Here is a 72089-nt window from a genome sequence, read left to right as displayed (position 1 = left end):
TTTATTAATATCTAAAAGAATTGTTAATAACCAGCCCAGAAGTTGATGTAATTATTTATTCCGATAACTGTGGGAGCCAACAAAAAATTCTAATAACCATGTACCTGTTTGCTGTCAATACTTTGGACATCAATTCTATTACTAACAAGTACCTTGTTCGCGGTCACACCCAAAATAAACCTGATTCAGTCCACAGCATAATAGTGCAATGAAGAGGGCAACCAAATCAGAGCCTACATACATTCCCGAGCAATATGTTAAATTAATTAGGAATGCTAAGAAAACAGGAGCTCGTTTAACCGTTAAAAAAATGGATTTCACTGAGCTTTACGATGTTAAAGCACTATACAATGAAATAGGACTAGATTTCACCAAAAACGAGAAAGGCCATGACTTCAAAATAACTGAAGTAATGTTACTTAAAATCTTAAAAGGGAAAGATTACTTCCTGTATAAAAAAAGTTATAAACAACCAACGTGGACGAAAGTTGATGTTTGCCAAAAAAGAAGGGGTCGAAGTTCATTCGAATTATTTTCACCGAAATGCCAGTTGTGTAGGGCTTACTCTTCAAAAATTCCTTTAGGTGATAACAAACTAAAAGATTTAAAAAAGTTGCTTTTAAAACATATTCCTGGATTTTGTAAAGCCTTTTACGATTCAATTTTTCGTTGATACTTTTTTTGTAATTTGAATTTTATTTTTAAGTTCCTTTTTATTAAAAATTTTTTGCTTTTACTACAATTTTCAAGTTGTTTAATAAACTTTTTCAATGACTTTTTGTTCTTATTTCGATTCCACCTTTCAAAACTAGCTAGGTAACCAAAAATTTTACGAAATGAGTATGTATGTGGAATATTTTATCTTTAAAACTGAATTCTAAATTTTTCTGTCTAAAACTAAATTGTAAATTCTTAACTTGTCATCCCTTTTAATCGCGAACTACTAAACTCCTAAACATCTACGAGATCACGGCAAAACTCCGTAAAACCACACGAGATGATACCATCTTACTATCAGCCTTCAGATCAAGCAAGTCCCATAATCCGCACCCCGCTCCAAATGATCCACAAACTTTCCACCTTGTCATAGCCGGAGTCGGAAAAAAGCTTTCCCCGAAAACTATCGAGCATAACTTATCCGAAATCAAATTTCCGTACACAAAAATAGTTCTTATAATTGCCCGTTCCACAAATGAACCCACCTCTTATATCAGAATCTTCACGAACTCTAAATCCAAATTCGCCGAAGCACTTTCGATCGGTATCAAGATCGAGGGAGAGCGGCTAAATTGCGAGATTGCAAGATCTAGCAACTCCGTTCCGATTCGATTGAAGTATTGCTCGAAATGTTGCAAAAGCGGACATTTCAACAACGAATGCCCAGAGAAATCTCTTACTTGTCCATTCTCTGAACTAAATTACAGGTCTACTGCGTGTCCCACAATATCTGATCCTAAATGCCCGAACTATAATGGTCCCCATCTCGCCTTCTCACCAAGATGCCCACATCGCAACACAAAACCCAATAATTACAGCCAAACCCAACCAGTATACACACCGAAACAAATCCCTTCATACGACCTCTCCTCCGATAGGAAATCCTTAATACACTTCATATCCATGATCCTTTTTAACGTCTTCCCTGAAAAGAGAAGCGCAACCATGCAATACCTTAACCAAATATCCAATACACTATACGGATATGCCATAACCACCTACTGCTTTAATAACCTTATAAACCAAACTTTAACCCAATTCCTTACATAAACACACAACACTACACCCACATGTACTCCGAATATACACATCTAAATCAATATACGCACACCAATCATTTATCCACATCTACAGTTTACCTCCACCACTCTCACATTCATAAACATAGAGAAAATCCAACAGCACACAACTAATAAACATATCAACCACATTCCACACCACATTCATAAACACCGAAACTCATCACCAAACAATAAACAGTGAGCACCACACACACTCGTTAAGAGTCGAATTAAATATCACAAGGACAGGGGGAGCTTGGTTTTCTGTGGTTTCCCAATCTCATTGCACAATGATACCTGATCCTAGGTGAGGACATAGCCACAGTTATCCTGCACGCGTTTTACCCAAACAAACAAAGGCCAACAATCTGAAAGGAACAGTTTCCCATGGAACTTGTATTTAGTAGCGGGCTTGATTCACACGGCCCCAACAAGGCGGAAATATCTCTTCTGATCCTCCTACCTTACAGCGGTGCCACCCTGTCTTATTCCATTGAATCTACACATGCAAACTGCACCAACACAAAAATCCCCACCCTTGAAGAAGCACAAAGCTTAAAAAAGGTAAATACGAAGGAAAAAGGCTGTGGGGGAAACTATAGGTCTCTTATGTAAGGTGGGTTTATGGATTACACCCTCTTTAAATCCGATTTTATTAATTTTGATTTATGTTTTTACCTTAGCTGATTACTACCCGTGGTAAATACATTGATTTATTATTGCATATCTCATAAGGAACTTATGTAAAAGGATGTTTCCTCTCTTATTAATATTGAGATTTAATAAATGGACAGCCTTCAATACGAGGATGGATTCATATAGAACTAGCCTTGGATAGTTAAGTTTTTTGGAATTAAATCGAGTTATTTCTCAACATAGTCCCCTTTTAGCTCGATCCACTTAGTAAGACGATGTTCCAATTTTTTTATCCCGTCCAAATAGTACTTTTGCTCGAGATTTTCAAAATAGGCCGAAGTTTCAGCGACGACTTCAACATTTGTTGCAAAACGGCGTTCTCCGAGCCATTTTTTTAGGTTTGGAAACAGGAAAAAATTGATAGCGGCAAGATCTGGGGAATACGGTGGGTGTTCAACCAATTCATAGCCCAATTCGTGAAATTTTGCCATGGCGACGGCCGATCGGTGAGTCGGTGCATTGTCTTGGTGAAAGAGCACTTTTTTGCTTTCTAAACTGGGGCTTTTTGACGCAATTCTGCATCGAATCGATCCAATAATGCTGCGTATTACTCACCATTGATTTTTTTTTTCTTTTTCCAAGTAGTCGATGTGGATGATGAGCTTCGCATCCTAAAAAACAGTCGCCATCACTTTCCCGGTCGAATGTGCACTCTTTGCCTTCTTCGGTGGCCCTTCGCCGCGTTTGCGCCACTGTTTCGACTGTTCTTTGGTTTCCGGTGTGTAATAATGCACCCAGGTTTCATCAACGCTGGTAAATCGGCGAAAAAAAATCCTTCGGATCGCGCCGTATCATCGCCAAAATCCTCTCCGAAGTGGTCACACGTTTTTGCATTTGATCGATTGTCAGCAAACGCGGCACCCATCGCGCGGATAGCTTTTTCATGTCCAAATTATGGTGAATGATGTTGTGAAACGCGTTCGTAGGAAATTTTTAGGACCTCTATTAACTCGCGGAGCTTAATTAGACGATCTGCCATAATCATGTCATGGACTTAGTTGATTATTTCCGGTGTGGTGACTTCATTTGGCCTCCCGGGACGCTCATCATCAAAAACACTCGTACGACCACGAACAAATTCAGCTTTCCAAAATTTTACTGTTGCTAACGAAGGTGCAACATTCGTTTTACCCTTTTTGTGGAGGAACTTAATCACCGAACGATACTCGACTTTTTCCATTTCTCTGAAAACACAAAATTTGCTTGCTTTTGACTTTTGACTGAGTTGATATCAAACTAATTGTTTTTAAAACTTAAAATTTTGACAGACGTCATGTCATAAATGGCAAATGTCAACACTGAAACCAATTCGGTATCAAGTAGCGCCATCTATCAAAGGCTAGTTTAATATTAATCTATCCTCGTAAACATCAAAAACTGTTTTTCATCCATTTTTTATTTTATGCTTGTAAAAAAAGTTATATATTTTAGGTTGGCACATCGCAAAACTTATATTTATTGGATTTTTGTCGTTATTTCGACTTTATTTCCTTGTGTAATAATTATTAGAGGCAATTATAATTGATTGCTCTTGATATTTTCAATATGAAAAAATAGAAATCCATTAGTATTTATAGTCGAGCACGTGTTCAACGAAAAAATCATAATAATAGTACTAGAATTTCTAATCGCAACACAATCTAATGGAATTCTATAACAACGTGCAGCGGCTGATTTAAAGATTTATGAGATTCTTTTGTGAATGGAAAATGCTGCGGAATGATCTAATAAATTCGTATCTGATTAACGGCTAGTCTATCTCGTAGCTTGTCTTTCCAGTTTATTGCCACTGTCTCCGATTCGCGGGAAACATTTTTCACATTTCGTTTGAAAAAATATCTTAAAATGCAGACATCAATTGGCTAGCAGTTACCGTTGATGTTTTTGTGGCCATTATTAGGAAAATATGAGACGGACTTCCTACCTACGTACTTTTTATGCAATATTTATTACATTCACATGTTAAATGCAATGTTTGAGTTTATTTTTATTTACCGTTTTGACTTTAGTAACCGGCCGAAATATCAAAACAAAAAATACAAACAAAACTTTTATGGATTAGGATTTAAATAAATTGTTAATAAAGTTCATTGAAGATTAGTGCAGTAAAATAGAAAATTGAATAATTAACGCACGACAATAACATATTATTCGGTACTAAAGTTCTAACCCAAGTGTAGTCTTTCAATATATTCATTTCCTTTGGCGTTATTCCTGTTATTCCTACGCAGGGTTGGCTTCTATAATTGCATTAGCTAACCCGGCGAACTACATACCGCCTTCGAATTAGATAATGTATTTAAAAAATGAACAGAAAATAAAAACAAACAAAAAGAACATTGAAACATAGTATGCATAAAAAAAGTTAAACTAATTGATTGCTTTTTGATCACATTCTGGCGATTTTGAGTTTATAACTCCACAATTATTGTTAAACACAATTTAGTGCAGAATACACCCAAGTCCCGTAAACATAGTTGATTTTATATCGATATAAAATATTCATATATTTCTGAAACGACCTTAGTCCCGGACTAATGTTGTTTCTGCACTAAACTGTCAGTTTTCATTTTGCCTATCGACGTTTACCATAACCCATGATACTATGAATAACAAGATAGGATCTTCCCGTAGCACAAAATCGGTCGTGTTCGCGCATGCCGTCATTGGAGAGCAGAATTTGAATTCTTGTTAAAGTTAAATGGGATTTTTATGCATTCTGTGATGAAATTATTCGATTAGCAAAATGATAATATTAAATAAAGGTTTAATAATTACAATATTCGTACACAAAAGGATATCTCCAAACTATTTATTAAAGATTATTTATTGACACATACAAAAAACTGACATTACGAACGTGCAGCTCTCCAATTATGTCACGACTTATGCGCAATATCTTATCTTCTTAATCATAGTATCATGCCATAACCTATAAAATTCATAGTGTTTCTATTGTTTGTTCTTATTGCTGCTTACAAAAAATTGTCTGTATATTGAAAGAGAAACGTTCATATTTTAATATTATTTTGAAAAACGATCAACCAATCACCAGTGCTGAAAACGCTAAGGATGGAGAGCCTGCTACTAAAAGGCGTAAGGAAATTAGGAATTCGGATGAATATCAGCGTAATATTATCAGAAACTCTAGAACTAAAAGGCAAACATAATTGGCTAAAAAAATAAGGCCGTGGAAGCAAGGCAAATAGGACCTCATTGCAAGTAAAATAATAAAAATATAATATTTTTGAGTTTTTTAAATACATTTTTTAGGTGTCTACTCAAATGTTTTGAAAAAGTGAACGAAGATCAAAGGAGCATTATTTTTGGTAACTTATACGGTATGACAGCAAAAAACGAACATAATATATATCTACAAGGATTAATAAGAAAGAAACTTATTGAAGGAGGAAACTAAGAAGAAGGAAACGTAATAAAGGAGGTAAAAATAGGACAAGAATTTACAAGCTCGTTGTTAATGTTGATCAGACTAAAAAAAGATACGCGGAGGTACTTTTTTAAGTATTCAGCCCATCGGCGAAGAAAAGATTAAGATAGTTAAACGACTTGTGGTATGTGGTGTGATACCTGCAGATAAAAGGGGAAAATATTAAAGGGGACCTTTATGGATGCTGGAACTAGGGAACTTTTCCGTAGCCACATAGCTACATTTCCAGTCAAAGAGACTCATTATCATGAGAGTACAGTAAAATACAATTACTACAATATATTTTTTCATGAAAATTTTAACCTATATTTTCGTAGGCCACAAATTGACACATGGAATGTCTGTGAGGAGCTTAATTTAAAAATTAAAAGTCCTAGTCTTGGTGAAGCAGCAAAAAAAGTAGCGGTTGCCGAAAAAGTCGTACACTGCCGCCGAAGTAAAAAATTTTATACTACCCTACATGATCAAGTTGAGGAATGCATTCGAAGAGATTGTGTAGAAGCAATCGCCTTTGATTTTATGCAGAACCTTCAACTTCCTGCAATTCCTGTACAAGACCTATTTTATCTGTCGCAGCTAACCGTTAATGTTTTTTGCATCAACAATATTAAGTCACGAAAATCCGTTCCTTATATTTACCACAAAGCAGAAGCATGAAAAAGCTTTAATGAATTCTGCAGTTTTCTATTAGATCAGCGTTTCACAACCTTTTACCATTTGCGACAGATTTCTCCATAAATATTTTCACCGCGCCCCCTCTCGTACAATAACAATATATCTATGCAATAATAATGTACCTTGAGTATTTTGACAAAAAACTTACAGTAAAATCTTACTGTAATTACCATATTACCGAGAATAAATAAATTTATTGATATGTGGCAACAGCAATTCGGAACCGATCGCCTTTCTTCGCGAGAAGTTCCGTTATTTTGAACATTCTCGATCGTCTGTCCACCTGCATCTCCTCTCCCTAGTCCTCAGTTCTGACAGTGACCAGTCATAGTCGAGTCAGTTTAGTCAGTCCTTCTGTAACTATTAAATTTATTGTGAACGTATATGTTCTAGTTTGCGTGTTGCAGTTGACGGTACTATAATAAGATATCCCAAGCAGTAGGTAAATATAAATTTATACAAAATCAAGGATACATTTTTAACTGGGAGTAAGCGAGCGTTAGATACCAGTAAAGCATCAACAAGAGCACAGGCGAGAGTGGTTCCAAAAATAAAATAAAGAAAATTTTGTATTCTCCATTTATTATTGACTCAAAAATTTTAGCAGCCGACAGCATGAAACCAAATAAACTTAAAAGACATTTGAAAACACTTTATAGTGAGTACATTATTTAACCCCAAGAATTCTTTGAGTTAAAATTACAATCACATAAAAAGCAAAAACCTTTTTTTTAAATACTTTGACTGTGAATGAAAAAGCTTTTTTTTTATAGCCCTTTTTCTATCCGAATTGTCGAATAAAGGCCTCTCCCATTTCTCGCCATTCATCCCTGTTGTGTGCTAGGCGTTTCCACATTGGTCCTGCGACTCTTTTGATATCGTTGCTCCAGCGCATTTGAGGTCTTCCTCTTGGTCTCTTACCTCTACCATTTTCGAGACGTTCGTTGTGTCCGGCCCATTTCCATTTTAATTTAGCTGCTTGTTTCGTGAAGTCCTTTATTTTTGTTTTGTTTCGGATTGCTTCGTTCGTTTGATGATCTATTAGTGAGATACCAAGCATCTGTCGTTCCATGGCTCGCTGAGTTTTTCGAATCTTGTCCATGTTCTTTTTTGTGAATGTCCAGGTTTGAGCTCCGTAAGTGAGAACGGGAAGGATACAAGAATCGAACACTTTGGTTCGAAGGTTTTGGGGTATCTTTTTGTCTTTCAGTATGTATGAGAGTTTTCCAAATGCGGCCCATCCCATTCTTACTCATCTGCTTATTTGGTTGGTAGTTTGGTTTTCTTTGTTTACCTTGATATTCTGACCCAGATATATGTATTCTTCTACATGTTCCACTTTTGTTCCTTGGATGGTTATCGTCGATTGATCATCCTTATTCGACATTAGCTTAGTTTTACTCAGATTCATTTTCAGTCCTTTTTTTATGGATTCCGTATGAAGCTCATCGATCATCGTCTTCAGTTCTTTCCAGCTGTCGTCTATTAGTACTACGTCATCTGCATATCTTAGATGGTTTAAATACTTTCCGTTTATCGATAGTCCCTTCGTTTTCCAATTTAGTGATGTAAAGATGTCTTCAAGTGCGGCAGTAAATAGTTTTGGAGATATGGTGTCTCCCTGTCTTACTCCTCGGTTGATTTTTATTGGCCTCGTTTTCATTCCGTTATCCATCGTGACTACCATTTCAGCGTGTTGATATATATTATGTATTAATATCCTATATCTAGAATCTATTCTGCTGTTGACCAGTACTTCCTCAATAGCCCATAATTCTATGCTGTCAAAAGCTTTATCGTAGTCTATAAATGCTAAACAGATTGGTAAATTGTATTCGTTAACTTTTTCTATTAGGACCTTTAGTGTGTGAAGATGGTCACATGTACTCAACCCTTTTCTAAATCCGGCTTGCTCTACTGGTTGATATACATCGAACTTTGTTGTCAATTTATTTGTTATTATTTTTGTGAATGTTTTATAAAGTTGTGATAGTAGTGATATTGGACGATAATTTTTCAGATCTGTATTGTCCCCTTCTTTGTGTATTAATATTGTGTTAGCAGTATTCCATTCCTTTGGTATGTTTCCTTCAAATAGGCATTTATTAAAAAGTATTTTTAGGTACCTGATGACTTCTTCTCCGCCTTCTTTCAAAATTTCTGCCAGAATTACATCACTACCCGGTGCTTTATTTCTTTTCAATTCTTTAATTGCATTTTCTGTTTCTACTTCGCTTATTTCGGGCATTACTTCAGAATTTACGTTTGTTTTTTGTCTTTTCAGATTTTGCTTTGAAGAGTCAGGGGGATTGTTTCTTGAGCGGTATAACTTAGTATATAAGTTTTCAACTATGTTTGATATCTGAGCTTTGCTTGTTTCTAGTTGGCCTTGTTGATTTTTCATAGTTATAATATTTTTCTTTCCTAATTTCGGTTTGGTATATTTCAGACTTCGATTTTTCTCTATCACTCTTTCTACATGTTCTTGTTGATGTTTTTTAATATCGTCTTTTATCTGTTTTCATATGGCTCGGTTAAGTTCTTTGTATTCTGTGGTATTTCTTTTGTTTAGTGACAGGAGCTCTTTTCGTTGTTTCAGCATATTCTTCGATTCTGCACTTATTTTGGATTTTTTGTTGTTATGACGGGTTGCTATTTCTGAGCTAGCATTCAATAGTTCTTTTGTTATAACTGAGTTAATTTTATTAACGCTGAGTTGTTCTAGATTCAGTGCTTGGGCAGTTTTTAATTTGCTAGCATATTTTTCTTTATCGACTTTTAGCTTTTCTGTGTCTATTTGTATCTTGTTATTAAAGTTAATTCTACGTTTGCTATACTTAATCCTTAGTTTAGGTCTAACCATTCTGTGATCACTACCCAGAGAGACATTATTTATTACTGTTACATCTTCTACGATACCTTTCTTGTTACACATGATGTAATCGATTTCGTTCCTTGTTTTTCCGTCTGGTGATAACCACGTCCACTTTCTTTGCGGTTTTTTCTTATAAAATGTGTTCATTACGAAATATTTGTTGCTATGTAGGAAGTTAACCAGGGTTTCTCCTCTCTCATTTCTAACACAATAGCCGAATTCACCAATATAGTTTTCGCTTTCTTCTAGTCGTTGTCCAATTTTAACGTTGAAATCTTCTATTATAAGTGTGTAAGCTTTACTTGTCTCTTATAAAGTCTCATATCAAATAGCCAGATGTAAAAAGCCTCACACTATTGGTGAAGAGCTTATTTTGGCAGCTGCAATTCAAATTGCAGAAACTGTTTGGAGATAATTTTGCCAAAAAATTGGAGTATATACCTCTATCAAATGATAGTGTTGCACATCGAATTGGTAATATAGCTGAAGATGTAGAGGATCAGCTACTTGGGAAGTTGCGGGACAAGCTGTTTTCGATTCAGCTCTGATGAGACAACACATAGCATTAAAGATGCTCATTTTATTGCCTACGTTCGATTTTGTGATGCCACATCAGTGGTAGAAGAATTACTTTTCTGCAAACCAATAGAATTAAAAGCAACATCGCTTCCATTATTTGCTATCTTAAATGATTATATAAACGAAGCAAAAATAGAGTGGAGGAATTGCGTCGGAATATGCACCGATGGTGATCTTGAAATGTCCGAAAAATTTCAAAGTCTACAAGCTCTTGTGAAACAAAAATCTCCAATGTGTATATGGACACACCGTATTATCCACAGAGAAGCTCTGGCTTCCAAAGAAATGTCTCCTGGCCTGAACCTTCAGTTTCAAGAAGCCAATACACATATATTGGATACGAGTCATATAGTTAATACTTGTTGTAGAAAATTGGAATTGTGGAGAATAAATTTAAAGCAAAAAAAGCCTAGAAATGTTTGCTAATGTGGATCAATATATTAAAACTTACAAGGTTAAAGAACAACACGTGAAAGTTGTTTTTGTATCCATTGAAAATCATTTAGCGATGCTGACAAAAAATTTTGAAAGATATTTTTCTGCCGACGACCGACTAATACGTAGTTATGAGTGGGTTATGAATCCATTTCAAATTACACCCGAAGGGCTCTCCACTGTCAAAGAAAAAACCTTCATAGACTTCATGGCAAATGCCGAAATCAACAGACAGTTTAATAACTAATCCCTCTTTGAATTTTGTTCGGGGGTAAATGATGAGTTTTGTGCTGAAAACCAGAGCCTTCGGTATACTATTACCGTTTTTAATATCTTACCTTTGCGAAACAGGATTTTTAGCGATGGCTGCTTTGAAGACCAAAATATAGATCGCAGCTAAATATAGAAAAAGAACCGAGAGCGTCTATTTCTAATATTACACCCTATTTCGATAAACTTTGCTCTGCAAAACAGCCCCAAGGAACTCACTAATATACATTAAACTTGTTGATAATTTAGTATTCAGTGGTCTTTATAATTATACCTGTTTATCAGTGTTCATGTGTATTTTAGTTTTTATTTTGTCAATATGTTGTTTTGCTTTGATTTTAGTAAATTAGTCAACGTTGTTGCTGTTTTTTTATATTCTCACTCCCTCCTCACTAGTAAAAGCTGCCTCACTAGTAAAAGCAGAATGAAGTTTGGTCACGCATGTTATCCAGCACATTTATTTAAATAAAAATACTTGAGAGTAATCTTTGTTAAGCCTGTAATAAAATCAGTGACCTGGACCACCTCTTTTTTGATTGTTTAAAATATAGAGCTCAATCTAATGAATTTTTCAGAAGACTTTTAAAATTAAACATTGAAAGCCCATATAATATACTGCATTTTTTTTTGCTTTTAAATAGAAAAGAAATTTAAGATTGTTTGCTGTCTTTCGTCAGAACAACGAATATACACATATAACCACCTTTGTTGATACCTAATGTCTTTCCTTATGTATGTATATCTATCTGTCCGAGGCCTACCTTTTATCGTTGACAAAAATGCCCTGATCGGCCCTTGGGCGAGCAGAGTGTAATCCATGTGTAATCCTTGTATTGTATCTGTTTTTAAAAATTTGTGTCTGGCTGCGTGGGTATTTACCCTAAGGCCCAAAAAAAAATCGTTGCCTCAATGATATTTTTCAGTAGATTTTTCACAGTCAGTCTCATTTCATTACACAGTCGAGGTTAATTAATTTTACACAGCGTATTGACAATTGTCCTACTTTTAATTGTAAATTATTAGTTGGAAGTCCAGGCAATTCCAATGAATTCAAAAACCGTGTAAGGTAGTTGACTAACTCATCCTGATTGAAACGTAAATAACTTTTTTGGAAGACAATTCAGTGTGGTATATTCAACCAAATATATATAAATAAGTCGTTTCAAAGAAGTATGGCAGGGGTTGATGATAGAAGGGCAAAAATAAAGGTTTGTATGTATTGTTTAATGCCACATCATAAAAAATAAACATAAAAATTTTATTCAAAAAATTAAAATCAATGTTTGGAGTGAACCACCTGTCATATGTTTTGTTGGGCAGACTTATCTAAATATTCTAGAAAACATACTTCCCAATGTAGAACAGTTGTATCCAGAAAATAATTTTATCCTCCAACAAGATAATTATTGTCCTGTTCACACTGCAAATATAACAAACCAGTGGCTCCAGAATAACAACATTAAAACCTTACCCTGGCCCAGCTACAGTCCAAATTTAAACCTAATCGAGAATGTGTGTGGGGTTATTATAAAACGCTTGTATGCTGAAGAGCTTTGGCATGGTATAAAACAGGTTTGAAAAGAACTCTCTGAAGAAGACAATTTCATAGTTCTTTTCAAGCAGATGGACCGAAGACAAGCTGTTATCAATGCTGATGGAGATATTACAAAATATTAATTTTATTTTTACATACCTAAATTTAGTATAGTTTTGGTCTTCCAGACCCTTTCCTTCTTTCGAGAGTTTCTTGTTCCCTACATTTTTTATTAATAGAAAAACTGTCCTGCTTATATTAAAATGTTTTGTTGTCTCTGATAATGCCCAGTCATCGTTTAATTTGGTTACAATTCTTGCTTTAATATATTGTTAAGTCGTTTTTTTATTCCTTAATAATAATAATAGTATATTACTTTATGAGGCGGAGAAGCATGACTTTTCTTGACGCGCCCGATATTACGCGCCGAACGAAGTGAGGCGCGTAATAGAGGGCAAGTCAAGAAAAGTCGCTTCTTTGCCGAATAAAGTATACTATTTTTTCTTCAAACGTAGCAATTTTCAACCATAAATAGTACAATCCATACGCTATTTTTACTCGAAATTAACTGTGACAACTATCAAAGTCGTCTAGATGTTAGAAATTAAAATAATTAAGTCGTCGGTGGGATTTGCGTCTCCCTGGTTACAGTTGTTTGACAGTTGTTTGCAATTATTAAAGAAGCTTATTGTTGTTGCAACCGCAAGCGCAAATTTAGTGCAAAAATGGAAAACCTAAACGAAATTGAGTCCGCGGCTAATAATGCAGTAGCACGTTTGGGGCCCTCCAAGTCCGGAATAAAGTATCGGTTAGCCTACAAGCACTTCCAAGAGTGGTGCGATACAAGAGGAGTACGGCAAGTTACCGAAGACGTTTTACTGGCATATTTTAATATAATGGAAAATGAAAATAAATGGAAATCTTCTACAATGTGGTCACGATACTCTATGATAAAATCCGAGTTAGTTATTAGAAAAAATGTGGACATAAGCAAATTTTTAAAGTTACGTGCCTTTCTGAAAAAAACAAGCGAAGGATATACTGCAAAGAAGTCTAAAGTTTTCACTAAAGATGAGTTTGATAAATTTTTGTTTGAAGCGCCAGATAAGTTGTATTTAGGATTAAAGGTAAAAACAATTATATTGCAAAGCATGTAGTATACTCTACTAATTTATAAAAATATTTCAGATTGTTTTGTTAATTGGGGTTACCGGCGCCTGTCGATGCGACGAAATGGTAAAAATGAAGACTGTGGACATTGAGGATAAAGAAAATGTAATAATTATCAAAATCCCAGACAGTAAAACACGACAAATTAGATCTTTTACGATAATTGGTCAAAACTACATTAAACTGTATAAAAAGTATGCATCACTGCGGCCTGAAAATTTCACAGAAAACCGATTTTTTATCAAGTACCAAAATGGAAAGTGTTACCGAAGCATCATGGGAATACATTCGATCAGCGCAGTAGCCCAAAAAGTAGCTAGTCATTTAAATTTAAACGATGCAAGCGCATACTCGGGTCACTCTTTACGACGAACTTCAGCAACACTTTTAATTGATGGAGGCAGAAATCTAGAATGCCTCAAACGACATGGGGGCTGGAAATCAAGCACGGTTGCCGAAGGATATATAGAGGATTCAATAAGAAATAAGAACGATAATGCTCAAAAAATTTTAAACCCTCATGATTCGCCAACATCGGGAATGATTGCTGAAAGTTGTTCTCGACCATCAGTATCATCAACAATTACCAATGCGTATCAAGAGTCGGAAACATTTTTGCACGGTTTCAATTTTAAAAATGCCTCATTAACTAATTGTACTTTTAATAATATTACTATAAATAAAAATGATGTTTAATTGTTGTTAATGACATTTGTATTGTTGCTTTGTGACATGTTTCATATTGTTGCCATGACAACATGTTTCCCTCCGCCGTAAAGAAATGGGAAAAAAAACTGCTGCCGGCGGAGACATCAAACTTTGACAGGATCAAGTTAGATAAGTAATGTCATCATTATTTGACGTTTGAAGAAAAAAATAATAACAAGCCTCTTTGTGTAAAAACTATGATTTACATACTCTTTATAAAATGCAGGAATTCAAAATAATATCAAAACTTAGACCTTAATAAATATTACAATTTATGAATTAAAATATGTAATCAATTGTTTGTTTGTTTATTTTATTATTTTTCTGTCATAATAAATATAATATATTGTTAGACTAATTAAATACACTGCTTAAAATGGTCAAATCTTACTAAGAGTCGTATCAGTTTTTTTAGGAACCAGTTGTACATCTGGTGAGTATTTAATCACATTAATTGTTTAACCTTAGTCAAAATTTAATTTTTACGTTTGCATTCACTTAAGTGGTAATACTTATTTCAGGTAAATGCACTGATGATGAATTTTTTTTAGCCAACTACAGTATTTTTATTTTCCTTGTGGATATACAACTTCGTAAAAATCATGAATGAATAGAGTGGCAAAAAATTATAAAATAAAGAATGGGTATATTAGAAACATGTCGGCCAAAAAGATTAATATTGGCATGACTCAAGATAGAAATTTGTGGAGAAATGTAATTAGGACAACTGACTCCGCAAAGGAATAAACGCAAAGAGAATGAAGATAAATCGTTGGGTTTTGACGATATTATGAGTAGCAAGTTAAATATATTTCTATAAATAAATGCAAAAAAATATAAAAATAGTAAATAATTACACTTTTGACTGTTATTTTTTTATTTTATAGTTTTTATGTAACAAGAAAACAAAAACAATATAAATTAATTATAACATAGATCCGTTGACGATGGTAGATATTCTTCGAAGATACTTTCAAATTTATCTATTGGACAAAACTCGTCACAGTTGGGCAGTTTTAAGAGCTGGAGTCCATCGGTGGTATAATTATTGTAGTATAACTGAAAATAAAACTACATTTAAGAAATATTCTTAATGTAAAATAAAAACAGACAAATATTAATTTCTCACTCTAGCAAACGCTTCCTTCAAATCTATCTATATGATAGAGTGAGAATTCGGGACGCGATACATTTATTATATGAAAAGTGAATATCACTGGATTTAGTAAAAACCATTGAGAACATATATAAAGATAACATAGCTATGGTAAGATGTAAAGGAAAACTATCGCAACCTATCAAATATGAAACTGGCATTAGACAAATGGATTCGCTGAGCCCATTAATATTTAATCTGATAATGGATGAAATCATAAAGAAAGTTAAAAAAAGAAGAGGATATAGAATGGGAGAAAAGGAAATAAGGATAATATGCTACGCCGACGACGCCATAATAACAGCCGAAAATGAAGATGACCTACAAAGATTAATTAAAGAATTCGAAGATACGGCGCTCATATACAACATGGAGATCTCAACAGAGAAAACTAAAGCGATAGTGATATCAGCGGAACCGAGAAGATGTAAACTAGTCGTAAATAACAAAATAATAGAACAAGGGATGGAAACTGAATACTTGGGAATAAAACTGTCAAGCTACGAAAAAGTGGAAGAAGAAGTACAAAAACAAGTGAACATGGCAAACAGAGCAGCAGGATGTCTCAACAACACAATCTGGAGAAACAAATACCTCACAACGGAAACGAAATCCAGGATATATAAATCAACAATAAGACCGATAATGACATACACAGCGAAAACAAGAGCAGATACGGCGAAAACACAAAGACTACTGGAAACAACAGAAATGAAAGTCTTACGAAAAATAACAAACCAAACTCTAAGAGACAGAGTAAGAAGTGAGGAAATACGAGCGAGATGTGGTATAGAGGAAATAAACGCGTGGACCAAAAGAAGAAAAGTGGAGTGGAATCAACACATCGAAAGAATGACAGAAAATAGAATAGTATGAATACCAAGAGACAAATCACCAAATGAAAGAAGATCATTGGGACGACCGAGGAAAATATGGTCAGACAACGTCAATTGAGGCTAAAAACCGAAGTAAAACAGGCATTTTGCATATTTATAAAGTATGAAGAAAAAGAAGAAAAAATATTAATTTGTAGATTTCGATCAATCATCTTAAATAGATTGATTGTTCAAATAACTCTTGGATGATAACATCAAAACGGATTTTCCATTTTTTTATATGCTTGTTTATAATTACAAAGTAAACCTATTTTAATATACATTATATATGATGACGTGGAAAAATTGTCACGTCGTCCAGAAGGTGAGGTTGTTTCCAAAATACTTTTTGTATTTTGTTTATTTTATTTATATTTTTGTTCACACATTTTTGTACAGTGTTTTTGTAAAACACTGTAGCATTTCTATTTCCTTTCGTATGTATTAAAACACCAAAAAATATTTATATTAAAAATATTTAATAAGATTGATAATATAAACATTTCTGGTCGTTATATAATAACACTAATTGCATTTGTTTGATGTTTAGGCCGCCTATTGGATTTTGCGCTTCAAATAAACAGGAATATTTCCGTTTATGCTTTGTTTATACCGGGTTGGGCGAATGACGTCACTCTGCAATAGATCACGATAGGAGTCAGATCATTGTTTAGTCCGAATTTTTCTTTTTTAAGTTTGTAATGGTTTTTCGTTATTCGTTTTTTGTCATCGGAATTAAACTGAATGAAATTATAACACTAGCAGAAAAACAACAAGGTTTTAGGTTGGGAAGATCCATACACCGACGCTATATTTATAATGAGGCAAGTGCAAGAGAAATCATTAGAATTCAACAAATCGGCATATCTATGTTTCGTGGACCTTAAGAAGGCATTTGACCAGGTCAAATTAAAAGAAGTAATCCACTTACTATACGCAAGAGAGATGACTCTAGGAATAATCAAAACGATCGAAAATATCTACCAAAACAACACAATAAAAGTAAAAGTAGAAGAACTAACCGACCCTATTGAAGCTGGCAATGGGATAAGACAGGGAGATTCCCTGAGTCCTCTATTGTTCATCCTGATTATGGATGAAATAATGAAAAAAGTAAGAACTAAAAAATGATACCAGATGGGAGAAAACCAGCTGCTATGCAGACGACGCAATACTACTCTCTCAAAGTGAAGATGATTTACAATGTATGCTACACCAATATAATATAACCGCCAGAAAATTTAACATGTTAATTTCCCCACAAAAGACAAAATGCATGGTTACAACAGCAAATTTATTAAGATGCAAATTGAAGTTGGAAGGTCAGATAATAGAACAGTGATGGAGTTTAAATATCTAGGCATCACATTATCTAGCTACGGAAAACTCGAAACTGAAGTGGAAAATCAAGTGAATCAAGAGCAAACAGAGCCGCAGGCTGCCTAAATGAAATAATAGGGAGAAATAAAAATATCAGGAAAGAAACGAAAAGCAGAATTTACAAAACAGTCATCAGACCAATAATGACATACGCGGCAGAAACAAGACCTGACACAGAGAGGACAAAAAGGATGTTAGAAACAGACAACATTAATATGAAAAAGAAATGGGATTTACTGAATCTATTAAATTGTATAATGTTATTAGTGACATAGTTATATGACTCGTGTGAAATGGATGTTAGCAATAAAATAAGATTATGTATTTTAAACATTACCTTTACACCCAAATAGCTTGAAACTACATACACTATCGCATTGAGACAACAGGATGTACGTAAAAAGTAACGAAAAATCAAAAAAACATACTTAAATAATTATTACGACAGCGGCGTAGATTGTGAGGGGGAAAAGGAAGTACCTATCCCTACAGCATGCCTCTGGTAACAGCGAAAAACTATTCTTTAACGCTTGTTAAAGTATCTTATATGAGTAAATTGTTTGTCAAATGTGAACAAAAAATATTGAAAGATGTTAAGACAATCTGCTAAAATTATTTTAGAATATTTGTAATGTATCTCAGTAAGTAGAAATATTTTATTTAAAGAGTTTTGAGTTAAATATCGTATTTTGTGCTCAGATTTCTCCAGTTACCATATGGACAATTAATAATGAAACACCCTGTATATTATTATCTATTTTTACTTAAATTTTAAGTTTTACTTAAGACAAAAGCGCTTTCGTCTTTTATGTATGTATATTTAAATGATCCCACCTCTCGTGTTATTTGGCAAGAACATGTTAACTTGGAAAAGGATCACTATAGGAGCAATTGCGTCTAATTTTTGGCATTAGAATTAGAAGACTCTGATGGTTTCCAGTGATGAAGACGACCAATAGTCAGAAATACGTATATACGGTTGCTTCCATCGATATACCTTTGTTGGTTTTCTGTTTTGCGAGACATGCCACGTATGGTCTATAGTTTTAGATAGTATATATAGTATATATAGATATATATATATAGTATATATATATATATATAAATATATATATATATATATATATATATATATATATAAATATATATATATATATATATATATATATATATATATATATATATATATTGATATGATTAGTGTTTAAAGAAAATAATTATAAGTTATATACTAGATAATATTAGATATAACAAGTATTTGGTTATTTTAAGAAGTTATATACTAGAGAATTTAATAAAAATTATTTATGTGAGGGCATTTTTAAGAAATTAGGCATATAATAATTGTAAAAAGTCTGTATTTAATGTTGTAAATATATTTAAGTGAGCCATGTGATTAGGCAACCAGATATACATACTCTCGAAGTGACAGATAGAAATTAAGAATTATTACGAATATAAGTGGGGTTATAATAATAAAATGTGTAGTTTATTAAATTAGAATGTTAAGCTAATGATTTAAGTGTATATTCTGATCTGAAAAGCCTAAATGTCAACAAAATAATTAATAGAAAAGTATGGAATTCTCTAGATCACCGGAGATGGCCTTGTTTGCGAAATGGTTTGTTCCAGAAAATTCAGACATGTATTTAATAGAACAAATGGAACATGATTTCTTACCAGATGGTTCTGGAACATCCAAAAAGATATAAATACCCGGTGATTTTGGATTCAGAAGTCAGTCAGGAATTTTAGTAAGAAGGTCCATTAAGTTAGTCAGTCAGTTGTGAGTTATAGTTACTATTAGTCCAGTTTTAGTATGAAAATTAGTTAGAGGCAGTCAATCAGTTACAATTGTTCAATATAGTGAGTTAAATCAAGATAAGAAACAGTATAAAGAAAATAGTATTGAAGATTAAAAATTATGTTATGTATAAATGATGATAATGGAAGAAGTATTAATTGAATATTAAAATTAAATAATATTTTGGTGATTGGATATTGGTATATAGAAAATAAGAATAAATATAAATGCTGTTTGCTGGTTGCTTGGTGGTTTATAAATGCTGTGAAGAAAAATATCTTAAATTGGTGAAAGCTGATAATTGGAAAAAGTAATTTCACAAAACAAGGATAACCGAAGCTGCGAAGAAGACATTGAGTGGTGATTATAATCTATACAGTGGAAAACAGTTCATTTAGGCATTCAGTGACAGAAAGGTACAAAATTTTGTTAATATAATTTAGTTAGTGTCATAACAATTTCAATTTGAAGATAGTTTGTTTAAATTTTACATTATCTATAGAATTTAATTAGTTTCATAAGAATTTCAAATTAAAGATAGTTTATTTTAAATTTATATTGGCTAGGTTAGATATATATGTGTGTTTCATAATAGATATAATAAAGATATTTAAAAGAGTACTTACAAACTAATTCTTTGAGAACCGCGATAAAAACCCTATATTATTAAAAAATACTCATTGCTCATCATTAACAAACAATACATCATAACAATATATATACTACATGTACATAAATAATATTGTAATCAACTTACCTTAATTCCTATAACGTTATTAATGTTATGAACTTCAAAAATCAAGTAACTGCCATAAGTAGGAACATGAGGATTGTTGAAAACATCAAGAAGTACCATCATTTCTCCCACATTATTTTCATGAGCAGAGTATAAATACATTTTTACTCCATTCTTTCACCAAGTTTTTTCGCCTTATTTTTAGTGTCTTCTATAATTTTCTTTAAATGAAATCCTGAAGAAAAAAATAAATAAGAATGATAAAGAACTTAGAAGAAAAGAAATAAATTATCTTTATAATCATCTGGTTAGAACTTTAAATAAAACGAAAGATGGAAATATATATATATATATATAATATTATATTATATATATATATATATATATATATATATATATATATATATATATATATATATATATATATATATATGTCACATATTTTATAAAAATCGGTACAAGAGCTATAGTGTGTGTCAATTGAAGCGGGAATAAAAGGGTAGGTATGTGAAATATGTTCGCATTTTCATCGCATGTATGTTTTTAAAGATATACAATGAAATTTGAAGCACCGATATATATTTCTATCATTTGGAACTAATAAATACTGCATAAATCAGCTTAGAGTCAATTCATTTAGATCTTTGTGCATAAAAAATTAATGTAAAAGCATGAATTGTTGTCATATAAATCACAGTCTTGATTAACACTTTTCGCACCTGACTATATACCACTATACTGGTAGTTCTAGTTTTCCGTAATACAGTGACTACCACTTTACTGGCTCACAGCTCTACTATTACCATTATATCCAGAAAAACTGACCGTTTGGTCTGCTTTATGGTCTGGTTGGATCATTGGAACGTACAATTCTTCAAAAACGATGCTGGCCAGAACGTTACAGTCAATGGAGACCGCTATAGAGCCGTGATTACTGTCTTTTTCATTGCCCAATTAAACAACCATGATGCACAGGAGGTGTCGTTTCAATAAGACGGCGCAACATATCGCACAGCTAGTGCCACCATAGATTAATTGAAGGAAAGGTTTGGTAAGCGCATAGTTTTACGTTCGGACCGTGAATTGGCCTTAAAGATCGTGCGATTTAACACTGATAGACTATTTTATGTGGAGATATGTGAAAATGCTAGTCTATGCCTATACACATGAAGCAATGGACCACTTCGAGAACAATATTCGCTATGTTATTGCCGATATACGGCTACAAATATTGGAAAAAGTGATCGAAAATTGGACCTTCAGATTAGACTACTTCAGAGTCAGCCGTGGCGGTCATATCCAGAAATCATATTTAAATTATAATGCCAAAAGATCATTTTCGAATAAAGTCAATTTCATGTTAATTTATAAAAACCATCTTTGTTTTATTCCATTTCAAAGTTATATACCTCTAAAAAAAACACCTTTTATAAAAAAATACTGCTAAATATTTTCTTTTTTTTTAATGAGGAGTTAGTAATAAATATGTAGTTATTTATTAATTTTATCCTTATTCTCATTATAGTTACTTAAAATTATATAGGCGATATTATTGTTAACACTTGTGTATTTAGACCTTTTGATTATTGGAATGAAAACTGATTACCTTCCGCAAGTTGCGCCATTTCTGTAGTACCAGTTTCTACGTAATATTGTTTGATGGATAAACTAACAATGACTTTAGGCCATACCGAATGCGTCCATGGTGGTAAGACTTGTCCGTATTCTTCTTCAGTAGATAAACCAAAGTACATGTTATAGACCTCCTGGAATGTTGTTACGTTCAACCCTGAATTTTTCGAAATATAATCGAACTGTGTCTGATATTTTTTAAATATAGACTTCCATTTAGCTGAATTTATCAGTTCGTTGTATAATTTCTGGTATCGTGGACAATTTATTCCCATAGTACCTATAAAAATATTAATTTAAGTAAATAATTTTATGGATTAAAATAATCTTTATAACCCACGTATAGTCGTGGAAGTCGTGGAATATCTTGGACGATTTGTACCCTTAAAGTACCTATAAAAAATTGAATTTGATGTATTATATAATCTTTATAACCCACGTATATGACGTTTAACCGGGTTTTATCAAATGTATCATCGGAAAACAAAAAGCTTCAACTGTAATATTTTTTTTTCTGAAAATGGCTTTGGCAGAACCAATTAGCCAGACTTGTTTTTGTTGATGTTAAAGTCAACTGAATTTTAATTATTATTGATTGCAGATTCATAGTCAAAATTTTCTTGTTATCAGAATGTTAGTACTACATAATACCTAATATTTTTATGGATACACAAATTTTGTTTTGATATATTTTCATTTTTATTCTTTATTATCTATCTATTTTTTCTCTTGTTTTTTTTTTGTAATATTTGTAAACTATGATATTATATTATAAATTTTACAGTGAAAAACTTAAAAATGGTATTGTTAGTGTTTGAAGGGTACGTTTTGAAGGTAGATTATGAAATAGTTGTCATACAGTGTGCTGATCAGTGATCACGAATATTTGCTTAGTTTTTTTTTTCAATACCTCAGGTTTTTATGGAAACTGCCAAAAATACTGGAGGAAATTTGGATACTACAAAAAAAATATTTATGGAGACGATATTCAATAGACAATTTCACTAGACTATTTTTAACCGATAAAACGTCATAGCAACGCCATGTTTCCTACTTACAAAACTCCTTTCTGCCAGTGATTTCTCAGCTTAAAAAGTTGTAATCCTTAGAACTGCGTCAGTAACACCAGTTTTTCTCCTAATTATTGTATTTGATACTCTGTCTCTGAGGGATATATTCAGCATTGACCTCTCCATCGCTCTCTGTGCCACTTGTATTTTATTGATTACTTTTCTGGAAAGGGTCAATGTTTCTGCTCCATACGTTAGAACTGGGAGTACACATTGATCAAAGACCTTCCTTTTCAAGCACATGGGAATATTTGATCTAAAGACTTCTCTCAGTTTTCGGTAAGCCGCTCATCGCCATTCTTATTCTCCTGTTTAGCTCCGTTGTTGGATTATATCTTCCTAATTTAATTTCGTGGCCCAGATATTTATAGCTATTCACCTGTTCAATTTGCGTGCCGTTAGTTGAGATGTTTTTCGCCAGTATTAGGTTGGTCATATATTTGTGTTTTGGAGAAATTAATTTTAAGTCCAACTAGTGTACCCGAGCTCTGAAGGTCTTGAAGAAGCTGGCAGGCATGATCTACCTGGTCTGCAATAAGGACTATGTCGTCTGCAAATCTCACGTTGTTCAGAAATTCTCCATTTATGTTGACTCTAATATTCTCCCAATTATTGTTTCTCATAACAGTCTGCAACAAAGCAGTAAATAGCTTAGGAGAGATTAATATACCTTGCCTAATATTCTTCTCGAAGGAAATGTATTTGTGTTGCCATAATACATTCTAACTGCAGATGTTGCGCTATTATATATATTCCGAAGAAGAGTTGTGTACCTATGATCAATACTGCACTCTGTAAGAGCTCTTAACATGGAGCTATGCTGGACTGAGTCAAACGCTTTCCCAAAGTCTACAAATAATAATATCAATGGCTTGTTGTATTCTGTAACTGTCTCTATTAAGGATTTTATTACTTGTAGGTCGTCATTCGTTCCAAAGGCACTCCTAAATTTGGCCGGCTCTAATCGTTGGTGAAAATCCAGCTTAGGTTCCAGTCTGTTAGTAATTATTCTCATAAAGAGCTTATATAAATGAGATAACAAGTTGATAGGTCTGTAGTTTCCAATTTCTGTTACATCTCCTTATTTGTGCAATATTATCATAATTATTTTTCTGTGTAACTCCTTCAAAGAGACAGGCATTATAAAGGGTTTTTAAAGCTTTTATGACGCATTTGCCTCCTAATTTTAGCATTTCTCTTACAATGCCATCTTCTCCAGATGATTTGCTGTTCTTCATACCTTTCAACGCTGATTCGATTTCCTCTTCGGTTATATCTGGAAGTTCCTCTGATCCTTGAATTTGTATGGCTGGGATTTCCACCTCTGGAATGTAAGCATCTCAACGATATAATGTTCTATGTACTCTTCGATAATTTTCATAATTTCTTGTTCATATACAGCATGTCCTCGAAAACATTGCCGGAAAAATTTTCTCTCTTATGATAGTATATACAAAAATTACACTGCAAAATTAAGTTGTTAAAAAAAAAACAATGCATCATAATCTACTTGAGACAATCGTTGGTTTTTTTTTTAATAAAATCGTTCTCCTTTTCTGTTAAAACTGAGTTTTGTAGTTTTCTTTTGGGAATTTTTGTAAACCTCTTCTAAGTCCAGCAGTAATCAGGCATCATTCTAATTTTCCATCTTCCGTGGTAACGTCTTTGCATCTATTTTATGTCTTGATAAAACCAGTTTTTTATAATTTTCGACCATGTTGGTACAATTTCTCTATTATTTGGAAACTTGTTGTTTCCTGGGAAATTGTCTATGACTACTACGAAAAAACTTTATGCATCAGATTTATCTTTATATTCTGGAACAATCTCTCTAATTTTAAGGTTTGAATTTGATATATTCAGCATTGACCTCTCCATCGCTCTATGTGCCACTTGTATTTTATTGATTACTTTTCTTGAAAGCACATGGGAATATTTGATCTAAAGACTTCTCTCAGTTTTCGGTAAGCCGCTCATGCCAGTCTTATTCTCCTGTTTAGCTCCGTTGTTGGATTATATCCTCCTAATTTAATTTCGTGGCCCAGATATTTATAGCTATTCACCTGTTCAATTTGCGTGCCGTTAGTTGAGATGTTTTTCGCCAGTATTAGGTTGGTCATATATTGTGTTTTGGAGAAATTAATTTTAAGTCCAACTCGTGTACCCGAGCTCTGAAGGTCTTGAAGAAGCTGGCAGGCATGATCTACCCTAATCTACATAGTACTCTGCAACGAAGCGGTGAATAGCTTAGGAGAGATGAAGAGACCTTGCCTAATACTCCTCTCGAAGGGAAATGTATTTTTGTTGCCATAATACATTCTAACTGCAGCTGTTGCGCTATTGTATATATATATATATATATATATATATATATATATATATATATATATATATATATATATATATATATATATATATATTATATATATATACATTCAGAAGAAGAGTTGTGTACCTATGATCAATACTGCACTCTGTAAGAGCTCTTAACATGGAGCTATGCTGCTGGACTGAGTCAAACGCTTTCTCAAAGTCTACAAATAATATCAATGGCTTGTTGTATTCTGTAACTTTCTCTATTAAGGATTTTATTACTTGTAGGTGGTCATTCGTTCCAAGCCACTCCTATATCTGGCCTGCTCTAATGGTTGGTGAAAATCCAGCTTAGGTTCCAGTCTGTTAGTAATTATTCTCATAAAGAGCTTATATAAATGAGATAACAAGTTGATAGGTCTGTAGTTTCCAATTTCTGTTACATCTCCTTATTTGTGCAATATTAACATAATGGCACTATTTTATTTTTCTGGTGTAACTCCTTCAAAGAGACAGGCATCATATAAATGGTTTTTAAAGCTTTTATGACGCATTTGCCTCCTAATTTTAGCATTTCTCTTACAATGCCATCTTCTCAGATGATTTGCTGTTCTTCATACCTTTCAACGCTGATTCGATTTCCTCTTCGGTTATATCTGGAAGTTCCTCTGATCCTTGAATTTGTATGGCTGGGATTTTCACCTCTGAAATGTAAGCATCTCAACGATATAATGTTCTATGTACTCTTCGATAATTTTCATAATTTCTTGTTCATATACAGCATGTCCTCGAAAATATTGCCGGCAAAATTTTCTCTCTTATGATAGTATATACAAAATTACACTGCAAAATTAAGTTGTTTAAAAAAAAACAATGCATCATAATCTACTTGAGACAATCGTTGGTTTTTTTTTAATAAAATCGTTCTCCTTTTCTGTTAAAACTGAGTTTTGTAGTTTTCTTTTTGGGAATTTTTGTAAACCTCTTCTAAGTCCAGCAGTAATCAGGCATCATTCTAATTTTCCATCTTCCGTGGTAACGTCTTTACATCTATTTTATGTCTTGATAAAACCAGTTTTTTATAATTTTCGACCATGTTGGTACAATTTCTCTATTATTTGGAAACATGCTGTTTCCTGGAAAATTGTCTATGACTACTACGAAAAAACTTTATGCATCAGATTTATCTTTATATTCTGGAACAATCTCTCTAATTTTAAGGTTTGAATTTGAGGGCCTACAAAAATTCCCTCTTTAAGTTTACGTTTAGCAAGTGCAGGGTATTTGTCGCACATGTATTTAAAACAGTCACATTTTTTATTTAGATCTATGACAAACTGCTTCATCAATCCTAACTATACGTGAAAGAGATGCAAAAAAACTGATTTTGGGTTAATTAATGCCTTTTTCTGAGTAACCATTTTTTCCTAACATAATATAAATTTCGTACTCGACTGTCCCACTTGGACAAAAAACATGGGTAATTTGTGAATCCAGACAACTGACCCAGACGTATTGATATCATTTTGAAGTCTCCACAGAGTTGCCTACAATAGTCTTGTACAGTTAAGTACTTACATCTACTTTATTTTATTTAGCAATAATTCAAGGTTCTCATACATTTCTTTGAGATGCACAGAATAAGTAACAGGTATCGAGGCATAAGTCTTGCCATTGTGCAACAAGACACTTCGGACTTCTCTTAGAATGATCAATAAATAAATAACCGCCATGATGTGGAATTGTAATTTTCAGCTCCCCATTCCATGATTACTCCAGGAATATTATAAGAATATACCAGTGAACCCACATGAGATAAATATTCCGTAAACTCCCTTTCACAATGCCTATACTACAAAAATGCGACTCCTGGAGCCAACAGATTTTTATCTTTCAGTCCTGATCCTAGGATTTGTGCAGCATCTTTCGATAGGCCGAAGTCTCTTCCTAAGTTATTTAGTTTAGCTTGGATAAAGTGATAAGGTGGTCTATATCAGGACTGAATTCGTCTTCATCGGTTTCTTCGTTTAAACTTTCATCATATGTTCAAAAGCGTTTCATGCTGTACCCTATCGAAAGTCTTTTCATAATAGATAAAAGCCACGTAAATATCTTTACGTGGCATTTACACGGCATTTTTGGAAGAATACATTTAAGTATCTCAAGCGTACCCAGTACATTCCTAAATCTAAATTGGGTTTCATCTAGGTATCTTTAGCAATGAGTTCTTTTTCGAAAATTAAAAATTTAGATTTTAAAATTTCAGGTCCTTCTTCATTTACATTGCTCTGTATATTTGGCCTATCATCTTGGAATATCCAGTTATATGGTTACTCCATGTTTTTCTTATTTATCAATGATAACTTTAATTTCATTTTTTAGTGTTAGTGTTTTTCTTATTATATTGGTCAGTAACTTTGCGAATTTTTTGTGTATATTGGACATATCATGCTTCTTTTCTAATTCTTCTATCTCTCTTTCCATCCACCATTTATTCTTCTTTAGCTGCTCGTATTTTTGTTTATTTCTCTTTGTTTTCTTTTGAATTTTTCTGCCTTGTCCTTGCATTGTCTTATATTTTTTGATGTTTTTCCCTGTTCGTTTTAGCATGACTTTTGCATTGGCAACTAAAGGGATGTGATTTAATTCAATATCTACTCCAGGGTATGTTTTAACTATACTGATGGAGTTCATATCGGAAAGCAAAAAACGTAAAAAATTAAGGTCAGACTGGTACGATGAGGAATGCGCACAAGCAACACAAAGAAAAAATCAGGTATATAGAGTGAAGAACGAGACAAACAGAGGAAGAGTATAAGCAGCTGAGACGACAAGAAAAACGAATACTTAAAAAAAAAGAAGAAAGAGCATATAGGGAGCCAACTAAAAGAACTAAAGAACTATAAGGCACAAACAAAAACGCGAAAGTTCTACAAGAGGATTAACCAAAACAGGAAAGAATTCAAACCTAGATTATCAATCGTTAGAAATAGAACAGGGGTGATAAATAAAAGAAATGAGACAGGGCTTCACGAATCAGAAATCCAACTCGAGGACATTGACGATGAAAGAGAGAAAGATAACATCCCAACAAAGGTAGAAGTCATCCAAGCTATACAAAAATTGAAAGAAAACAAAGCTCCTGGGGCAGATGGCATTCCTTTAGAACTTTTAAAGCATGGCAAAAACTTGACATACTGTATATATAGACTGGTAGAACTGATCTGGAAGCAAATAAAGTTGCCAGAAGACTGAAATCTAGGTATAATTGCACCATCCACAGTAAAGGAGATCAAACAATATGTGACAGCTACAGAGGAATAACCCTCCTAAACGTAACATACAAAATATTGGCATATATTCCTTACGACCGACTATCGGGATATTGTGAGACATAATAGGTAAATATCAGTGTGGGTTTCGTAAGAAGTTTAACGACCGATCAAATATTGCTTTTAAAACAAGCTGTGGAAAAAACATATGAGTATGGCATTGATACTCATCACCTATTTGTTGATTTTAGATGTACCTACGGTAGTGTTGAAAAAAAACGGACTGTACAAGGCCATGAAAGAATTTAGCATACTAGTACACTTAGTAAAATTGGTGAAAGCGACCCTCTCAAGAGTCGAGTGTAAAGTTAGAGTGCAGAACGGAGTTTCCAGAACGTTCCAGTCTCAGATAGAACTTAGACAAGGAGACAGCCTATCATGCCTTCTATTCAATATTGCACTAGAGAGAGATAAGAGAATCTGGAATAACAACCAGAGGAACTATATTAATCGCAGCGTACAATAACTAGCGTACGCCGATGACATCGACATTATTGCAAGAAGAAAGGCGGACGTGGTTGAATCATTAAAGGCGCTTGAAGCAGCAACAAAAAGAATGGGACTAGAGGTTAACACTAGTAAGACGAAGTATATGAAAATATCAAATTATATACAAGCAGCACAACCCGAAGATCTAACGATCGGAACATATACTTTCGAGGAGTAAGAGAGTTTATATACCTAGGCTCACAAATCAATCAGAATAATGCAGTAAGTGAAGAAATTAACAGACAGATATATTATGGATTAAAAAAAATTTTAACAACAAGCCTTGTTACAAAAACAACGAAACTAGTGATATACAGAACTCTTATCAAGCCCATCCTAACTTACGCGTCGGAAACATAGACGATGACAAAGAGCGATGAAGAACGTTTAAGATGCTTTGAACGTAAAATCCTCCGGCAATATCTATGGAGGATTACAGGAGGGCGATTATGGCATAGACTCTATAATTTGGAACTTTACCGCCTATATGACAAACCTGATATTATTAGGTACATCAAAATAAACCGGCTGCGGTGGTTAGGTCACATAGAGAGAATGAATGAGATGAGGCCGCCAAACATATTTATAACCACAGAATAGATGGAGTGAGAAGGAGAGGTAGACCCAGAGCACGATTAAGGATCAGGTGGAGGAAGACCTTGAGAATGTTGGGAGTACGAAACTGGAAATCCAAGGCGAAGAATAGGAGAGAATGGAGACTTATCCTTGAGCAGGTCAAGACCCACCATGGGTTGTGGAGCCAATGATGATGATGGAGTTCATAAATATTTTATTAATAATAACGTAATTTACCTAATTTCTTATGATACGTGTATACTTCTTAGATTATTTTTAGGGGCTCTCCAAGTATACAATCTGAGAAAATGAAGCTTATAGTATGTGTTTGTTACTATAATAAATACAATAAATAATATAATGTTGTTTTCTTAGCGAAAATCAAAAGTCCATCCCCTCGATCATTGCAGATTCCCAGGTCATATTCTCCTGAAAGATATGATCTAAGCCTTTAACAATTTTTGGCAATAAAATCGCCCTTATGTATGTGATTTCGTCAAATGTTTAGCTTAATACTAAATTTTACAAATGAAAATATTTAGAAATATAATAAACATTACGTTTTAACTATTTTCAAAAATATGTAGGTATTCTAAATCATAATGATCAATAGATTACTTACTGGATCTTGATCTACTGGATAATAGTTATAGGGAACGGGTTGCCAGCCAAGTGCCCAATTCCACACATCTGTGTATTTTGGCTTAAACAAACTGGCTAAAACTAACTCAAGCGACGCTTTGGTTCTATTCTTGTTGGTCGTGACAGCATCAACGACCTCTGGATAATATACTGGTCCCAAAAGCTTATCATACCTTCTGCGCAGATCCTTACCAATTTGGTACTCTCTTACTTTTCCAGCCTAAAGATATTTTAGATGCAATGAAAATAGCACTAAATTTTATTTTATTTAACTTTATAAAGAAGCAATTATTTTTGTTAAATATATGCTATATATAATATATATTTAAAATTTTTACTTACGTTTGTCAATTGTCCTCTCCCAATTGGAAAGTATGTAAAGTTTCGGTAGGGATCCTTGGGGTAAGTTTCGTGTAGCTCTGCTGTTCTGTTTCCATGCCTAAAAAGCTACAAAATAAAAATTTATAATTTTTTATCTTTAATATAAAGTCATCAAAACCTATCCTAACTTAACCCAACCTAAAGAACGACTAAACCCTAACAGTTTACTTAATACCACATACTTTTTTCTCTTATAATATCTGCGGTAATCGAACTCCTTGTTCGGTGCGCTGTAATCTGGCCGGCAATGGGGTTCGCGGCGCGGTTGTAGATGCGGGAGCTGCACATTTAAATCAACACGTATTTCTGTTTGTTATCGTGCACAAAAAAATGCTTGAGTTACGAAAGATTTGTTTCTTGCGTGGTTTAAAGCGGAATTTGTTCCCGCGGTCTGTCGCCATCTTTTGTCTCTTAATTTGCCTCCTCGTGCACTTTTATTGTTAGATTATTGTCCTGTGGATCCATCACCAGATGAACTTATCTCTGAAGACGGCAACATTTTTGCAATATTCCTGCCAGCTAACACCACGGCCTGTATACAACCAATGGATCAGAAAGTTATACAAAATGTGAAGTTAAATTACCGCAATCCCTTTAGGTTAACTGTCTTGCATTATGTTCTGACAATTGTATCGACTCATTAAAATCTATGATATCCTTAAAAGAAACTGTTTTCTTTTTAGTTAATTGCTGAGCCGATGTTAAAGCGTCTCTAATAAATTATGGAAGAATTTGCACCCTGAATTTCTCACTGATAATGATGACTCAGAGGATGATGTTTCCTTAGCCCAGATTTTGAATAGGTTGACGGGACCCAATGATCCTTAAATAAGTGAGGCAGAAGCTCAAGAATGGGCTGCTGTTGTGCCGAAAGTGAGATACAAAAGTATAAAGTATTAACTGATGAGTAGACTTAGGCAAATATTGCAAATTGCATATTTTGCATATAATGCATAAAAATGCAAAAGTGTCAAATTTTGCATATTTTTATAAAAGTGAGCATAAAGTGCATATAATTTGAAAATTTGGTGTTAACTATATATTTTTATATTCAAACTTACAGATAGGAGGAAAATACCAATATTTAATTTTGTTTTATAATCACTTGGTATTCAAATTCTTGCTATAGTAACTAATAAAAAAAGGCGGCTTATAGTTTTGTCACGTTTTGTCCTGGAATAAAGGGTTTGTGTTTTGCCAGTTTATGTCTCTAGGTAAAAATTTTTATTTTGACGGTTAGTTTCACTTGGTTTCACTTTTGTTGTAAAATTGGAGGCGTAAACAACGTGTATTTCTAATTATGAATAATTATTGTGCTTTAAAAATGCCAAAAATAAGCAATGTTTTAACTTGGATAAAACCTTACAAAGAGCTATCTATGGATATGGATAAAGTTTATCGCTCATGTTGTGGCAAAACCGTATATACATACGTATTATTTTTTATTTTAAAAATTAACACGGTGGTACAAACAAAGATTTTAAATTGGAGATTATGTTTAAGAAAAGTACCGACACAAGGCTAGTTCGCAATAAATCGAGAAGAGAAGAGAAGAGAAGAGAAGAGAAGAGAAGAGAAGAGAAGAGAAGAGAAGAGAAGAGAAGAGAAGAGAAGAGAAGAGAAGAGAAGAGAAGAGAAGAGAAGAGAAGAGAAGAGAAGAGAAGAGAAGAGAAGAGAAGAGAAGAGAAGAGAAGAGAAGAGAAGAGAAGAGAAGAGAAGAGAAGAGAAGAGAAGAGAAGAGAAGAGAAGAGAAGAGAAGAGAAGAGAAGAGAAGAGAAGAGAAGAGAAGAGAAGAGAAGAGAAGAGAAGAGAAGAGAGAGAAGAGAAGAGAAGAGAAAGAGAGAGAAGAGAAGAGAAGAGAAGAGAAGAGAAGAGAAGAGAAGAGAAGAGAAGAGAAGAGAAGAGAAGAGAAGAGAAGAGAAGAGAAGAGAAGAGAAGAGAAGAGAAGAGAAGAGAGAAGAGAAGAGAAGAGAAGAGAAGAGAAGAGAAGAGAAGAGAAGAGAAGAGAAGAGAAGAGAAGAGAAGAGAAGAGAAGAGAAGAGAAGAGAAGAGAAGAGAAGTAAAAAATATAGTAACATAAAACAAAAAATACCTCCTCCTCTCCGCGAGAAAATATATGCGAGATCAAGAGAAGTATAGAAAACGGTACTGACAACATAATTGCCCAGACATGATCTGCCAAGTCGAAATCACTTTGCTTCTCTATATCTTCTTTTTATTCATTTACATAGTTTTTATCTTTTGTGGTAAAGAAACCATTATTAAATATAAAAAACTGACTTTGCTTTGTTGTTGTAACCAAGTATTTTATCTATACCAAGGTTTTAAAATATTAACCCAAGTGTTTAACAACGGAAATATTTATTGTTTACTTATCATTTTACGCTAAATAAACAACAATAATAATAAAAGCATAAATGACATTTATAATTTATTAAATTATTTATGTTATTATAATTAGTTATAATTTACACTTTGTTCAACAGGTACTGTGGTGTTTGTCTTTTTTTTTGTAATAAACACTACTTTTTATTTTTATAGCCTATAAATTTTTAATATAAAGCTTGTTGCGATTTAAAAATATAAAATGATAAATTCAGTGTGCCCATTAAAGAGCAGTATCCACGACAAATACATTTTATCGTTACGATTCATTACCAACGTAATTCAGGTCTATGCCCCAATATCATCCAGTGATGAAGATAAATTAGAAGCATTTACAAGATCTTACTGATGCTCTAGATCTTGTCAAAGCAGCAGAAAATACCATAGACCTCGGAAATTTTAACGCTAAAGTCGGCAAAGGACGCTGTTTGAACATTGTGGGGGATTATGGCTTGGGAAACAGAAACGAACATGGAGATCGACTTATCCAGTTCTGTCAAGAACACGATTTCATTATATCGAATACTCACTTTAAACTACCACCGAGAAGACTCTACACCTGGAAGTAAAATGCAGAATAGAGGACAAAATTATTAGGAACCAAATCGACTTCATTCTAATAAAAAATCGATTTAGAAACTGCATTAAATCAGTTAAAACCTATCCATGTGCTGACATTGGGTCTGATCACAATCCCATAGTAGCTGTAACCCAATTAAAATTAAAAAAGGTGATCAAAAAGAAGTCTCGCAAAAATATTGATACAGCCCAATTACAAGACGAAAAAGTTAAGGAATCAGTTCAAAAACAACTGAACGAAAAATTAATTTGGGAAAATATTGGTGAAAATGTCGATGAGGGCTTAAATAAAATCGTAACTACAGTAAAAAATATGTGTGAGAAATTTACAAGGCAGGTCAAAGCTAAAAAAGCAGGCTTGGATGACAGATGACATTAGATTTGATGGAACAACGGCGACTAGCGAAAAACAACGAAACACTTTATAACAGCATACAAAAAGAAATTTGTTTTACAACAATACAATACAACAATACAAACAACATCAGTTTTAGTAGATAGTGTGGAATCACAGGCTCTTAATATTAAAAGAGAAATACGGCAGGGATGCCTCTTGTCACCCCTGCTTTTCAACGTTTACTCCGAAAGAATTTTCAGAATAGCACTTTCTGAAAAACAAGAAGGAATACTTGTGAACGGTGAAGTCATCAATAATTTGCGATATGCGGACGATACAGTACTCTTAGCTTCTAGTCAAGAAGATCTGCAAACACTAATTGATAGTGTCGTTGAGAGTTGTAGGGAGGCAGGTCTGGATCTGAACATACGGAAAACCAAAATATTCGTAACAAGTAAACAACAGCATATAAAACCGTCTATATATGTAAATAATACCAAACTTGAACAAGTTGATAAAATCGTTTACTTTGGACAGCAATTAAATTGTAACGCAGAAAGTCAAGGTGAAATTAGATCTAGGAGCGCTAGAGAGGCTTTTAGAAGGATGTCCAAGATGTTATTTAACAGAGACCTAAAATTGGCATTGAGGATCCGCCTACTTCGCTGCTACGAGTTCTCGGTCTTAATTTACGGTGTCGAGTCCTGGACTGTGAATAAAATCGATATAAATCGCCTTGAGGCTTTAGAAATGTGGTGCTATAGAAGAATTTTAAAAGTTTCCTGGGTGGAGATGATTCAAAACTCCACAATACTAAAACGTCTCAGCAAGACTACTAAGATCATAAAAAGCATCAAGCAGAGAAAGCTGGAGTATTTCAGACATGTAATGAGGGGTCCCAAATATAGGTTGCTACAAAAATATCATGCAAGGAAAAATAGCAGGCAAACGCAGTCCAGGACGAAGAAGAACCTCATGCTTGAAGAACTTGCGAGATTGGTATGGTGTTGATACAAGCATGCTATTTAGGGTGTCAGTGAATTAAATTAAGATAGCTATGGTGGTAGCTATGATAGCTATGATGGCTCTGAAGGGACATGGTACATGAAGAAGAAGAATGCTGCTAGATCTTGTTGAAGCTCTTGGTTCGTTTTTCTTGGTTCCAATTTGCTTTTTCGAAGTAAAACAATTTATTATCTTGCTTAAATAAAACAAATAATTTACATTTTAGTAAATGTAGAACAAGATTTTATTTTATATTAAATAAATAAAAAATCGGTTGCCTGTAAAGTCGGTTTTACGGGCGAAGATTTTACGTGACAACGTCTTTTCTCGGTAGAATATTTATTGATATGACTAAATCTACTGAATTACGATTGATTGCAGAGTGATTTAAACTAATAATTTACTTAACACTATCAACATTTGTCAATAGTATGACATAACCTATAAACTCAGTTTCTCAACTTTTGTGTCAATCTAACAATTAATCAATCAATCATAGTTTACGATAATGAAATATTAGTGTACAATTATTTACCTTTATTGTTGTAGTTGTTGTAAATGACGAATCTAAGCACTCCACATTTTCACTACAGACACAGCTGACGATACTTTAACCACACGTGTAAACTTGTATTATGACGCTTTCTCGGTTTTCCAACGCCAAGAACGTTCGAGAAAGACAGAAACACAAGCACGCACCGATTCAACGCGCCTAATTCTCTAGTGCTGCGCGCGCAGCGGACCGATCATGTTTGAGTGGGAGAGAGACGCAAGGCATTCGCCGGTCCGGCGGGCCTCTCTCTCGTTCGGTGACTCATCGTAACAGACGTGAGCGGGCGTTACACTTTTTCATGAGTGACTCCGAGCCACAACCTAATTTAAGACGTTGTCACGTCAAAAATCTTTTAATTGCTGGTGTTGTTTTTCTCTTTCTTGACATGTAATATTGGCATAATTACTATAACCTTTTTGATCTATATCTTTACAAGACAGCACTCTAATATGGGCTTTTTATAATTTCAGCATTTAATTTACTTTGTACCGTTTGACATAAAGATGATTTGCAAAGTTTAGAAAGTGAAACCGGTCGTTTTGGTAGTAAAATTATATTGATTGTGAGTAAGTCTAATTTTATTTCTTTTACGTATTCTTCTAATAATTTAATTTTATCTGACTCATTGCAAGATCACAAATGATTTTGCCAATATTGCTGAGTTGCGTTCCTGGGACGACTTTATTGTAAGATAGTTTATTCGATTACATGAAATCAACTTTAACTTAAGAATATGCGTCAGAAAAAATCATAGCATGTGATTCGTCTTTAAAAAGACAACCACAGGCTATGATGACAGTAAAATTCTCCTGTTAGTGATTCCATAGTAAATCATGAGGAAAAAACCATTAAAAAAACCTCATAATACTATCCCGACATGGTAAGTATTTGGTATTAGATTTAGTTTATTCTCAATAAACACCAAATTCTAATTTTATGTATGTTATTTAAAAAACATAAATGATGTATCCTCGATATGTTACTGACTTGCTAATAATGGTATTTTCCTTTTAATAACTTCCTCTTTTAATGTGGGTAACCAGATCCTACTGCATGCTGCCTTCAGATAAAATTAAATTATTAGAATTTTTCACCAAGTAACAAAAAACAAAATTTGTTTAATTTATTAATGTTTGTACTTTGAGAACGATTTCCGAAGTGGAAATTGTAACGTCAATAAACTTATTTTAACCTTTAATTGTGGCTTATTTCTATTAAAATAGTAAGTACTTTAAAAAACATAAATAATTGACCTAGGTAATTGCAAAAACCGCTTATTTTTGTTATATTTATAAATGTTAATAACTTTGTTTTTTGCATAATGACATGTAAGATAACTACTTAAGATAGTAACTTTTAATGAGTTTAATGAGTTTAAGTCACAATTCATTCTTTGAGGCTTCATGTTTACATGAAAAAACTTCAATATTTTATTAAATTTGTCATTAAACACAGTTTAACAAAGGGCTGAATTTTTAATGGAAGATCGTGTACAGATGCAATATTCGTTATAAAGCAAATTACTAAGAAAGCACTAGAGTATAATAGACCAGCATTTCTCTGTCTGGTTGCCCTAAAGAAAGCGTTTGACAGATTATCTTCTGTATAATAGAGAAGCTCCCCTAAATATTAGAAAAACTATCGAAAACATCTACCAAAACAACAAAATGGAAGTCAAAATAGATGGACAACTTACAGAACATATAAAAATAGGCAGCGGAATAAGACAAGGGGATTCATTGAGCCCCATCCTCTTCAATTTGATTATGGATGAAATCATCAAAAGCGTTAACAAAGGAAGAGGATACAGAATGTCTATATGATCAATAAAAACAGTGTTTATTTAGGCACCTTACAGCATTTTTACACTTTAATGGAATGTACTAGATACCAAAAGGAGTTCTAATTACTTAGAAGTGAATTATAAGGTAATACAAAATTTATTGAGCTGTTCAAAAATTTTAATTCAAAGACATTATTCGCAGTGCAAAAGTTTCTAGGGTCACGGTTTATGAGATTAATCTGTACTTTATAAGATTTTATCTGCTTGTTTGGATTGCATGTGCTTAGAGCGGTTTGGTGCGGTAGTACAGGACCACATTAATAGAACTTTTAAACAATTAATTTTTAATTTGTGTTTTTTTTCTTTAACTATTGTTACAGGTTCAGGAGTCAATAGCTTAAGCCCAGATGTACCTTAGCTACGGCTCTTGAACAATCAGTATACAAACACAGATATTGGCCGAATAGCCCTAGTACCTAAGGTCAAACAACTAAATGGAAGAAGAAGAAATAAATTATTTCCAAAAATAAATAAACCTACAATTTACTTTTCGTTTTTTAAATGTTTTCCATAAAAAAAGTAACAAATTATTATGGGTAGTCAATACATTTTTTACGCTGTCAACATTGAACAGTCGGATGGTTTTCAAATGGCAGAATAAAATCGCACAATAATCTGTACTTTCTCCAGTCGTCAGAGACGAAAATGTGAACATCTAAAAATCATGAATTTTGCTGAGAATGTCAATTTTTGGAGACCAAAGGATGCAAAAAGTTTGCTGCACTTAGCATAGAAAAAATATATCAAATAAGAAATGTATCTAAGATAATTTTCAATAAAAAATTTAAATTAGCGCTATTGCTGTAGAAAGAGTCGTTCTCTCAGAAACAATTCTTGAAGCAACCGACAATTTTGAATTTCAGTGACGCGCGTGATATAAATTTTTTAAAATAAAATTTATATTAAATGAACAGTAAAAATTAGATATTTTTTGATCAGAGTGTCCAATCGACTAAAATCAAAATGCCTTCGCAAAGTTCTTGTGTACGATCCGCATATTACCTTCCGATCTTCTTCTTTTTGGCCACTTCATCTGTTTTTCGATAAATAGGAACATGCTGAAGGATACAAGAGCTTCCTTTAACGATATTATTATGTGCCGTATGATCATATTTATAATTATCTAATATAAACGGTCTACCAATTTTCAAAACTTTGGACGTGCGCTGTATAGAATTGCCTTGTAAACAATGACGAAAATGTTTATTGGAATATGTAAATTATTTAAAAATTTTATTATAATAACAAGTATTGCAATAATAGAAATTTTAAATGGGTAAACTAATATTTTTTTTAACTGAAATATTTTATTATTATCAAGATATAGATATTTAATAATGTTTATCAAATTTAAATAGTACAATGGACTATAAAAATATGTTGCAAAATATCAACCAAATACCCAAATTGATGTATTCCAGTCTAAATAAATTGACACGCTTATTCGAAATTGAATTTTGATGATGAGTCTTTAAAGAAAATTTACAGGGTTGGCCAGTTAAATAAACGACCAAAAATTAAAAAATATGAAAGCTGCGGTAAAGCACGGCGGAGGTGGAGCGATGATGTAGAAGTTTAAGTCGTCTGTAGGAGTAGGTAACATGTATTTTATTGAAGGGGATATGAATCAATGCATGTATTTGGATATACTAAGGAAGCATCTCGCCCATAGTGCTTAAAAATTAGGTATCAATAACAATTACTGGTTTTCTCAGGGCAACGATTCAAAACACAGTCATATCGCTTTCGTACTTGGTTGCTTTATAATTGCCGAAATGTCATTGAAACACCAGCCCAGTCACCAGATTTAAATTGAATTTTATCACCGACGTTGTTCAATACTTACTCGGAAATGCTGTTCAGGGAAGCTATTGATGGTTTAAGAGAAGGTATAAAAATCAATGGTGAAATCATAAACAGTTTAAGATATGCGGACGATACGGTTTTGATTGCTGATAATGCGGAAGATCTGCAAACATTAATAGACCGTGTAGTGGAAGCCTGTGACAGATATAGATAGATAAGATCAAAATTCTGGTAATAAGTAAAATTGACGTAATACAGCACCAATTCACAGCTAATAATGAACCCTTGAAAATAATCGACAAAATTACATACCTTGGATGCAGCCTAAATAAGGAATGGGACCACTCACAGGAAATACGATGTCGTATAGAAAAGGCGAGTGCTGTCTTCAATCGCCTTAGGCTGGATGCAGCCTAAATAAGGAATGGGACCACTCACAGGAAATAAGATGTCGTATAGAAAAGGCGAGAGCTGTCTTCAATCGCCTCAGGAAGATTTTATGTAGTATGCACCTGAACATTGATATAAGAATACGAGTCTTGAGATGCTATGTATTTTCTACCCTTTTATATAGGGTCGAAGCCTGGACCTTGACGGATTGTTACAAACAACACCGTGATCCAACGTATGAATAAAGATCTGGAAATTATGCGTATCGTAAAAATCAGAAAGATGACATACTTAGGGCATGTGATGCGTAATGAGAAGTATCAACTAATTCAACTAATTTTACAAGGCAAGATAGAAGGCAAAAAATCTTAAGGGCGCAGAAGAACATCGTGGTTGAAGAACAGCAGACAGTGGGCAGGAATGACTACCATACGGCTATTTAGAGCAGCTGTCAACAAAGTTGTATGGACCAACGTGATTGCCAACATCCACAGAGGATAGGCACCAAAAAAAGAAGAAGAATGATTTTTTATTAAACTTTATAAAACTATAATAAATATTTAAATATTTTTTATTGTACACACCAGGATATGCAAAAAAATAGTGGGTCACGAAGGATAAGCACAAAAATATCCTGGCCACGTAAAAATTAGTTTGGGAAACGCTGTACCATAATATTGTATAAGTTTCTACTGTATTCACTCTGTGCGTAACCATGGTAGGGGTACCTTGAAACGATGCCAGCGTGCGTAGTGGCGAAATATGACAAAATTGGACCTTTGGATCTTTTTTGCACATGAATTTTATGAAAAATTGGTGAAAATACATGTTGCGTATTTAATTGTGCTAATAATAGCATAAATTGTGAGTGTAGTTTTATAGGTTTCCAAAGATTACATATAAATTAGAGAAAAGAAAAAGATGGATTCGTCCTATTAATATGAAAAAGTAAATATGGGCGTTTTCAATGGTAATTTGGCAATTTTAATACGTCTTTTTATCTGGCGATTTTGGTCACCTGTTTCATTGATGAAGGTTCCCAAGTATTTGTATTCGATTACTTACTTTTTCGAGTTGGGTACCGTTTATTGCGATACTAGTGCCATGTCTTGGATTCTTACTGAGGATCATATATTTGGTTTTTTTGACGTTCATCCTTATGCCGTAGTTATTACATATCTCATTCATACTTTCAACTAGATGTTGTAGATCTTCCGCTGTTTTTGCCATTATCACAGTATCGTCAGCATATCGAATGTTATTGATAACTTCTCCATTGACTATTATCCCTTCGTTTGCATGTGAGAGAGCTTCTTGGCATATTTGTTCGCTGTAGATATTAGACAAAAGTGGTGACAATATACAACCCTGTCGTACTCCTCTACGTATTTCTATTTCGTCCGATGTTTGGTCTTCTATTTTTATATTAGCTCGCTGATTCCAGTACAGATTTAATATTATTTGTATGCCTTTGGTGTCGATGTTCTTACCCTCCAGGATTTCTTTGAGTATATTGTGGCGTACTTTGTCAAAGGCCTTTTCAAAGTCTATAAAGCAGGCGTGTACCTCTTGGTTAACATCTAGACATCTCTGTGTTAGAACGTTTAAGGCAAAGAGAGCTTCTCTTGTACCTAATCCTTTTCTGAATCTCATCTGTGTATCGTTAATATCGATATCTAACTTTTGATAGATTCGGTTGTGGATGACTCTAAGAAATATTTTAAGCAGATGATTCATCAAGGAGATTGTTCGATGATCAGAACATTGCGTTGCCTTAGTTTTCTTCGGTATGGTGACAAACGTAGACAGCAACCATTCTTGAGGTAATATACCAGTACTGTATATTGTATTGAATAGATGTAATATTATGGTTACGGATTTATCATTCAAAAGCTTCAACAGTTCTGTAGGAATTTCATCAGGTCCATTTGCTTTTCCATTTTTAGCGTTTCTTATTGCGTATTCTACTTCGTTTTTCAATATGTCTGGCCCAGTTGCATTGATTATCTGAGTTAAGTTGTTTCTATCGTCTTCAAATAATTCATTCAGGTATGCTGTCCATCTTTTTATTTTATTCTTTAGATCTACAATAAGATAAGATTTCCATCTTTGTCTTTAAGTTTAGATTTGTCTATTTCTCTCAGATTTGTGTAAAAATTATCAGCTTGTCAAATATATGGAAATATTTTATCTAAAAGTAAGAGTTTAAAAGTTATTTTAATTTATGTAACAATAAAACCCTGAAAACTTTGTTTTCAAAACTTCCACAAAATTTATTATAAAATCTGATCACTACAGCTGTTTCGGCTGATTGCCTTTCTCAAGTGATCTATTTTTGGTATGCGTTTACACTTTATAGTTTTTAACGGAATATGTTGAGGACGGGAGGACTGTTTGTCTCAAGTTGGTCATTCAGAATTATGTCTGTGTTTTTTAAATTGTTAATTTTCATAGATTCTAACAAATATAGCTTAAGGCCTTTTATTTTGAATGTGAAGAATTTGAAATTCGTCATTAAAAGAATGATTATGATCTAGAAGATGAAGTGCGTATGTAGAATCTGTTTTTCTATTATTGAAAGCCCTTTTATGTTCTGCTATTCGTTTGTTAAAATTTCCACCAGTTTGACCGATGTAAGTTTTTGGGCAGTCGCCACATTTATGTTTGTATACACCACTGTGTAAGTGCTTTTTATTTTGGCTCTTGTTGTTTTTAATATATTTGCCTAAGTTGTTGTTTATTCTGAAAACTGGTGTTATTCAAGCTGGTAGTTTTGAAAACAAAGTTTTCAGTGTTTTATTATTACATAAAATGAATTTCCATCAAGTAACGGTCGAATCCATCATTAATCAGTTATTTTAATTGTTAGTAGGTTAAAATTACAGTAACTCTACAAAACAGCTTTTGGTTATAAAAATTATTTTTTTAACTTTTTTGATGTTTATTAAAAGGAAAATGTGGGCCTGCGTAGCGCAAGCGGTAGGATGCTTGCCTCGTAAGCTGGTGGTCCGGGGTTCGAATCCCACCGCCGGCAAGAACATCTAGACATTTTAAAAATGTCTATAGGCCCCAGGTCGACTCAGCCTGAATAAAAATGAGTACCTTGGGTAAAACCAGGGGTAATAATAGACGGTTGAAGCGTAGCACTGGCCATGTTACCTTCCTTGTATACCGTAGGCCCTAGATATAGCAGACTACCCTGCTATACTCCCAAAGCCGCGACAGCGGTATAAAACGGGAGACTATTACTATTATTAAAAGGAAAAGTCTTTAGAATTATTTATGTTTATTATTTTATGTCTTACTAAAACATGTAATTACAAAAAAAATACTTCTGTGATAAACAATTTGAATAATTTTTACACTAACGGATTAATCAAGATAAAATTTTATCGGTTTGTTAAATAAGACTCTCGTTTAAAAGTAATCAAAAAAGGTGTTAATTTATTTTTACAAAAGATATAGATAATTAACGATTTTGCCTTGTTTTGATATTTTTAAAACAAGTTAACTTGATAAATTTTAGAATATATGCCTTTTTAAAGGTTTTTCTATTTCTTAACCAATAAAATGTTTATATATAAGTATAAATAGATAGCTTTTTAATGGTAAGTAAAAATTTAAAAATAATGCATTGTTGTTCTAAATTGTTAATAATTAAAAAAGTTTCTGCAGAAAGGTTTGCTTAATATAAATATATTTTAATAAAAAAATGTCGTTAAATCCTAGATATAGAGATGTCCTGAGAACCCCCTTAAATTTTGCTTATTATATCCCTGGGGTATATTTGATCTAGTTAATTTATGTTACAGGTATTTGTTACAAGATATATATGATCATACTAAGGGAGAAGTAAAAATTCAAGAGTTCAAAAATGTGAATGGACTTTAAAATACTGTAAGTTTCTGTATAACCTATTCTAGTTGATGGATTTTGATCATTTTGTTTTTTTAATTCGTATGTACCTTATCTAAAAGCGTGAAAACATATCCTAGTGCTGATGCAGACTACGACCACAATTTACTTCGTGCCAACGTTAACATAAAATTGAGAAAATAACAGAAAAAAAAAGAAAAATTGAGACTAGATTTGTCAAAGATTGAGGGTGAAAAATGTCAACAACAAATAAATGAAGCAATTATACCAGCATTCATAGAAGCTTCAGAAAAAGATATTAACACTGCCTGGAAGGAAATGAAGGCGGGAGTACTTAACGTTGGCGAAACGTTTTTATTAGAAAAGAACCAAGTGCCAAAAAGACTGGATGACACCAAATATTATAAAGCACCTAGACGAAAATACAGAAATACAAATAAAAAAAAATATAAGCAAATAAAGAAACTAGTAGAAACGTAGGTCAAGGAAACTAAAGAATGCTCGATAGATGAAAGTTGCAAAGAAATAGAAGGATTTAATATAAACAGAACACACATAACCTATATAAGAAACTAAAAATTATCATAAATCAAAATACTCTGTTACGCAGACTACGCAATATTGATAACCCAAGATGAAGATGGTACGGTACGGATGCACATCAATTGAACTATTCAGAGCAGCAGCATCTAAGATCAGAATAGCCATGATGATTGCCAACCTCCGTCGCGGAGATGGCACGTGAAGAAGAAGAAGATGAACATAGCCTGCAAAGACTGGTCCACAGATTTAACATAAGAGCAAAAGAATTTAATATGACAATCTCATCTCAGAAAACTAAAACAATAGTAGTCAGCAAAAAACCAACCAGATGTAAAATAGAAATTGATGGCATCAGTATTGAACAAGTAATGGAAATAAAATAGACTGGCAGGATGTCTTAATAACATTATATGGCGAAACAGACACATTAACACTGAGATAAAATCAAGAATTTATATAGCCAGTGTACGATCAATAATGACATATGCCTCAGAAACAAGACCCGACACAGCCACAATGCAAAGCTACTGGAAACGGCAGAGATGAGAGTACTGAGAAGAATTACAGGAAATACGCTGAGTGATCGAAAGAGCAGTGAAGACATTAGAAGAAAATGTAACGTACAGTGTATAAATGAATGGACTCAAAATACAAAAAAGAATGGAATAGCCACATAAGCAGAATGGGGGAGACTTGTGTGGCTAAAAGCAAGAGATAAGTCACCAATCGGCAGAAGTATCAGACGACCGCAGAAAAGATGGAGTGACAACCTTCCAACGAGGTATAAATCCGCCAATGAACAAGCAGAATTGCTTATAAAGAGGAAGAAGAAGCAGAAGATAAACGTATGGCAGGCAAGAAGTGATATTAGGGCTTCATGTCAAGACATAAAGAAATATCGTTACGACAGCCGGAGAAAACATCAACGGCAAGGGCTGCAGGATTTAGCAAAGCACGAGTTGATAAATTCTATTAACTTTTACAAAGAATTTGTAAAGAGGAAAAATTGACCGCCACAAGCCTATTTAACGTCGATGAGACAGGCAACCGTACAACGACAATGTCAGAAAATATTAGCCAAAGGGAAAACATCAAATTGGAAGCATTTCTAGTGGAAAAAGGGGGTAAATATTATTGTGGTTTATTGTGCTACTGCACACAGTTTGTACTATCCATGATAATTTTTAACGGGAAACGTTTTCAATAGGAACTTTCATCCGGTGCTCCGTCTGGCAGCATTGCCACTATTAGCGATACTGGATATATCAGTAGCTCTCTTTTTGTGACATGACTTAATCATTTCATTAAAACAGTTAAGCCAAGCAATGAGGCCCCTGTTTTGTTATTGTTAAACGGCCACAGCACCCACAGTAAAAACCTAAAAGCTCTACAAATTGCCAGCGATAATGGAATTAGGTTTTTGCTGTAACCAAGTCACACCACACACGGACTTCAACCGTTGAATGTTGGATTCTTCCAAATCCTTTTAAAATAATTATAGACAATGCATTCAAAAATGGTTGCGGAATAATGTGGGTCAAACGTATCAATGTTTCACGTTTCCGGGATAATTAGAGAGGCTATAGGCTTGCTGCAACAGTGAGAAATTCACATAATGCTTTTCGTGTTAGTAGCATTTGGCCTTTAGATGAAAATGTTTTTAATGAAACTGATTTTGCAGCTTTAATGATGTTTGACAGTGCATCAAACTCTACTCTAACCATGAATCCCAATAGGAAGCATCCTCTCCTGAAGAAGATAATATTACATTGGCAGAACGAACGAAGAGAGCAGCATCAACTTCTCTAAATGAAAGTTTGCCGCACCCAGGACGCAGTTGAATTAACTAGTTTCCGGTACAAAAACAAACTTGAAGCACGAGCTGAGGCATCTAAAGTAAATCGGTTAAAACTACTTTAAAATTAAATAAAATCCACAAGGAAAATAATTCCTGTAGCTGGCTGTATACCACGTATAACAAAAGAGGTTATTCTTTGTATGTGGGTATATTTTATTTTATAAAAACCCTTAAAAGGGCAACATTACAAGCACGAACGTTTTCGGAACAACTGTTCCATCATCAGGTTTAAAATGCAGGTTAACATGCCTGAGCCACCAAAATATTTGGGTAAAAACCCTTTAAATGAAAAATGTTACCAAAGATTGTACATGATGTTTATAATATTATGTGATGTTTAATATTTTAATTAGATTTTACTTCAGGTAACATACACCCATGCTTAAGTGAGTTCCAGTGTCCGGAGAGTAAACCTCTTCAAACGGACTACGGTTGCCAACCGTAGTCCGTTTGAAGAGGTTTACTCTCCGGACACTGGAACTCACTTAAGCATGGGTGTATGTTACCTGAAGTAAAATCTAATTAAAATATTAACATCACATAATATTATAAACATCATGTACAATCTTGGTAACATTTTTCAATTTAAAGGGTTTTTACCCAAATATTTGGTGGCTCAGGCATGTTAACCTGCATTTTAAACCTGATGATGAAACAGTTGTTCCGAAAACGTTCGTGCTTGTAATGTTGCCCTTTTAAGGGTTTTTATAAAATAAAATATACCCACATACAAAGAATAACCTCTTTTACTTTAAAATTGTTAAAAATTGGTTGTAAAAAAGGTGTAGCTAAATCTGGCAGCTGTATTGTGAAATATGCGAGTCTAAATCAGTCAAAGAAATTATCAATGTCTTAAATGTAAAATTTGGTTTCAAGCAAAATGTGTCAATGTATCGCTAAAAATTAAGATATTTGATTGTTGGAGTTAAAAAACTGAAGATTGAGATTCATATTATTACATGACAATATAGATTTTTTACATTTATATTAAGTTTATCAGTTACAAAACGTTAATATTAGTTTATGTTATGTTAATATATTTATTATGTTAATATTTTATTATATTTTTTAACACGTTCTTTATGTTTAAATATAGGTTTTAACATTGGTCCAATTTAGGGCACTAATGGTCAAATTAGGCGTTGATACGGCTGATGCCAAACATTGGAGGCCCAGGTAGCACAAAAAGAAAGGTGCTAAATGGAGTTTTTCAGTCGATGGTAACCTACGCTGCCCCCGTGTGGTGTAGTGTACTGAATACTGCGAAATACGCTAAGCTGATGGAGACATCGCAAAGGCGAATGCTCCTCAGGGTATTTAGCGCATATAGGACGGTTTCAAATGAGGCTCTATATGTCATTGGAGCGGTGATACCAATCGTTTTGTTGTGCAAAGAGCGAGCGAGGGTGTATGCGAGGAGGATGGATGGAAATATAGATGAGAATGAAAGAGAAAGAACGATAGTAGAGTGGCAGAGAGAATGGGCGAATTATAGCCGAAAGGCAAGGTGGACGAAGGAGCTTATTCCCGATCTAAGGCCGTGGTGGGAATGTAAGTTCAGGAAACTAGACTACTTCCTGACGCAGTGTCTAAGCAGACATGGTAGTTTTGGTACCTTCACAAATAGAATAATCAAATCTACCTCGGCAGACTGTACTGTTTGTGGTACAATGCCGACGCTCCCGCCCACATTTTTAACTGCCAGAGATGGGCAAATGAGAGGGGAGATTTCGAAAGGCGAATGGGTTTCGGGTTGGATAAAATAAATATACCCTTTACCGACGGCAGACATCCTAGCCAGTAATAAAGAGAAATATCAAGAGGAATTAGCACGGAAACTAGTAGCAAATACCTTTGAGCACAAGAATATAGATGAACTAGCTGAGAAAATAACTAAAGACATACAAACAGTCACTAAGAAACTTTGTTGCAGAATAAGAAAACAAAAAGAAGCTAAACTAAAACCCGAGACTCTAGAACAGATAGAGAAAAGAAGAAGAACGAACATAGATAACCCGGACTATAAAGCGCTCAACAGAAGTGTTAAGAAAAATATTCGAAAAGACCTCAGAGCTTATAGAACACACCAGATTCTTGAAACCATAGAGAACAATAAGAACATGAAAGTACTAAAAACATGTAAATCCGCTGGCAGGAATAAAATCATAAAGATAAAAGACGATTGTGGAACATTGTGCTCGCATAAGGAAGAGATCGTTAGAGAAATCCGAAAATTTTACGAGAAGCTGTATACTTCTACTATTCCGAACCCCGGTATACCAACAAAACATATCTTAAATGTGGGCTCAGAGGATCTCCCTGAAATAATAACATCAGAAATTAGAGTGTGATGGGTAGCTCTTTCGGGGCGACAGACTCAGTAAAACACAGGTTTGAAATAAAAATAAATCTATTAAGTATATATATACAATAAATAAAAACTAAAAAAAAAGGAATTCTACGTTGTGTACTTATAAAACAAAAATAAAATGAATTCTACGTTTCCGTCTGGGTCCCGCGATGAATGAGTATTCCCCGGCAAACGTCTATAAAAGAAAAGAAACTAATTAGTACTACTAATATACTCGCTTTCGCTTCAATTCAGAGAAAGCTCCGTATATGCTCGCAAACAAAATATTTAGCTGTGCAGACCCACGGCAATGTTCAATACACAATGCCGACGGGTTCCGCTTGGCTAAGGACAGAGTATGACCTCAATACGGAAATCTCTGTCCCGGTTGGTTCTGTGCAGATCCACGGTAATGCTCAATACGCAATACCGATGGGTTCCGCTTGGTTAGGGACAGAGTATGATCCTCAATACGGAACTATCTCTGTCCAGAATGTCTCGCTGGTTCAGTACACCGGCGAGTCAGGGAGCCTAGAGCGCTAGCTGCAAGACTGTCTAATTTCGCTATTCACACGCCTTAAATAGCCGTTCTGAATCTCCCTTCGCCGTCACGTTGTAGAAGTGGATGCGCAAATATTGACACTCCCACGGTTCGAACTGTTAAACGATCAGAGCAGATCGTTACAAGAGCCGCCCTAAAACAAATGAAAAATGGGAAAACACCAGGAGAAGATAAAATTACTTCAGAGATGCTAAAAATGGGAGGCACTGCATTAGAAGAGGCAATGAGAGCATTACTGAATAAATGCCTATTGGAAGGATAAATACCAAAAGCATGGAAAAATGCGGAAGTCATTCTACTCCATAAAAAAGGAGACGCCGCAAATATAGAAAACTACCGACCAATAACCTTGTTGTCACACCTTTACAAACTACTAACCCGAATAATAACAAATAGATTGACAGCTAAGCTAGATGCATACCAACCGGTGGAGCAAGCAGGCTTTCGTAAGGGTTTTAGCACTATCGATCACTTGCAAACAATCCGGACAGTTATTGAAAAAACAATAGAGTACAACATACCACTACATCTGGCATTTGTCGACTATCACAAAGCATTCGACAGTATCGAGAAATTGGCTTTCTTAACAGCACTGGACGACGCCAGAGTAGATTCAAGATATGCTGCCCTCCTTAAGAATATATACGATAATGCTACTTTTTACGTAAAAATAGATGATGATCTGGAAACTATGAAAATAGACCTTGGCAAAGGCGTGAGACAGGGTGACACCATCTCACCCAAGTTATTTACTTTGGCATTAGAAAATGTCTTCAAAAAACTAAATTGGGTCGAAAAGGGATTAAAAATAGATGGAGTATATCTTAACCATTTGCGTTTCGCAGACGACATAGTACTAATAAGCACAGATATCCATGAACTAAAATCAATGCTACAAGATTTAAATCACAAATCGAATCAAATAGGATTAAAAATGAATTTTGACAAAACAAAGATATTAAGCAACAGCCTAGAAAACATCACGATAGATAACATCAATGTAGAAAAGGTAGAACAATATATATATATCTAGGACATGCAATTAAAAACGAAAAGGAAAATCAAACCCTAGAAATTAAAAAAAGGACACAATTATCATGGGCTGCTTTTGGGAAGTTGAGCTTCATTTTAAAAGACAGAAAAATCCCAATACACTTAAAACGAAAAACCTATGACACTTGTATACTACCAGTTGCAACTTATGGATTGGAAACTATGGCAATAACAAGAAAAATGGCAGAACAATTAAGAGTAACTCAACGGGCCATGGAGAGGGCCATGTTAAATATAAGCCTCAGAGACAAAATTCCTAACACCGAAATACGTCGAAGAACTAAAGTAACCGACATCATGGAAAAAATAGCGACATTGAAATGGCAATGGGTAGCACATGTAGCAAGACAAGACACCAACAGATGGTCTCATAAAGTGACATTCTGGAGACCTCGAGAAACAAAAAGAAGCGTGGGAAGACCCAAAAAGAGATGGATAGACGATATAACAGCTGTAGCTAGAAAGCAGTGGATGAGAATTGCAAAAGATAGGGAAGCGTGGAAACAATTGGAGGAGGCCTATGTCCAACAATGGATGAATGAAGGCTGAAGAAGAAGAAGAAGAAGAAAATAAATATGGTAAACATAATATTGAGAGGAGAGAAAGAATGGAGAAAAGTACAGTCTGATTTCTGGGGTAATGAATAAAAAGGAGCAGAGGGACAGAGGAGAAAATTAAACCAGGGATCTGAAATTTATGGTTAATATTATTTATTAGTTTATTATTAGTTAACGTCTGAAATATTTTCTGATTTTCGGTAATAGGTATGGTTATATAAGTTTTTAGTTTTTTATTTAAGTTGTTTATTGAGTGGCAAGACCACCTCTCTGGAACGGTGGTTGGTTAAGGTTTTAGCGAAACGCGGTTAATCCGGCACTACCCTGGGGTCTTCTGGTCTAGTATCCTACTCGGTCGAAAGATGCCAGGGTGTCTTGCTCCGTGACGCAGATGTCCAAAAAAGATTTCCCCACCATTGCCTGCCAGAATTTAATGAATACCTTCTTAGCTCTTACTGGAATCTGCCAATACGGCAAAAAAAAATGGTGCAATTAAAGATGCCAGTATCCCAAATTGGACTTTTGTTTATATTTTTTTCATTTGAAAAATAAAATAATATAAACTACCATGTATCTATTATTTGTGTTGTTTTTTGGAATATAAACAGTATTTAGTAAATGATTTTCATGAAAAAATTTTGAAATATTTATTAACATGTGTAATACAATAGATATTTGAAAAATGGTCCAAATTAGGAAACCTTGTCCTATACATTAAAAAGACTTCAAAGATAAAAGAATCCAACTATTTACAATGCGTGTCAAAGTTAAATTCAATCTTCTACAATTCTCTACTTCATGGAATGGCTATTTCGGAAATGAAATAGACAAAGATGAAAAAGACTTCAAGTTGAAAAAATGAAATGCAAAATTAAAATTTGATAGTTAAAAAAAACACTCATCACAAGAATGAAATTAGGAATAATTACAGAAGAGAATTAAATAAAAAAATATGGGAACAATATATTATGCAACTATTAGATGGCGAGAGAAAACAAACAATTTATGAGTAAAGGAAAACAGTATCCAAATTTTACCTTCAGAAGTAAGGCATGAGATACAGAACGCAAAGTGGAAAAATTACAGAAGAGAATAAAATAAAAGAAGTATGGGAACAATATATTTTGCAACTATTTGATGACGAGAGAAAATAAACAATATTTGAGTAAAGGAAAACAATACCCAAATTTTCCCCCAGAAGTAAGGCATGTCATACAGAATGCAAAGTGGAAAAATTTATGAAGAGAGTAAAATAAAAGAAGTATGGGAACAATATATTTTGCAACTGTTCGAGGACGAGAGAAAGTAGACAATATATGAGTAAAGGAAAACAATACCCAAATTTTACCCCCAGAAGTAGAGCATGCCGAACAGAATGCAAAACCATTAAAAACAACCTACAAGACCTACAGAACAACCTTGAAATCCTAGAAGAAGAACTGTCAAACATAAATATGAAAATAAATACAGAGAAAACAAAAACAATGATAATTTCAAATAAGAGAAAGACACACGCAATACAATTAAACGGAAAACAACTAGAACAAGTGGAACATTTTAAATACCTAGGAGCAATAATTGAATCAAACTGTAAAAAAGACATGGAAATAAATGAGAGAATGGGACGAACAGGAAGCTTATTTAACACTATGAAAACAACATTTTTGGGGAAAAAAGAAATACCGGAGAAGGTAAAAACGGCAGTCGTTAAATCAGTAATTAGACCTACAATCATCTATAATAGCGAGTCATGGACATTGACTGGGAGACAAAAATCTCGAGTCAATGCTATGGAAATGAGGTTCCTGAGGAAAATAGCAAACAGAAAGAGGACAGACAAAATACGAAACGAAACAATCAGACAAAACCTAAAACTAGAACCAATAAACGAAAAAATAGTAGAGGGACAACTAAGATGGTTCGGGCACGTGTGTAGAATGTCGAATGAAAGATTAACAAAACGAGTGTTTGAAACGAGAATGCAAGGGAAAAACAAACGAGGAAGACCAAGAGTTAGGTGGGTAGACGAAATCAGAAAAGAAGTTGAGAAGAAAGGATTGACATGGGAAAGTGCACGAAATCTAACAAAAGACCGGATAGCATGGAGACAACAGTGCAAATCTTAACCCCACCAGCCTTACACCTAACGGTAGAAAGGCTTAGGACTAAGTAAGTAAGTAAGTAAAAACAACTGCTCCAGATAAAATTCCAATTGAGTTGTTAAAAGCTTTAGATGATTGTAACATAGAAAGACTCACCCGAATTCTCCACCACGTATATGAAGAAAACAATATCCTGGAGGAACAGCTTTAATCAATATTTATACCTTTACCAAAAAATAACAATCCCATAACATGCAATGACTATAGATAATACACCTTACAGAATATACAAGAAATGTGTGGACCAGATAGATGGGTGAGTCTAGGGAAGATGGAAGAGCAACAAATTTTACTAGATGCGGTTAATATCAAATGCATTGAATCGGGACTTATTAAGACCAACTTTATAATAATACCGAAGGGCTTTACAAATATTGAGTAAAATTTACCCTATATGAACAGCAAATAAAGAGAATAGAAAAATATAATTATCTATCAGCCTACATAAGCCTAGTTAAGAAGATCAAAGCATTTGAACTTTGTATATATCGGAGGACGACCAAAGACACCAACGAGAAAGTGCTGAGAAGGATTGGTCGTGATCAAAAATTGTTAAGAACAAAAAAGACGCAAGACCGCATAATTAGAAATACAGTCTGTTGCAGATCATTATACAGGGTTAAATAAATGAGAAAAAGTGAATTAATAGAAAGAAAAATTCACGGCTGCGAAATATTCAGGACTGGACAATTATGGATGTAGAAAGAATTTATCCACGCTGCTTAGTAGAAAGAAACTTTTATAAATGTGGAGGCCAACCTTCGTTAATGAGAAATTTATAAAACGAAGAAAAAGAATTAAAATTTAGAAAACTCAAGGAAAATTTCTTAAGCCAATACCCGAATTATACAATTTTATATTTTAATTTTACACAAAATAAAAAAGAAAAACTACTCACAACATGTGTTAATATCACAGTCGAATCCGCTTGTTTAATATTCTGTTGATCACCATTAAGCCTATAGCTGTTAACAATGTACAAACTTGTTAAAATAATCGCGACTTTAACAATTATCATTTTAACGTATAATGGATTTTTACACGGGTAACGGATAAACTTTACGCGCTGTTTTTTCTATTATATATCTTAAAGAAACTTTTATTTTAATGAGAAAACTAGGCCAGGCGTTGAACTTTTAATGAGCCACCATTCTCAGATTTTGGGTTTTTCTTAATGAAATGAAATGTGTTAATGGTCATTAAGGAGAACTTTTGTATGTAGTTATTTATATTTATTTTATCATGAAGAATAAAATTTTATTATCAAAAAAAATATTTCTGATATCTACTATAAAAATTAATAAATGATAAGGAAAAAATTACAATAAATATCTGATTTGGAAATTAAAACTACTTCCAAATCAATCAGTGATATTAGGTAACTATACAAACGTAAGTAAGTAGTAAATGAAAGGCTTAGTAATGGGTTACCCACTGACTACTGTGCTCTCAGAAATAGTCACAAATGTTTAGTAAATTTATGTAATACATTTTATTTTATTGTATTTATATATATATATATATATATATATATATATATATATATATATATATATATATATATATACACTTTAAAATAAACCTTAATGTTTTTTACTTAAGTTTTTATATAACTTTTTTATATACACGTATGTTTATCACATGTTCTTTTGCTGTGCTAATTTTGTTAAATTGCAAACTATACCTAGTTTCAATTAATTGTTTTATACAACTTTAACTCTAAATGTCCAGTTTCGTAAGCTTTTTCATATTTTTAACATCATTGACTGCTACCTGTCTTTGTAAGGTAACACACTTTTTTTGTAACTTCTCTATGGATGTTTGGTTTCATATTGTTCTTTTTAGATGAACTGATGATGCTTTCTGAGCAGAAAGCGAAACGTCTTCAATAAATAGATGAAGTAGCCACCTTCTTTGTCTTTTATTTCTCCACTTTGACCGAAAAACCCAGCACTCTTCGAGTCTACCTTAGTTTATTTTGGATTGACGGTCATACTCCTTTTCTCGATGTTTTCTGTTACAGAGGCTTTTTATGCCACCACCAGGCGCATCCATGGAGAACCAGTAGTGAAGAAGCTAAAGAGATGGACGAACCTAACAGAGAAACTAGCAACAGCAGAAGCTAGAAGAACTTTTCTTTTGGAGTGTAGGAGAACTAAGAAGATCCCGAGATTTATCATAGACACCACTTCCAACATACTCGCATCAACATCAGGTTCCACCAATGACACTCTTTACCGCAGAAGCCAAGCATTAAACAGACAGGTGAGGGCACGATTACTTAATTTCCATATTTCTAAGGTTCACACTGATATTAAATTTATTATTTCTCAAATCAATAATGTCACTTCTTTTCTTGATAATCACCTTCCAGACAATTTGTTGGACACTTTTGAGTCATCTTTACATAAGAAATTTAATTTTGTATATCATAAATCCATGGCACATCTTCGTAAGAAGCTTAATAACTTAGACACTCCCCAATTTAAAAAAATTCCATTTAATCCGAAGTGGATTAAAAATCTATCTAGTACTGAGGTTCCTCAGGACATTCTCAAGTTGTTATCCTTGGGCCCCAAATTTGGCTTACAGTCAACTTTCAGAGATTACTCTGTTAGTAGAATTTTAGCAGATGTGGAAAATATTTTGTCACATGCTGACAATTCTGACCTTTTATCTCTTAGGTCTTCTTCCAACAATATTCTGTTGAATTATTCTAATCGCCCCAGACAACCCATATCGGAGTTAGATAAGATTTACAGGGAGACGGTATCGTTTTTAAAAACTCACCCTAATCTTCTCGTTCTTACAAGTGATAAAGGGAATGCCACTGTCCTCATGGATAGAGATCAATATCTTAACCTCAGTCAAACGTTGTTAGATGATGATAGATACTATCAACCTCTTTCTACCAACCCTTGCTCTAAATTTACAAATAAAATAAATAAATTCATTACACACTTAAAAAATATAAAGATCATAGATCAACCACTTGCAAAATTTTTACATAATTATGATGGATATGCTCCCAGATTTTATTGTCTACCTAAAATACATAAGCCCACATTGAGCATGAGGCCAATTGTTTCCTCCATTAATTCACCAAACACTAATATTGCAAAATTTTTAACTGACATCTTATCTAAATCTTATAATTATAATAACAACTTTAATATTGTTGACTCTTTTCATTTTAGTGAATTTATTAATAATTTTGAACTTGCATAAAGCTACATTTTAGTGAGTTTTGATGTGGTATCTCTTTTCACTAATTTACCTCTAGCGTTATTACCTCCTTAAGAAATCACTGGAACTCCATCCAACCAAACTGTCCTGTATCCTGGGATGTATTTGCAGAACTTTTACAATTAATATTTGACACTAATTTTTTGGTCTTCAACGACAAATATTACCTTCAAATTTTTGGGACACCTATGGGTTCCTCAATCTCTCCCATCCTGGTTAATTATGTACTGGATGATTTAGTATCTGACCGTTTGGGTCTTTTAGATTTCCAAATCCCTTTTATTAAACGGTATGTTGATGACTTATTACTAGCCTTACCTCCAGACAAGATTCAGGCCACCTTGTCTTTATTCAATGAGTTTGATCCTCATTTGCAGTTCACTGTTGTACTAGAGGACTCTAACACAAATAGTATTCCTCCCTTCTTAGACATGCGTGTCATTAGAATGGGAGATAATACCCTAACTACAAGTTGGTACAGGAAACCAATGGCCTCTAATAGGTTTCTCAACTACCACTCTTGTCATCCCTTTAAATATAAATGAAATCTTATTAAAGCTTTAAGCTGCAGGCTAAATAGACTGACACATCCGATTAATCGAAGGGAATCCCTTCAATTACTTAAGAAAATTCTGATTGAGAATTCATATCCATCCTCCTTTATTAATAAATACCTTTTCGTTCAAAGCTATGGTTCTTCTTTAAATGACATACCCAATGGTGACCAACTTAGAATAATATCAAATAATTCAATTAACAACACTGTTCTGCCTAATATTGTACTTGAGAATCCAACTACCCATTACTCATCGTTACCTTATTTTCCTCAAGTTACTGAGAAACTCGTTAAACTATACAAACATAACAACGTACCGGTTAAAATTGCAATTAAGAATGCTAAGACTGTCAGGAATTTGTTTTTTAAAACTAAAACACCTCTGTCCCTTCTGGAACAAGTGAATGTAAATATCATATACCTTGTGCTGAGTGGGACTCATGTTACATCGGTCAGACAGGGAGATGGCACTGAGAGGGCGTCTTACGACACACCGCAGTGATATTAATTTATCTAAGCATACCTACTTGTGCTCTTGCCCAACATGCTATTAACACTAAGCACGAAGTAAACTTTAATGAAGTTAAAATTCTTGGCACTGAACGCAATCTCGTTAAAAGACAGTTTTTAGAAATGTGTGCAATATTAAAACATCCAAATACCCTTAATAAGAGAACTGACATTAGTAATTTGAGCCAAATTTATCATGCATTAATTTTGCAGAATTAGGCTTAATATGTTGTTTACTTAAAATTTGTCCCACAATGGGTTTTTTATCACATTTTCATATAATAAATTTAAATAAAAATAAAATAAAATAAATTATTCTTTCCTTAACTTAGATTTATCAACTTACATTTTATTAACTATTTGTTAATATCACTTTTACATAATTAAAGTAATTGTTCTTTTTGATTAACTTGTTTGATAAAATTTTAAACTGAAATTGATTCATAGAATCTTTTTCATTACAGTTCCAAATGTTTTGAACCTCGTACTGTGGAAGTTAAATTAATCTTCACCTGTTGGCTGGCTAACCAGTGACGTCATTAATATTATAATATATGATATTTTGGATTGACCTCGCATGCTTTGTTCTTTGTTGACAAATCAATCACTGTAGGGTAAATGGTGATCTTAACCACCTTTTCCTTTCATTGTTTGGCTTTTTAACGACAAGTTGTCAACCAAATTTATCACATTCTTTGAATATACCGCCCTATTATATAGAGGTTGGTAGTTTGTCTTGCTGTTTTTGTCATTTTGACCTCAAGGCCATATCTCTTCACGTTGTGTGCGTGGGTGTTAAACCTGTAAATTCATTTACCTGCGAGATTCAGTAAGCTTAAGACTGGTAACTTCATTTTATCTTTATTACTATATTAATCTTAAATAACTTAATAATGTTACCTAAAGTTAAAATTAAAATCGAATTGATTAAACTAAATTGTTGGAAGTGCATTCTCATGATCTTTCTAGTTCTTTACACTTTAAAATAAACCTTAATGTTTTTTACTTAAGTTTTTATATAACTTTTTTATATACATGTATGTTTATCACATGTTCTTTTGCTGTGATAATTGTGTTAAATTGCAGACTATACCTAGTTTCAATTAATTGTTTTATACAACTTTAACTCTAAATGCCCAATTTCGTAAGCTTTTTCATATTTTTAACATCATTGACTGCTACATGTCTTTGTAAGGTAACACACTTTTTTTGTAACTTCTCTATGGGTGTTTGGTTTCATATTGTTCTTTTTAGATGAACTGATGATGCTTTCTGAGCAGAAAGCGAAACGTCTTCAATAAATAGATGAAGTAGCCACCTTCTTTGTCTTTTATTTCTCCACTTTGACCGAAAAACCCACCACTCTTCGAGTGTACCTTAGTTTATATATATTGTTATGATTGTTTATTTTGAGTTCAAACTTAGTTTATTGAGCCAATAAAAAAAGAATTATAACTTATTTGTTATCAAAAGTAAAATAATCCTTATATTACCTGTGTTCGATGGATTCAAAAGATTTTCTAGTTGTCTTTTATCGGGAGGAGAAGAAAAGGATAATAATACAAATATTTTATATTACAAAGATTTACGTTTCTTTATTTTATATGAACGAATAAAACAATTATTAAATTCTGTCGTTATCTTATCAATCAGCATACAAGAAAATAAATCAAATTACTATGATAATAAGATTATAAAGCTACATACATTTATATTACGTGAAAAACCAATTTTACTTAAAATTTTCTTGAAAAAAGAAACCACAAAACTTTAAACTTTTGATTAGCCTAACAAAACCTCAGTTCTTATATTTGAATGCTAATGACCATGATGTCGAAACGATCCTTCACAGATATAAAATTCAATTGTACAAACACTTACAGTTTATTTTCTTCTTGAGTTGTATGTTGGAACATACCCAGAAAAGTCCAGTCTCCTCAAAGATGTGATCTCCCCTTTTTGGCACCTCGGCTCCTTCTTTACGTCTCTGCAAACCTCCTGCAGACTACACAAAAAACACCTGATTCACTTCTCCAAACTCCGCTACTTATTTATGACACCAGGACCTCCTTTTGTCAACTTGATGCCGTAAGAATACTTTCACATATACTTTATAAAATGCCCACGGTAGATACAAGGACCTCTTTTAATCTACTTGTTATCTCCTTCTTCAAACTATTCACTTCTTTTCGTTACGCCGGTATCCAAACTCACGAACCACACCCTATCTTGAGACACACGACTGTTTCCTTTCGATGACCAAAATATGACTGACCTCTCCTGTCTCATCATCGACTCCCAAATTCCCATTTAAAAACGACCGTCCAATCAAAAAGCTTAAATTGTGTTTACTATGATATTGGAAAAGCCTAATTTCGGTTTCAGAGAAAACTAAATAGCTTACTTTAAAATTGGTTTTTTTCAATACATCATTTATACATATTTCAAAAGATTAGAATATGGTCATTTAATACTCGACTCTACAAACAATGAAGAGATTAACTTACAGGTAAAATGTCTTCTAATTCTAAACAAAGGTTTTTTGATAATTTTGTTTGCAACGGAAACAGGTCGTTTGCCAAACAAATTTCTATTCTTATCTACACTAAATCTTATCTTAAATTAATATATACATTTTTGTTTATAATGATTTCTTGAAATTTTATTTCGATGGATATTTTTATTTATTTTTCTTTGTTTGGGAAAGAAGAAACATAACAATATATAGATATATATATATATATATATATATATATATATATATATATATATATATATATATATATATAATGAACCAGAAGTATTTGCTGACAACGTAAGGAAGTAAACGTTAAATAGTGGGTTTGCAGCAATAAAAATGAAATGTGTACTCTTTTAAATTTTTATTCCAAGCTTTCGGACATTGGTTATGTCCTTCATCAGGGAGCTACAAATGTGATTAAGAAATTTTTGGTGTTGGTATAATTAATTAAAAATTGTTTCTACTTACAAACTTAACGAGGTTGTATCAACAAAGATCTATTATAATATTGATAAAATTTGTCATGGTCTCTCATCTATTTTAATATATGAAAAAACTATTTTTATGTTTAAAATTTTCTTTATATATATATATGTATGTATATATATATTGGATGCAAAGGATAGTGATGCGCAACTTATAGCCTCTCCTATCCTAATGTCAACCTCACCTGCCCGCGTAATGATCTTGATTTTGGTCATCCTATATAACAAATGAGGCTCTGACATCCGAGTGATTGCCGGTATAAACAATCCCCCACTTACTGACCAACAGCTTGGGGTGGATGAGTTGGTGAGTGGTAGGGCATTCTTTTGTCCTGGGGTTGAGTAATCGGCCCCGAAGGCGGATGAATCAACAAATAATGGTCAACGGCATAAGAATGCAGAAAGCAAAGGGGAACCACTGCATTAACGGCTCATAGAGCACGTCCAGGAAAATCACCATAGAATTGACACCGCAATTGCAAACCTTTACTACATGGAAAGCGGAGGCCAAGATTCGGCAGGAGAGGAGAAACATATTTATACCACGAGGCCTCTCAGGTCGTAAACATGCAAAAACCTCGTGGATAAATCCTAAAAATAAAGAAATCTAAATTTAGAATGTGCACATGGAATGTTAGAAGTCTATTTGCGGCTGGGAAACTTGACAACGCAATTCAAGAAATGAAAAGAATGAACATAGACCTACGGGAATCAGCGAAATGAGATGGCCAGAGTCAGGATCATTTAAAAAGGACAGAAGTGTATTATATTATTCCGGTAACGGCACAGAAGACCCGCATCATAAAAATGGTGTCGTTCCAGGCACTGTTAAGTTGAAAGTCTTACATAAATAAAACTTCTCAGTGCCAAATAGTTTTGAAGTAATTCAGTAAATATAGAATGCTGTGAGATTAATTTAAAAACTAACAATAGCTTAGTGAGTCTATTGAAAAGTCTTGTAAAATAATTTATATTAATAACTAAAGCTGACAGTTGTTTTGTGTTTTTTGAAAAGCCCTACAATAAAAATTAATTTTGATGAAAAGAAAGAATAATTTATCGCTTAATATCCTATTATTACATATGAGTAACGCAATATTATGAAATTTAAACAGTGCACTGCAAGGAAAGTTGTGATTGGATCGCATAGAAGGTGTAAGTACAATGCAATTTTACACTCCCTTTAATGCATGTTTACTGGTTTGCAGATATTGTGTGCGAAAATTGTGTGCCTCTATGTACTTAAATTAAGCTGTCATTGAATAATTTAAACAAAGATGTTACGGTAGGTGATATAGTAGAGTAGATCCAAGCTTTATATTATGTTTCCTATATTTTTAAAATATAAATAATAATTTTAAAATTGAATAAAGTTGTTTTATTATACAGGGTGAGTCATAACTATTGGGACATAGACTAAGGACAGGTTATTTGGACCAAAATATGGCTATTGGGCCAAATATGCCTTAATAAAATGTTGCTGAGAAAAAAGATACAGGGTGTTAAAGTTAATTTTTGTTTTTCGTTTCTTTCTAATAGTTTCCCTGTATATTTATAAATTGCTATCAAAATTGGCACTGAGGCATAATGTTAGACAAGAAATAGTATTTTATTTACAATTCCACTATCAAATACCAAACTAATAAACAAAGTTGCAGCTAACGTAAGGTTTCCGTTTTGACGATAAATCAAAACTAAACACACTTTAACTTAAAAGAACTCACAAAAACTCAAACTAAATGTTCTACATGGTCTCCTCCGATTTCTATGCCTTTTCTAATTCTTTTTATAAAGGATTTTCGGACGTTAAAAAAAATATTATTGTGTCCCCTTATAAGATTAGCTGCATTTTGAATGTATCTCCAAAGTTCGTCTCGTGTATTAATTTCATTGGCATAAACTAAGGACTTCATATGTCCCCAAAAATAAAAATCTAGTGGGTTGTACTCAGGACTTCTTGGTGGCCATTGAAAATCACTGCCTCTGCCAATCCATCGTTGAGGAAATACGTCATTAAGATGATTTCTAACAGCTAATGAAAAATGAGGTGCCGCTCCATCCTGCATAAACCACATTTTTTTTCTTACATCCAGTGACAGATCATCTAAAATATCACTAAGAGTATTTTCCAAAAAGAATAAATAAGAATCTCCATTTAAATTCGGAGGAAGAACATAAGGCCCTAGTAGTTGGTCGCCTATAATGCCACACCAAATATTCAATTTAAACTCATGCTGAAAATGTCTAGCTTTAATAGCATGCGGGTTTTCTTCTTCCCAATAATGACTATTTCGCCAATTAAAAACCCCTCGTCTGGTAAAAGTTGCTTCGTCGGTGAACATAATATTCTTAATAAAGTGTCTTAATTGCGATGTTTATTCAGAATACGTTGGCAAAACTGTAACCGTCGTGGAAGATCTGTTGGAAGTAAATTTTGAACAGAAGTGAAGTGATAAGGATGGAGGTTCTCTTTTTTAGAATTCTAACAATAGACGACTGACTTACTCCTGTTGCTGCTGATAGATGTCGTGAACTTATTTCAGGATTTTCATCTACTCGAACCAAAAGTTCATCTTCTTGATTAGGTGTGATTTGTTTCGGTCGACCACCCCGATTTTTAGTGTGAAATGACCCAGTTTCACCTAAACTACGATATAATCTTGCAAAAGTTTTGTGATTTGGTTGCCTTCTGTTTGCGTATAACATTCCATACCTTCTGGCTGCCGAGCGACCGCAAAAATTTTCTTGTGCGTATACGCAAATCATATCTCGCATTTCTTCATTAGTAAAATTATTGTGACGAAGCATTTCAATCAAAAAAAGTAATGATTACTTTTAAAAAATGCAACATTACACTACACTGTCACATCACAAATAATTTACTCTGAACAAATGACATTTACCAACAACAATTATCTGACAGTCCAAAGCATACTTTTCATAAATGAAATAATATTTGAAATCCTTTTTTAAGACTCTAAGCAGTTCGACTGCGTTTTTATCGAAAACGGTTGAAATTATCATGTTTAAACAAGAGCACCAATTTTACGTAAAAAGGATATTTACCTCATATTTTTTAATAAAAATTACTAAAAAGTTTCATCAGAAAAAGTTTAGACTCAATTTGATCATTAGGAATGATCCACGTGGCGCCCTCTATAACAAAACGTAAACTTGTAAATAAAATACTATTTCTTGTCTAAGATTATGCCTCTGTGCCAATTTTGATAGCAATTTATAAATATACAGGGAAACTATTAGCAAAAAACGAAAAACAAAAATTAACTTTAACACCCTGTAACTTTTTTCTCGGCAACATTTTATTAAGGCATATTTGGCCCAATAGCCATATTTTTTGGTCCAAATAATCTGTCCTTAGTCTATGTCCCAATAGTTATGACTCACCCTGTATATTATTCTTTATGTTTTAAACTAAATAAACAATTCAATTAATTATTTGTTTGCTCCTAACGCCACCTATTGACGTATTAACAAAACATACGTTGTTTACTTCTGAGAGACCTGTGAACTTCAAATAAAAAATATTAAATTATAATAACATATAATTAAATATTATTTGATATTAAATTTAATCATTATATAAACTAAATAATAATGTTTAAAAATAATAAATGTATTTATGTAAAATCATTTTAAAAGAAGAAGAGAAGTGTGCTAAAAATTTACAGATGATTCAATATTGTTATTAATCGGATGACATTTATGACTTTTAAATTTTGACAATCGTTGCGAATCTCTTTTATTGACAAATATTCTTTTAAATTTTTTACTTCTCATTTAATGTCTATATTTTGTTAGTTACTTTTCATGCAATTTTTAATTAACGTGCTTTGAATAAATATGTGATGACTAGAAACGAATTGATCGAGAGTAGTGAATCGATGTGAAGAACCACTATTTTATGCCGCTACCCGTGATGACGCAATCTTGTGGCGCTATTTCCGTGACGACGCTATCTCGTGGCGATAGTTACGTAACGCTCGCCTCAGCATTTTACTATTAAGAAAAAAGTAACACAAAGCCAGTATAACAGATTCACTCCAAAAATGGATATCAATCTAGAGTACGTAGATTTATCTTTTTATCTTGGAATTCTTTAGCTCAAAAAGTTGGTCAAACTTTACATAAGGGTACATAACCTAAGTATTTTAAAATTTATTTAAATATTCTTCGCAGTGTTACATATATTGTAGCGTTTTAAATTTTATAATACGTCCCTGTTCGATTATCTCGTCAGTACGCATAAAGATTGCCATAAAATCTGTGTTTGTCTTTTACGAAAATCCTTAATGCGTAAATAACGCTGGATATATTTTTTGTCTATGTGTACTTTCAAATCCCATAACCTTTTGTTACAAAGTCAGGTAGAACTCCGGTTTAAAAACTACGTGCTATTTTGTTAATTTGTATTATGTTATATCTATTTCGACAAGTTTTTGTCGCCTAGAGGATTATATTTCATGATGCCCCCCTAATATAAAAAAGAGTTTTTATTTGTCTTTCGTCGTTAAAACGCAATAAACTGGAATATTTAAAAAGTTGTTTTTGTCGCTTAGAACGAGGGTCCGAGGTATATTTGTTTGTTTAGGTTTTGTAAACACAAGGGGGAGAGTTATTTAATGGCGTGAAATTTGTAAAATTTAACGCAAATAGGAGTCGACATTTAAGTTCCAAGCAGGGCAGACGTGCTACAATATGAGTCGAGCCAAGGAAGTCTAACAAAAGATTTGAAATGTAAAATCTGGGGCAATTTTTGAATCGAACAAGCGATTCAACTTTTTTGTAATGTTCTCATACCAGTGGACGTGATGATACTCTTTGCATAGGCAGATCTGTCAGAGTGGTCACTGGAAGATTTGAACAGATACTGGAAATTTTTGAAAAGTATTATATAGAATGTCCCCGTCGACAGCTTGATTCCTCCACCAAGTTCCTGTTTCAATCGTTCCTGCCTGAGTACGGAAATGGTTTCCTGTTTTCCATTTTGAAAATCTGTCCAAGTAGCTTCCCAGAGATGTAGCAAGTTTTTCCTTTACAAAGATAAGTGATTATGTGAATTAAGGTAACAATTTAATATATTAATTCTCCCAAGTTATAAAGACATTTTTAATAATTTGCTTTCATTAAAATAAAAGAATTTGTAGTAATTAAAGTTTTATATTATTTTTTTCGTAGCTAAAAAATGTTATATTTTATTCTGTCTTAAGTTGTTATGTTGACATATGACATTTCGCTTTAATCCATTGTTGTTATAAGACAATTTTAATTTGATTATTTTATATAAAAGATATTCCATATGTAAGATTAAATTCAATAATATTTTTCATAAAAAGGATATCCATAAAATTTTGATAATCTAAATTGGCCATATTATAACCTAGAAACCATTTAAAATTTTTGTAGCAATCTCTTATGTAAACGAAGAACATGTAAGTTTTTATTAATTTGGACTATGTTGTATATGTTTTTTTAAATGTTGTATATGTAAAATCTGTATTTTTGATAACTGTTTGTTTAAGTTCCATAATTATTTCCCTAGTTACAACTAGTGGTTGTAATAGGTATAATTAGGCACCTCAAGTGGCGCCCTATATTAAATTTCTTGAGGTGTTTCCGGTTTATTTTCATTCTGTTTGCCCCAAGAGATTTGTATAAGTACCCTTTTTTTTCTTTTTTTGTAGTTGCCCCAATCCAACCCCCATATCTTCAACTTATCCACGACCTAGCTCTCCAACAACCAACTGAGTGTCGTACGCACTAGTTCCGATTATTTTGTTTGCCCAATCTGGTCCCCCATATTCTTACCCCGTGGTAAGCAAAAATAGTCGTTACAATATGCAATGATACCATAAAGTACTACCGTATGTTTGCAAAAATAACTCATATACGAGAATGTATTACTTTTTTCTCTCATTTACGAGTTTTTTTCTTTTTAGAAGCGGTTTTACTTTGGAAGAAGTGCTTTAAATACTTTACTGTGATGTAGAATTAGATGTTATTTACACAGAATCTCGTGGTACATAGAATTACACAGAAATATACGTTCTCGCAGACGAAGAATCCGGAAAGGAAAATAAATGATGATGGAGATCTTGACCATTTGCTAGAGAGACAACTTCCTGCCCAAGCCAAGGTAGAACTTACAAATAATGAGAGAATAAGCGCCATTAAAGCCAGCGCACCAAGAGATACACCATCAACATTACATGTTCTTGGTTAAAAGGAGGTAATTTTCAAAAACGTGTGGATACTTTTCGAAAACCAATTTTTTTTTGAATATAAGAATTTAACACCTGCTGAATTGTTCGAGTTTTTTTGGGTTGACCCAATATTTCAATACTTAGAGTCAAAAACTAAAAAATATGTTATTTTTAAAAACGTTCCCGTCACAAATATCTTATTTCAAGAACTGAAATGCTTTATTGGCATTTTGATTATTAGTGGATACGAACCAAAACTAGAAAAGCGATATTACTGGCATTCTAAACCAATCATGGCATCCAAGCATCTTTTTGTCAAAAATGCAATGAGGCGTAATCGATTCGGGTAAATTATGCAATTTGTGTATTGGCAGACAATAATAATATAAAACCGAATATCCATCCCCTTATTATTTATAAGACAAGTTTCCAAAGAACTTTGTGTCAGAAGAAGAAATATGTTCTAACGAAACTAGGGATAGATACGATGGGAAGCATACTTGTAAACTGTTCGTAAGGGGAAAACCAATCAACTTTGAATTTAAAATGTCGTCGAGAAACAGAAGACGGTTATCTCAATTTTGATATATATATATATATATATATATATATATATATATATATATATATATATATATATATATATATATATATATATATATATATATATATATATAAATATATATATATATAAATATATATATATATATATATATATATATATATATATTATATATATATATATATATTATATATATATATATATTATATATATATAGATATATATATATATATATATATATATATATATATATATATATATATATATAATTAACGCACAACCTTAAATGTACCAAAAGTTTGAAGCTATTTTTCTTCTGAACGAATGATTAGATTTTGATGATGTTTTTTCATATTATAGGCCTATTCCTATAGTAAAATTCATTAACCGATGCAGGAAGATGTAAACATTACCACGTGTAGGCCTGCAACAGGGCCGCATTTGGGATGATCTTTTTGTTTAGTCAGAATATATATTATTTTATAAAATACGAAATTTATATTTTAATTTTGCAAAAGTGCTCGACAAAGAACCTTTAGTTGATATCCGATAATAGGAACCATTTATACAGGGCGAAAAACCCAAGAATTTATTTTTTTGCCAACAATTTTATGTACAGAGTGCCTGCAAAAATATAAGTTTTATTTTTAATTACTTCTTTACAGCGGCGAGGCATACTTAAAATCAAGCAGCGTATTTGGTCTTGATCAATTGCATCCCAAACTTCTCTCACAATAACTTCTATTTTGTCAAGAGAGACAGGTGGTGGTTATCGGCTCCTAAGTTGACGATCAATAATATCCCACAAATTCTCTATGGGATTGAGATCAAGGCTGCAGGGTGGCCAGTTCATGGTTTGTATTTCAACCTCGTTCTAATATTTGCGAACCACACGTGCAACATGTGGTCGAGCGTTATCTTGCATTAAAAGAAAATTATTTCCTATGTAAGGAGCAAATGGAACTACATGGTTAGACAAAATGTCTAATATACCTTTCACCTGTTAAGAAATCTCTTCGTAAAGCAACAAGGTCCGTTTGCGCTGTAAGAGATATTTCTCCCCAAACCATTATATATATATATATATATATATATATATATATATATATATATATATATATAGTTCAGCTCAACAGGCCTCAAAGGCCCAAGGCTTCAACGGTTTTCTTCCATTTCTTTCTATCTTGTGCTAAGTTTTTCCAATCTTGTACCCGCAGCGACTTCAGATCTTCTTTTGCCGACTCCAGCCATTTTCTTCGGGGGCGGCCTCTTTTTCTTTTTGTACCAGCCTCCGTGTTTATTAATTCATTGGGAACTCTTCCTTCCTTCATTCTTGCTATATGTCCCAGCCATCTTAATCTTTGAATTTTAGCAAGTCTTGTTATTTTTGGTTGCCCATATATTTGCATTATTTCTTCATTCGTTCTTCTTCGCCAGATGTTCCCCTCTTTTACACCTCCGTATATCCTTCTAAGAATTTTTCGTTCCCATCTATCTAATTTTACTTCCATATCTTTATTTAGTGTCCAGGTCTCGCTAGCATAGAGTACTGTAGGTCGGATAACTGTTGTATATATTCGTTTTTTTGCTGTTCTGGATATTATATTCGACCTCAGTATCTTAGTCAGGCTCCCAGCACTCTTACTACCTTTGGCCATTCTTTTTATGATTTCTTGGTTCTCTTCGTTCCTATTTGTTAGTGTCACTCCCAAGTAATCGAATTGGCTAACAACTTCAAAGTTATATTCTTTACTTGGGCTTTGTATCTTAAAGAACTGTCCTTGATGATTTTCGTTTCCCCTCATCACCATATATTTTGTTTTTTCTTCGTTTATTTCTAAACCATATTCTCTGGCCATTCTCTCTATTCTAGTAAAGATTTCTCTTAATTCTGCAGGTCTCCTTGTTATTAAGGTAACATCATCTGCATATGCTACGCATTGATGCCTGTGATGATATATTGTGCCTCTAGTGTAGATGTTACACTCTCGTAAAATCTTCTCTAAGATCAAATTGAAAAAATCTGTTGATAACGGGTCACCTTGTCGCAGACCTCTATTAGTGATAAAGCTATCCGAAACCCGTCCTTCTAACATGACTTTACTTTTAGTATCATTGAGTATGCATTTAGTTAGTCTTACTATTTTTGGTGGAAATTTAAAATATTCCAGTGCTTCGAATACTCTATTTCTTTTTATAGTATCATATGCCTGTCTAAAATCAATAAACAGCATGTGTAATGTTAGGTTGAATTCATATGAGCTAGCTAAAATTTGTTTCATTGTAAAAATTTGGTCTATTACCGATCTGTTTGCTCTGAAACCTGCTTGATATTCACCTAGACAATTTTCAACTTTTGTTTTAATTTTATTTCTAATTGATATGGCCAGAATCTTATACACTGTATCTTGTAGAGCTATTCCCCTGTAATTTTTACATTCTGTAACGTCTCCTTTTTTATGCACTGGACATAAGATTGCTTCTTTCCACTGATTGGGTATTTTTTCTCTGATCCACACTTCGCGTATTAACTCAGCGATTTCTTTTTGCACCATTTCGCCACCTTCTTTTAGAAACTCAGCAATGATACCATTTTCTCCAGGTGCTTTGTTGTTTTTTAAGTTTTTTATGATCTCTATAATTTCTTCCTTGGTAGGTACTTCTTCATTTACATCTGGGTCCCTTACTTCTTCATGTTGTAGTTGCGTTTGTTCTCTTTCATCTTGGTCGTCCGTACATAATATGTTCTCGAAATAATTGGCCCACCTTCTTAATTTTTCATCTGTTCCACCTAACAGATTCCCCTCTTCATCTTTATAATATCTTGATGTGGTTTTGTATTGGGTTCGGTCTCGTTTTATTTCTTGGTAGAAATTCCTGACTTGTTTATGTAAAAAATCTTCTTCAATACGAACTAGTTTCTGCTCTAAACTTGACCGCTTCTTCCTTCTACAAATCTTCTTTGCTTCCCGTCTTTTTGCGGCATAAGCTTTTTTACTCTCTTCATTATTTCTTATTATACTATTTATTCTAGCTTTATTTCGGTCATTAATGGCTTTCTTACAGTCCTCATCATACCAATCCGTTTGTTTACATTGTCTGTTTCCTGTTAATACTGAGTCGGCTGCTTCTTGAATTTTTTCTTCTAGTTGTACCCATCTGCTTTCTATATCATTTACTGTTGTCTGGCTTTTCAGTTTCTCTTCAATATGCTGCCTGAATTTTTTCTTAACTTCTCCCTCCTGAAGTAGTGCACCGTTATATCTTTTTATTTTTTTACAGCTAGTGATATTAATTGTGGGTATTATTTGCTCCATTTTAACTTTGACCAAAAAGTGGTCCGAATTTGCATCAGCACCTCTGTAACTTCGGCTATCTTTTATGGCTCTCATATGTTTGGCTTCTATTAGTAAATGATCTATTTGGTTTACTGTTTGTCCATCTGGTGATACCCAGGTACCTTTATGAATTTCTTTGTGATCAAAATAAGTGCTCATAATTCGCATATTATGTTCGAAAGCAAATTCTATTACTCTTTTTCCATTCAGATTACTGTCTCTATGATTACTCTTTCCCCCTGTTATTTGTTTGTATATATCCTCCCTGCCAATCTTGGCATTCAAATCTCCTACAATTATTTTTATGTCATATGATGGTATTTTGTAAAACATATGTTCTAATTGTTCATAAAAGCTATCTTTAACGTCTTCATCTGTATTTTCTGTTGGTGCATGCACATTTATAAGGGTTACTTTTCTATATTTTCCTCTTATTCTTATTTTACATAATCTGCTTGTGACTGCCTCAAAATCTATTACCAGATTGGCAAATGTTTTCTTTATAAAAAATCCCACCCCAAATACACGTTCATTGTCTCCACTGTTGAAAAACACGTAGTTTCCCACATCCATGGTAAAATTTCCTTTTTGTTTAGTTTCTTGTATAGCTGCAATATCTATCTCATATTTCTCTAACGTATCTGATAAGTTCTTTAGTGCTCCTACTTCAAAAGTCCCTCTAACATTCCATTGTCCTATCATCATCATATTCCGCGCTTTATTCGTTTCCATATTTTCCTGACCACTGTGCCTGTGTAGACTCAGTTTTTTTTCATTTTCTCTAGTTTTTCGGTACTATGGTTCCATTTCCACCATTCATCGTTTATACATATTTTCTGATAGCCGACTTTTGTTTCATTACCTTTTCCTTTTTCTTCTTTCGCCATATCTCTTAGCTCTTTCTGTAGTTTGGCTTCGGCTTGGGTTAGATCGTTTTCAATGAAATACCGCGTTCCTCTTAATTTACTCTTATTCTTCATAATAAGTTCTTTATCCTTCATTGTATCTACTTTTACTATCGCCACTGGTGGTTTCCCTTGAGAGGTTCTTATTTTCTGCACATCTTTTATTTTCACATTCAAATTCAATTGATTTGCTATAAAGTTGGTGGCATCTTCCAGTTCCTCATTTTCTTTGAAATCGTGTCCTTTGATCACAATGTTTTGTTTCCGAATTTGTTTATCCATCTTTTCGATCCTGCTTTCCAGGAAATTTACCTTTCCCTTCAACTCACGATTTTCTTTTTTTAAATTGCAAATTTCTTCTTGAAAGATCTGCTGGTCTTTTCGTACTCCTTTAACTTCGTTCATAAGAGCGATCATCATTTCTTTCAATTCGGTGTTATCACAATCTTTCTTAGGTGGAGACCTAGTTAACTTTCTGCTTTTCATGAAAGGGTTTTCATCTTGGTCGTCTTCTTTTTTTTCCTCCCTCTTTCTCTTACCATCGTCAGATTCTTCACTATCCCATTGATTTAATCCTCTTCTGGCGGCCATATTGTTAAAAATATTATAAATCTCTTACCTTATTCCGAACAGTGTTTTGACGTTATAATTCTCACTTACACGCCAATGTATTGTTTTGTAAATAATCACTAATTATTGTCCTTATCGTGAAGGTTCCCCGCACCGCGCTACTCGCCTCTTCAACCGATCGGAGCTTGTAGCACTGATTGTTTATTTAGTTTATTCGTTATGATTTTTTAAAAAACTCGATTTAGTTCACAATTTTCTAACGACACTCGATTCACACAGACACTTTTTCGCAGGAAAAACACTTTGTGGATAAATAAACTCGATATTACCCGAATTTTCGAATTAAATATCGGAGCCGTTTTAACCACGTCTTTCTCGTTCGTGTACCAGTGACGGAGTCAAGAGAGACAGGTGGTGGTTATCGGCTCCTAAGTTGACGATCAATAATATCCCACAAATTCTCTATGGGATTGAGATCAAGGCTGCAGGGTGGCCAGTTCATGGTTTGTATTTCAACCTCGTTCTAATATTTGCGAACCACACGTGCAACATGTGGTCGAGCGTTATCTTGCATTAAAAGAAAATTATTTCCTATGTAAGGAGCAAATGGAACTACATGGTTAGACAAAATGTCTAATATACCTTTCACCTGTTAAGAAATCTCTTCGTAAAGCAACAAGGTCCGTTTGCGCTGTAAGAGATATTTCTCCCCAAACCATTACAAAACCAAAACCAAAACCACCACTGAATAAAGTAATAGGT

General features: G+C 33.4%; 1 protein-coding gene across 1 annotated transcript; it reads right to left on the bottom strand.

Annotated features, from left to right (window-relative positions):
• Positions 1-15027: 15027 nt before the first annotated feature.
• Positions 15028-53566, bottom strand: LOC140450506 (venom acid phosphatase Acph-1-like). Its single transcript, XM_072544161.1, is given in 9 exon segments — positions 15028-15227; positions 20141-20299; positions 20302-20354; positions 21726-22031; positions 23897-24145; positions 25755-25836; positions 30154-30393; positions 30516-30620; positions 53312-53566. Coding segments are annotated over 9 exon segments (1452 nt in total). The 5' UTR covers positions 53432-53566; the 3' UTR covers positions 15028-15089.
• Between the last annotated feature and the right edge of the window lie 18523 nt (positions 53567-72089).

This window comes from Diabrotica undecimpunctata, chromosome 9, assembly GCF_040954645.1.
Source record: "Diabrotica undecimpunctata isolate CICGRU chromosome 9, icDiaUnde3, whole genome shotgun sequence".
NCBI lineage: Eukaryota > Metazoa > Arthropoda > Insecta > Coleoptera > Chrysomelidae > Diabrotica > Diabrotica undecimpunctata.
The sequence above is the reverse complement of the archived record's forward strand: the minus strand, read 5'-3'. Positions and strand labels throughout refer to the sequence as shown.